The 72,089-nt window shown below is 41.2% G+C and overlaps 1 protein-coding gene across 2 annotated transcripts; it reads right to left on the reverse strand.

Annotated features, from left to right (window-relative positions):
* Positions 1 to 23,195: 23,195 nt before the first annotated feature.
* On the reverse strand, positions 23,196 to 36,050 carry RERGL (RERG like). Of its 2 annotated transcripts, XM_083366794.1 has the most exons (5): positions 35,802 to 36,050; positions 29,168 to 29,224; positions 28,768 to 28,841; positions 27,184 to 27,332; positions 23,196 to 25,137 (listed from the first exon to the last, which is right to left on the reverse strand). In XM_083366794.1, exons 1-5 carry the CDS (start codon positions 35,851 to 35,853, stop codon positions 24,855 to 24,857), a joined length of 615 nt encoding a protein of 204 aa, XP_083222920.1. In that variant the 5' UTR covers positions 35,854 to 36,050; the 3' UTR covers positions 23,196 to 24,854. The 2 variants fall into 2 exon arrangements, with proteins under 2 accessions (XP_083222920.1, XP_083222919.1); XM_083366793.1 differs by lacking the exon at positions 35,802 to 36,050 and having other exon boundaries at positions 29,168 to 29,477.
* Between the last annotated feature and the right edge of the window lie 36,039 nt (positions 36,051 to 72,089).

The following is a 72,089-nucleotide window of genomic DNA, read 5'->3' on the forward strand; positions in this document are numbered from 1 at the left end:
TATTTTTCAACCAATCAGGGTTTGTTTTTGTTTTTTTAAAGGTGTGTTTGTGTATCTGTGTTTTGTCGTATTTTTCTGAAGGGTTTCTTTCAGGACAAATTCATTTAAGTGGAGTCTTCATTCTTTTCGGAATATTCATTTGGAAAAAAAAATGTTTTACTGAACATACGTTTTATGAGCTACCTTTGTTCATAATTTTGTTTCCATTATGTTCCGCAGCATAGGGATTTTTTTGGGGGGACATTTTTAAGTTGGAAAATAGCATTGTGAGATGTGAAAAAACATGGCCACTCATGGGAAAAGATCCTGATGTGGAAAAAATCAGAGGGTTGGACTGGAAGACCTCCAAGGTCCCTTCCAACTTTATTACTCTGCTATTCCGTGAATTTGGAGTAGCAACTCTATCTTCATGGTAAGGTTACATCAGTGGTGGGATTCAACCAGTTCGCACCGGTTCGGTAGAACCGGTAGCTAAATTTTGCTGACTTCGGAGAACCAGCTTAATGCACACTGCTTCTGGAAGTCCAGTCTAGGCCTCAGAAGCCTGGAGGAGGCCTCCCAGGCCTAGAACGGCCCTCCAGAAGTGAATGGATGCCATTTCCAGACATCCGTCCTAGGCCTCGGAGGTCCAGGCCTGCATCCAATAAGAGAACTAGTTGTTCAGATATATGAATCCCACCACTGGGTTACATTAACAGAATGTAAGCATTTCTGCCTTTCTTTCCTTTTACTCTTGGGAAAACTAAGACGAGTCCTTTCCAAAACTCTTTTCACGCCCTCCTTCTTTGTGTGGACTGAGATATCACGTACACACTGGTTGTCCACTCTGCAGCTCCCTTTCCTGTGTCCAAAGATGATTTCCACTCAGCATTACAATAGATCTCCTGATCCACATATCTGCAAGAAAAAAGTGGGTTTATGATGTATTTGATTCAAAAGCCCATAATGCTGTGAAACTATATGTAGGAAGTAATTTGCAATTAGCACTTTACAATTAAACCATATTGTTAGGGCAAGCTTTTTAGCATAATACCAGATATAGAGGTCTCCTGCTCACTGGAGAAAGTCATTTTAGCATGTCGGCCAAGAGGGGGGGAAAAATGATTACTTATGATCCTTGTAACCTAAGCTTGTAGTGGCACCTGCTGGCTGTTTGCACAACACTCCAAACCCACAACCCATATTAACAAAGCACCACTGCTGTCTTTGAATGAAAGGTTAGGGCCAAACAAATCAATGATGTAATATCTTAAAAGGATAGCCTGCTTTCACACAACTTGGCTAGAGTTCTCATAACCCGCTGAACTATCATCTACCATTTCATTTTAGTCTAGCTGAGTATCTTGTGTAACCCCAGTTTAGGAAATGCCTGGTTAATGACTTACCACCAGTGGTGGGATTCAGCCAGTTCGCACCACTTCGGCAGAACTGGTAGCTAATTTTTTGCTGCCCAGGCCCAGAATGGACTTCCAGAAGCAGCATCCACACAGAGAACCAGTTGTTCACATATTTGAATCCCACCACTGCTTACCACCCTGTGTCCTGAGACTGATCCTGCAGGCATTTGGGGTCCTTTGCTTTCCAAGGACTGGACACAATGCAGTATTGCAAATCTATGCAGATTACTTTATTGCGGTGCACACCTTCCCCAAAATCAGTCAACTCCATCCTTCTAAGCTTCGCAAGGTGTTATAGCCATGTAAATATATCTTTCATACTCTGTCCTTTAATATCACTCAGTTTAATATTGCTCACTTCAAACCAAAGTTTTCAAGGATGTATTGATGTCCACAGGCAGCTTCACCCTACCCAGGCTTTTAAGTTTACAAAGGCAAATGCAAAGGCAGAGTGGGAAGGGGTGTGTGTGTGTGTGTGTGTGTGTGTGTGTGTGTAGTAAAAAAGATGAAATGAAATGAACCTTTATTGTCAAAGTACAACTATGTGTACATTGAGATTAGCTGAGCCTCCCTTTGTGCTCCCACCCCCCCGCAACACACAGTGACAACAAACCCTCCATCTTACTACACCATGTGAACCAACTACACCACACACTGGCCTCCCAAGATAAAAGCAAATGGCTTACGAGAGGGGTGTCCAACCTTGGCAACTCTATGACTTGTGGACTTCAACTCCCAGAATTCCCCCGTCAGCCCTGCTATTTGACTATATAGCAATACTGTTTGGGAAATTCTGGGAGTTGAAGTCCACAAGTCGTAGAGTTGCCAAGGTTGGACACCTCTAGCCTACGGATAAAGAAGCAGAAGCAACATCTGCAGATTAGCAGTTACTATGAGCAGGCAATCTCACTTATTTTGGCCATGTCGTGCAGGGGAATTCACTGGAGAAAGCAATTATATTGGGAAGAGTTAGCGGGAAAAGGAAACCAGGCTGCCAAAAAATATGATGGCTGGACACCGTCCAAGCTGACATCAGCCAGAGCACGGCAAAACTCTAAGAAGTAGTGCAAGATCAGAAGATGTGGAGAGACCTGGCCCATAGGATCACCATCACCATCTTCATCACCCTCATGAGCAGGCAAGAGGATTTTCATTCAACTGCTTAGATCACAAGCTATGGTGAGCAGCATAACCTGGCAGGAGTCCATGCTGCTTTTCTAGTTCCTGCTGAGCTCCAGGCAGGACTAGAGAGTGTCCTCTCGTATGGTATTGTGGTTTGGTATGCTGGTCTGACAGCCGCGGATAGGAAAGTATTAGAGAGGGTGGTGAGTACAGCACAAGACATTGTGGGCTGTTCCCTGACACCACTGGATGACATCGCCAGGGCTCGTTGCCTTGGAAGAGTGAGGAAGATTCTCAGGGATGACTCACACCCTGGACAGTTTCTCTTTACTCTCCTACCATCCAGTAGGAGATATAGGAATATAGCCAGCCGTACCAACAGGCTGAAAAATAGCTTTTATCCGTGGGCTGTTAGGCTTTTAAATGGGACATAATCTTATGCAGAATTGACTTGGGAGGCCGGTGTGTGGGGTAGTTGGTTCACATGGTGTGGTGGGATGGAGGGTTTGTTGTCACTGTGTGTTGGGGGGAGAAAGCACAGGGGGAGGCTTAGCTAATCTCAATGTACACATGTTGTACTTTGACAATAAAGGTTTATTATTATTATACCTCCTTTTTCAGTCCCTGTTTCTTTTATCTTCTTCTTTTTCAACTTCTCCACGTTGTCCTCTAGCTTTCTCAGCTCTTCCAGCTATAAGCATCTTCTAACTATAAGTCTGCAAACCTTACCCAAAATTCATTTATTCCTTTCTGTACCTTGTCCTTTCCTTCACCCCACCCCAACCCTAATCTGTTCAGAGGGAACTTGCCTGCCTGACAGCAGCTGCTTTTCAAAGGATGATAGTAACCCCAACTTTAGTCCTTCAGAAGTCATCTAGTCCAGGGGTAGGCAACCTCGGCTCTTTTATGACTCGTGGACTTCAACTCCCAGAATTCCTGAGCCAGCCATGCTGAGGGGAAAGGGAGAGGTTTCCAAGCTGAGCCATGCTGGCTCAGGAATTCTGGGAGTTGAAGTCCACGAGTCATAAAAGAGCCGAGGCTGCCTAGCCCTGATCTAGTAGGATAGCCATATAAACGCATCAGGACACAGCTGTGTCAAATTCAATGGGTGTTTCGTGAATGGCCACTATTTGCTGCATAGGCAAATATCATAGCCTGGGTGTTGTCAATTTTTACTTCTTTCAAATTCTTATTTAACTTGTCCTAACAGAGACATACGAACATTTACAGCCATGACTGGGTGTATGTATTGCAACAGAAGATAATATTTGTAGCTCAGGGTTGAACTGTGGAGTCCTTAGTGCTCTCTGAGCTTGGTTGTTTTCTTGCAGACGTTTCATTATCCAACTACTAGCACCTTCAGTGTTAGAAGACAAAGGGGTTTCTCTGATTATATACAGTGGCTTACCCTGTCAGTGAGAGTGGGAGTATTGTTGTTCCTCGATTAGGCTGTTGTTTACTGTTTGTTTCTCTGAGTTGGTAGTTCCTTGATTGCAGTACTGTTTACTGCTTGATTGTTAGTTTGGTATTAATACATATACATATTAAGTTAACAATCTAACTCAGACATGTCAAACACAAGGCCCGGGGGCCAGATCCGGCCCGCGAAGTGGTTTCATGTGGCCCGCGAAGCCATCCTGGAAACAGTGAGGGAACGGCCCCCACTGCCTTGGCCCTGGCTCAGAGACCCTCCTCCTGCCAGAGACCCTCAGATCTGTCCCACTCCTGCCCAGGCCCCCATAGGCACCCTTGATGTGAACGATGTAGAGCTGGCCATGCCCACCCAGTAGGCCATACGCACTCTAGCCACGCCCACCCAGTAGGCCACGCCCACCCTGGCCATACCCACCCGGCCCCCTTAGGGCAACCGCAATGCTGATGCGGCCCTCAATGAAATTGAGTTTGACACCCGTGATCTAACTCTACTACTGATTAACAAGCACTTCTGGAAAACATGCAGTGGTGAGCTGATATTGAATCGTGGGCCTCCATCACTGGAGACTTTTAAGAAGAGACTGGACAGCCATTTGTCTGAAATGGTGTAGGTTCTCCTGCTTGAGCAGGGGGCTGGACTAGAAGACCTCCAAGGTCCCTTCCAGTTCTATTCTATTCTGAACCAAACGTGTAGGCTAAATGCATATCCAGCCCAAATCTCTGACAGGGAGTTTAGTTCAAATTATTTTGATTTAAAAATAAAATCCCAAATATGTAGGTTTCAAGGTAGAACTAATCTGTACCTTTCCAGACTGAAGATCACTGTATTTCTTTCTTTTTCACTTTTTTTCTTTTCTTTTCCTAAAGTGGGATAATGAATAAAATTGTGTGGGTCAGGAATAAGCTGTCAGAGCTTGCTGGCCCACCAGAGGGCAGGAGTGATCTAAGCAATAAAAAGAACAAAAGGCCTTCGGATAATATTATTTCTAATACACTTCTTCAAGAAAACCATACAGAAATATTTAATACCTGGACTTTAGAATAAATATTTTTTTTTAAAAAAATGACTTGGCAAATGAAGAAGAGGTAGTACTTACAAAAGTATGTGGACTGTAGGAGGAAATGGCAGTAACTGCGAATTTTAAAGATGGAAAAAGGACATTTTTTCACTCATGGTCATGAATATATATTAGACTGTGGCAGGAGTAGGCAACCTTGGCTCTTTTATGACTCATGGACTTCAACTCCCAGAATTCCTCAGTCAGCGCTCTCTCTCTCTCTCTCTCTCTCTCTCTCTCTCTCTCTCTCTCTCTCTCTCTCTCTCTCTCTCTCTCTCTCTCTCTCTCTCTCTCTCTCTCTCTCTCTCTCTTTGCCAAATCTGGAAAGGCAGCCAGGGGGGAATTGGAGTGTTGGAATTTAATGGAACCTCACAAGTCAGAGAACTTCCAGGCCATTGGAGAAGATACAGTTCAAGACAGGCTGTTCATTTACATCTTTTCACAGGTATAAGATGCAGCTACTTAGATAAGGAACATAACATAAGGAAACACATCCTAATAGTATCAACATGATAGTGGAACAGTCTACCCATAGAGACTATGGGTTCTCCATCTTCTAGAGATTTTTAAGAAAAGACTGATCAGCCACCTCTAATAGATGATTTATTTGGTGTGGGTTTTTTTACACATTAGAACAAAGAATAAGAAGGTTGGAAGGGACCTTGGAGATCTTCTAGTCCAGCCTCCTGCTTGAGCAGAAGACCTTACACCATTCCAGATAAATGGTTGTCCAATGTCTTCTTCTTCCAGGGATGGAGCACCCACAATTCCTGGAGGCAAAGCTGTTCCACTGATTAATTGTTCTGACTGTCAGGAAACTTCTCCTTAGTTCTAGGTTGCTTCTCTCTTTAATGATCTTCCACCTATAATTCTTCTCCTGCTCTCAGATGCTTTGGAGAATAGGCTGACCTCTTTGCAGAGAGTTGGATTAGATCATGGGTGTCAAACTGACCCCCCTCCCAGGCCGGATGCGTCATGCACAGGCCATACCCACCCCAGCTCTGCAAAGGCAAAACAACAACAACAACGCTGCGATACGTCACAATACATCTCGTGAAACAATTGAATTTGATACCCGTGGACTGTATGATGCTTCCCACTCCCTAAATCCATGATTCAATGTTTTCTTAACAAAATGCAAGAAAGGTACACACCACCAATGGGAATAAAGTTTTAAAATGTTCTTTCATCCAACTGAGGACAGGTAGGAAAAATATTTTATTTTTTTTCTGCACAGTACCAAAACTAGTTTATGGAATTTGTTAGTTCTCTCTATCTGCCCCTTCTTAGACCAAATAACTCCTGGGAAAAAGGAAGCCAGACAGAAACCAAGAGTTACTGGTGAGGAAAGGTGCTAAGTGTCTTTAAAATCTGAACGCTCCGTATATATTTTTAATTAAACTTTTTAATGAAGGCGATGAAACTAACACAAACTAATATAAAATAAGAAAGAGAAGAGACAAAGAAGGACAGCAAAAAAGAAAGCAAAAATTGGAAGAAGAAAAAAACAGAGAAGAATATATATATATATATATATATATATATATATATATATATATATATATATATATATATATATATATATATAAAAGTAAGGTAAAGGTTCCCCCGCACATGTGTGCTAGTCGTTTCCGACTCTAGGGGCCGGTGCTCATCTCCGTTTCAAAGCCAAAGAGCCAGCGCTTGTCCGAGGACGTCTCCGTGGTCATGTGGCCGGCATGACTAGACGCCAAAGGCGCACGGAACGCTGTTACCTTCCCACCGGAGTGGTCCCTATTTTTCTACTTGCATTTTTACGTGCTTTCGAACTGCTAGGTTGGCAGAAGCTGGGACGAGTAACAGGCGCTCACTCTGTTATGCGGCACTCGGGATTCGACCCGCCAAACTGCCGACCTTCCGATCGACAAGCTCAGCGTCCTAACCCACTGAGCCACCGCGTCCCTACATATATATATATATATATATATATATATATATATATATATATATATATATATATATATATATATATATATATATATATATATATATATATATATATAAAATAAAGGGAACACAAGATAAGACATCCTACTATTAAATACAGTACATTGTGTTGTTTAAGTGTTCCCTTTATTTTTTTGAGCAGTATACACACACACACAGACACACACACTAACTTCTGTCTCTAAAGTTACACTGTAATATTCTTCTTCCTATATTGTAATCTATCTAATCGTCAAAGCCACACATTCATCTCTTTCATTTTACACAAAAAGTCCATAAGAGGTTTCTAGTCACCAATAAATGTAGATAGTGTCTTTTCTCTAATTAAAGAAGTTAGTTCATCCATATCAGCAAGATGTGTCAATTTTCACCAACCGCTCCTTAGGTGGTAGCGTCAAAACTTTCCATCTATGTGCATATAATAATCTCGCCACAGCAATCATATACTAACATAATCAAGGGGTCCTTGGTGCTCTATGAGCTGGGTTGTTTCCTCGCAGGCGTTTCATTACCCAAACCAGGTAATATCATCAGTGCTGATCATGGTTCCTAGTTTGGGTAATGAAACGTCTGCAAGAAAACAACCAATTTCAGAGAGCACCAAGGACTTTACTGTTATCCTGGCCCAAAGGTCTGAAAGAAAAGACAGGATTTTTTTAAAGCCTAAAAGGCCATCAGATTTTGGCCATCCAAAATGTGATTCTGGTCCACAGCATATGTGTTGTGACAGAGAATGCCTCTTTAGACCCTATAAAAGAGAGACATTATTTTACAGAAAGGACCTGGAGAAGAGGTCCTCCAACTTGGCCACTTTAAGACTTGTGGACTTCAATTCCCAGAATTCCCCAGCCAGCAATTCTGGGAGTTGAAGTCCACAAGTCTTAAAGTGGCCAAGTTGGAGGACCCCTGACCTGGAGAATGTCTGTCTTGCCAGATCTGGTGGGATGGTCAGAAACCACCAGAGACAGACTGTCCCTCAAGAATCTCTGCTAGGTGTTGCCGACTACAGGGGGTGGTACTCATCTCCATTTCAAGACCATTGAGCTAGCACAGTCCGAAGACATTTCTGTGGTCATGTACATGGCCAGCATGCGTCATGGAGTGCTGTTACCTTCCCACCAAAGGTAAGCTAAGTTAGCAGGAGCTGGACCAAGGACAGAAGCTCACCCTGTTGCTGGAGACTGGGCTCCCAGTTGTCCAGCCAACAAGCTCAACATCTTAACCCCTGAGCCACCATGCTGCCCTTGAGTCTATTAAGCCATGTCATTTCTCAGGACACATGGGAACTGAAATGTTCTCGCTCTGCCATTCCATCCATTGACTGAACAGGTCTAAAAAAGTTTAAAATGACATGTACACTTGCATTAAACAAATCTCATTTTTAAGGATGAGATATTTAAAGCCTATTTCAAGGTTATTTCTACCCCCCTTATGGGAATTTCCTCCCCATGAAAAAGTGCTTTTTCAAAAGGCCACAGGACTTTCTATGTTTTTTTTCTCTTGAAGACGTTTCGCTTCTCTTCCGAGAAGCTTCTTCAGTTTTATATTCAGGATTTATATTCCTTTCGTTCCCCACCATTTAGTCAGAACTGAAGATGCTTCTTCGATGAGAAGCAATGCGTTTTCAAGTAAAACACAAAAAAAACCCCAAGAAAGATCAGTTACTTTTTGAAAAAGCACTTTTGGGACAACCGTGACTTGGATGACCAAGAATCTCCATTTAAAATGGCTTGATTAGTAAGAAAACAAAGACAATTTCTCACACTGAAAGTAGGACTTAAAATAAAAGGGCACATTTTCATGTCCAACTTATCCATTTCAACAGTGAATTGGGGAGAGACCCGTGCCCCTAAAAGTATTTGACAGAGCCAGGATGAACCCCAGCCAAGGCCTAAAGTTGCCTGTATAAGCAGTAGCTATCTTTTTATTTAACAACCATCTCAGAATGGTTGTTAGGATTTTTTTAAAGGCTATTGGGAGTTTCTGAAAAGTAAATCAGGCTATCCATGTCAGAAACAGAAAGAAAACTCCACCAAATGTGCTTCTGAGCATATTATTTTAATAGGAAACAGCTCACCACTTCTAAGTGTGAGCAACAGAGCAATAATCACCACTTTGCAATTATGGTTAATTAATTCCAAGCAACATGGGTTATTTAGCGTTATTTATTAATTTGTCCGTGGCCTGGAGCATTAGTCAACTGAGGTGATAAATAAATCCTGCAGATAAGTAAATAAGTACATACTGAAGCAAGTACACTCATTGTAACTCAAAGGGAATGAATATATACAAAGAAAAAACGATTTATCCCATTTGTCAAAGTCCTATGATCTATCAGCAATTAATAAAATTGCTTGGTCTTCACATCACAGCAATTGCATCGGAAAATGGAAGGGTTTTTTGGGGAGATCTTGTTAAATGTATTGTTAGTTGTGCAACTGTCAAAAATGTTTCTCTGGAAGCAGCTGTGTGCAAGCAACTTGTGTGAACCGAATAGTACATAGCCTCCTCCAAAGACGCACATACTGTAATAGCCATAGCCTATTAAGTTTCATAATCTGAAATTGGTGACATTTGCAATAATAATTATTAATGACCCAATTTCCTACTATTTTATATGTTAAAAGGGACTTTATAGCTTAGCTAACTAGACTAATCAATGACAAATGGACTATTACATTAACTTAAATCAGTGTTTCTTAAAGTGTGGTCTGAGGGTCCATCCTTTTCAGGGTCCTTCAAATCAAAATATTAATATCCAATCAAACAATAATGAGAAGCAGTAGCAGCAGCGGATGCATCCTTTTTAATGTTTAATATGGTAAATGTTGATTATTATAACCCATTCAATCAAAAAAAAAAACAAATCTTATAAGAAGATTGGAAGCAAGTTTGGATTTTGGAATTGTCTCCCTTTAATCAACTTCATCCTTGTCTTTCTAGTTTCAGATTTAACGGGAACCTTAGTTAAAACTATCGTATCTTGTCTGTCTTATAAGAGATTTTAAGCCACATGTGCCCTGCTTTATTTCTGTGTTGAGAGAATGCCTGCTTACTTCAAATGATTAAGAATCCTGTAATTATTTTTAGGATTGTCTCAACACTAAAGGTGCAGTACATAAATGCTATTATTGATATTAAATTAAGCTATTTATGTTAAAGGTTAAGAAACTAACAAAACTTGATTATGTTATAGTTCCATTATGTGCAGTGTTTTACCTTGTTTCATTGATGGGTAGTACACTACATGAAAACAATCTTGATTTGTAGAAAAAAAATTGCACTGTTATTTTTTTCTTCTACCAATTCGTGTATGCTTTGATTAAAGTGAATTTTATTTTGATGTTTATTTCAAGAGAAGAGAATCTCGAATTTCCATGAAACGTGATAAATGCAATCATTACTTAGTTTAGAGGTGGCCAAGAATTGTGAGAATGTCTTGTATATTACAAAATCATAATTTCAACAGTCCGCAGCCTTCTTGGCCTCTGAGATTCCTATTAAATCCCCAGGAGAGCTGTCAGGAGAGGATTTCTCCCTTTGGGCTTATTCAGTTAGGGAAATATGAGTAGTGAAGAAGGCTTCAGGGTGATGGAGGAACACGAAGGAAAACGCCAACAACAGTAAAAACTTCTGATCGCAATAAAAGAAGTTCAAAAACAACGCTGGTAGGCGCTGACAACGCTGATTTCCATATTGATTTTTCCATATTGTTAAAATTACAGTTATAACCATAAGCATCCCCTTCTATGTAGAATCCAAATTTCATATCCATCTCTCTAAATCAGGGGTCTTCAAAATTGGCCCTTTTATGACTTGTGGACTTCAGCTCCCAGAATTCCTCAGCCAGGCATGCTGGCTGAGGAATTCTGGGAGTTGAAGTCCACAAGTCATAAAAGGGCCACGTTTGAAGACCCCTGCTCCCAATGAGGACATAAGAGCCAGTTTGGTTTAGTGCACGGGTCAGCAACCCGCGGCTCCGGAGCCTCATGCAGCTCTTTAAGCTGTCTCCTGTGGCTCCCAGTCCTCCTCCACCGTTCTGGAAAAAAAAGTGGGAGTAAAAAAGTCCCATTGAGAGAATGGGGCGGCGGAGGTTTGGAGAGCTGGTGCCTTTCGAGGCCAATAGAAATGCGAACGAAGGCAGCAGCTCTCCAAACGGGCGGCGGAGGTTTGGGGAGCTGTGCACGCAGCTCTCCAAACCTCCACCATCCCGTTTGCAGAGCTTCCGCCTTTGTCCATGTTTGACGAAGGCAGCAGCTCTCCAAACAGGGCGGTGGTGGTTTGGAGGCCCCGGGGGAGGGGCAGGGCGCTTGGGTGGCTCCAGCAGTGCCTGGGTTGAAGGTGGCACCACGACCCAGTGCCCGTCACCAGGGAGACGTGCCACTGCTGCCGCGCAGGTGACTCCTGGCTTGGGGGAGCCATGCTGCGGGAGACTCAAGGCTTCCTTCGACCAGGGAAGGGCCCATTGCCTCCAAGGGGGGGCCTTCCTCATCTTCATGTGGCCCTCCGCGGTCGTCTCAGCCTGCGAGTCCCCCCCCCCCGGTAAGCTGGTGGCACCGGGTGGCAACAGGTGCGCGCGGCTCAGGATGCGGTGCGGGTGTCAGGGCTGCCGAGGATCGGCACAGGGCAAGCGATCCAGGGCAGGAGCTGATCCCGAAGCTTCACAAAAGGCTAGAGGTGCCCGTCATGCTGCTGCATGTTTTGCTTTCTTCTGTGTAAGCGTGTGCATGCATGCAGGCACGTGCACTTTTTGCGGCTCCCACTTTTTTGTGTATGTGACAGAACCGGTTCCGAGTGGCTCATTTGCTGTTTCAGGTTGCTGACCCCTGGTTTAGTGGCTAAAGCACCAGGGTAGAAAGTGGGAGAGTTCTAGTCCCGCCTTAGGCATGAAAGTCAGTTGGGTGACTTTGGGCCAATCACTAGGAGACTGTGAGTTCTAGACCTGCCTTATACAGTATATTAAAGCTGACTGGTGAGCTTCAGCCAGTCCCTCTCTCTCAGCTCACCTCACCTCACAGGGTCGTTGTTGTGGACAAAATAGGAGGGGGGAATTTTAGATATACTTGCCACCTTAAGTTGTTTATGAAAATAATACCAGTAAGTTATCAATCAATCAATCAAACAAACAAACTATTGGATCAACACAAACTACGTATCCTGCATTTTCATATATCCTCTCCTTTTTCTGCCATTCTTTACCCAACAATATAAAACAGAATTTTATTTTAATATATCTTTGAAAAAAGTAAAACTTGCCCATGGTGGGTAGAACATGAAGTTCTTGCCCCTGAAAAAGTAACTGTGCGATAATTATCCTCCCATGGGTTATCTTAGTAATGGTGCTTCTGTCACTGCTAAGAATCCTGTCCTTCAGAAGTTGTGAAATTTCGAGGAATTACCCACTATTTTTTCAATTCTACCAATTGATTAGACCATTTTGAAAAGCCATTTCTCCCTTCTTGTAGTTGTAAATTTATTTCACCTCTCAGTACCCACAATAGTTCCATAGGGGTTTTTTTTTTTGGACTGGAGATCAAAAATTAAGATCTCCATGCCAGACAGGGAATGATCATCACTCATAGGCAATGTCATGGTTCTTTCCATCAAAAGAACTTCAAGGCAAAATTCTTCATTAAAGAACATTTTATTCAGGAAACAAAGTATTGGCACTACATAGTTGAACCCCAAAACTAAATTTCCTTCCCCCAGATACAAAGTAACAAAGTGAAATTCCCACCCCCAACAAGCTGTCATAAATCACATTCTCCAATTAGCTTAAAAGCGGGCTTTCTCCCCAGCTCCTCAGCCCACCAAAACATTATCAGCTTGTCCTTGGGTTCACACAAAGCCACATCATTATTATGGCTAGCTGAGCTTTCATTCCAACCCCCCTTGTGCACCTGATTTCTAAATACCACAAAAAACATGTTAAAGGAAAAGAGAAAATGTCTGCATTTTCATCAGTTGTCAGAGCAGGAACATCCAATGTTAGCAGCGTTGACAGGCCGTGCATATTTCTAGAAGGTCCAAATTTTAGTTTTCAGCATTAAAAGAAAACAAAATCTGAAAACACTATGATGATGATGATGATGATGATGATGATGATGATGATGATGATGATGATTTAAGAATGCATGCTGCCAACAACATTGGGCAACTCATAACAAAAGAGTTCCGGTGTGAAGTTATTACCAAAGGATAATTAAGCATTGGACTATCAGGGATCATGTCTACTCTGCGTAGGCCAGAGAGATAAGAGGATCTGAAGAAAGCCCAAGAAGATTAAAACGCCTTGCTCCTGATAGATTGCAAGCTAGGAGTAATTAATGTTCTTGATTAATTCTATGGGGTAAATTTAACACGGTTATACACGAAGTCTTAGCTACATCCTAGAATTAGCACACTGACCTCAAAAGAGGCATTAATTTGCAGGGGGTGGTATAGTTAATTGCTGAATGGTGGGAGCTATTAATATCATGAAGTAATTTATTGCTCTCTACCTCATGTCAAAGTTCACTTTCAAGTAAAATGCAAGAGGAAATGGAAGACCTGTTTCCTTATCTGTTTAAACTAAATGCTGTTTTCATGATTAGCCTTGTATGGTTAAAGAGAAAGCAGTACTTCCTATATTTGAAATAAAACATGAATGAAGTCAGATGTAGTTCACAAGAAGGGCATTGCCTGCTGGACTTTGTCTGGGTGCATCTGAGAAGTCAACTACCACACACAAAGTGTGACAGTGCTTCAGAACACACAGGAGCACAAACATAGCACCTGCCTGCAACTCTTTAAAGCAACTATATCTTTTGGGGGATCAAATAGAAACCATACAATCTTCAGAACAGAACAGAACAGAACAGAACAGAACAGAATAGAATAGAATAGAATAGAATAGAATAGAATAGAATAGAATAGAATAGAATAACAACTTTATTGTTACTTTGAATGTACACCAATCGGCATACATCAAAATGAAATTTCGTTGCATACAGCTCTCAAAGGGTCACCACCTTCGATATACACTTCTTCTTTGTGGCCAGCTCAAGTTTCAGAACGTCCATTTTAGTCTCTAGGGAGCGAACGATGGCAAACAGGACAGATGGAAATGGAGCTCCATGTGGATTAGCCCTCAGATTAGCTTGTATTCCTGCACGACAACCTCGCCTCCTTTTCTTTTTCTGATCCTGACTCTTCCACCTTTTCCTCAAAGGGGTCTCGCCTCCCTTCCTCTGGGCCTGCTGAGAGCCTCATCCAGTTCCTTCGCTCCATAAGCCCCAGGATCTTTCCTCCTCTGCCTCCATCGGAAACAGCCCTGATTTGTTAAAGATACAGCTAGTTAGTGTCAGACACTATGTTTATGCTCTCAGCTGCTGAGAGACATCTTCTCAGAATCAAATTTAATACACTGATCAGTCCTGGTAGATAATAATGAGCAAAATTCAGCCCAAAATTTCTGTTGCTAAGTGAGACAGCTGTTAAGTGAATTTTTGCCCTATTTTACAACCTTTCTTGCCACTGTACTTAAGTTAATCACTGCACTTGCTAAGTTGGTGGCATGATTGTTAAGTGAATTTGGTTTCTTGATTGACTTTGTTCATCAGAAGGTCACAGAAGGTGGACACATGACTCTGGGACACTGTGACCATTGCAAGTACATGCCAGTTACCAAGCATCTGAATTTTGATCACGCGACCATGGGGATGCTGCAACAGTTGTGTGTAAAATGGTCATAAGTCACTTTTTTCAGTGCCGTTGCAACTTTCAACAGTCACGAAATGAACTGTTGTAAGTCAAGGACTATCTGTAGACCTATTTCTTGATGTGATATAAAGCACTTTAACATCCCTCTCTCCTAGTTGGAAAGCAGCCCTAAAAATTAAGAATTGCATACATGTATGCACACATGTATTCACAGACGCAAACCAATTGGGTACATCTAGTTTAATGAAAAGATGGACTAGGGGTAACATGATACCTGTCTTCCAATATCTGAGGGGCTGCCACGAAGAAGAGGGGGGGTCAACCTATTCTCTAAAGCAGGGGTGTCAAACTCAATTTCATTGAGGGCCGCATCAGCATTGTGGTTGCCCTCAGGGGGCCGGGTGGGTGTGGCCAGGATGGGCGTGGCCTACTGGGTGGGCGTGGCTAGAGTGCATATGGCCTACTGGGTGGGCGTGGCCAGCTCTACATCGTTCGCATCAAGGGTGCCTATGGGGGCCTGGGCAGGAGTGGGACAGATCTGAGGGTCTCTGGCAGGAGGAGGGTCTCTGGGCCAGGGCCAAGGCAGTGGGGGCCGTTCTCTCACTGTTTCCAGGATGGCTTCGCGGGCTGCATGAAACCACTTCATGGGCCAGATCCGGCCCCCGGGCCTTGTGTTTGACATGTCTGCTCTAAAGCACCTGAAGGCAAGACAAGAAACAATGGATGGAAACTAATCAAGGAGCGATCCAATTAGAACTAAGAAGAAATTTCCTGACAGTGAAAACAATTAACCAGTGGAACAGCTTACCTTCAGAAATTGTGGGTGCACCAACAATGGAAATTTTAAAGAAGAGATTGGACAACTATTGGTTTGAAATAGTATATGTTTTCCTGCCTGAGCAGAGGATTGGACTAGAAGACCTCTAGGGTCCCTTTCAACTCTATTATTCTGTTATGTGCATACCACTAGATATGATCTTGCACTAAGGCTATGGAGAGATGGACATTTCAAGTATGACCACAATGAACTAAGGTTCAAAAGAGAGCAATGCAGCTAGATCAAATATAATGCATTCCATTCATTATTAATGCAAAGATAGTTGCAGTAGCTTCATTTTAATTTTACCATTACCCCCTCAACTTAACATATCACTTCAGATGTACACATGGTAGAATATCAAAGGAGACTGCTGTATCTGTCAACAAATTATAAAGTAAGGAAGGGGTTCATTTAAATTCTCTCTCCCATGTTGCATTTGCTTATTCTGAGTGGGTTCTTCTGCCAGCCTAGGAACATATTCATCTTCATTTTTATCAGCCTCAGACCTTTAAGTAAGTCACTTGTGGCTCTGTGCATTACTCCACCTTTAAGTGAGTTATAAAGGGCACCAGTAATTCATGAGAATAATGTATCCTCTGTCAGATCACTGTACAGCCTGTTTTTCCCAGGGTATGTGTAATTTGGAAATTGATCTCTTTGCGTTTTAAAAAAAAATGATAGGAAAACTTTTGACAACACGTTCAAAAGTTTCACTGCATCATTTTTTAAGTCTGGTTTGTTTGGTTTTTTTTGCCAAAAGCACCAGCAAAATGAAAGGGAGGATGGCCACAATGCTAATTTAACGTCCAGATGAGTGTCTTGGCGTGATCTTTGCAAGCTAATCAGATCTGTAGTCAGGACTGTAAAGAAAGACCGGTATCCATAATCATATCTGGGTGAGTAGGTATCTACCCCCGGCTCCACAGTTTCTTAGAAACACACACCTGTTCATTTGTGCCTCTTGGGTGACCCCTGTGGCTGTTTGGAGATGCCCTCTAAATTAGGGGTGAAGAGCTTGCTCAACTGAGGTGACTTTGGCTATAGGTTCCCGTGAGTGCCCCAAAAGAAGGGTTGGGATGTGGGGACACTCACATGGGTGAGCTTTTGTCTTAACCAGCTGAACCAGAAATAGCGGGACAATGCCGATGGCACAAAGAGGTGGATAGTGAGCACAGCACAAGACATTGTGGGCTGTTCCCTGACACCACTGGATGACATCGCCAGGGCTCGTTGCCTTGGAAGAGTGAGGAAGATTCTCAGGGATGACGCACACCCTGGACGGTATCTCTTTACTCTCCTACCATCCGGTAGGAGATATAGGAGTATAGCCAGCCGTACCAACAGGCTGAAAAATAGCTTTTATCCGTGGGCTGTTAGGCTTTTGAATGGGACATAATCTTACGCAGAATTGACTTGGGAGGCCGGTGTGTGGGGTAGTTGGTTCACATAGTGTGGTAGGATGGAGGGTTTGTTGTCACTGTGTGTTGGGGGGAGAGAGCACGGGGGGAGGCTCAGCTAATCTCAACGTACACATGTTGTACTTTGACAATAAAGCTTTCTTATTATTTATTATTATATAAGAGAAGAAAAGATGAGAATTGTTGCATCGTCTGCACCTAAAGTTGAGCAATATGTCTCTCTGCCAGTTTAAGTGTTAAGCTGGTCTATTCTATTTATACAAAAATTGAATAAAAGAGGAGGTCATTTTTCAGCCTCAGCTTACCTTTTTGGCAGTTGGAACTGGGGCACTCGAGTGTCTTTGGAGACTATATTTTAACCTGAGAGATATTTTTTTTCCTTATGTAATGTATAAATAAGAAATAATAGTCAGGGATCCTTTGCATCCCTTCCCTTCCCTTCCTTTTTTTTTACCTTTCCCCTTTCCCCTTTCCCTTTCCTTCTGAATTACAGGTTATGACTGATAATCTGCCTCTAGAATTCCTAATGGCCAAATGACAATTATTATGCAAAGTCCTACAAGACTCATCTATATGGCTTATTAAATGACTTTGCCGTCTTTTTCTCCTTTTTCTTTCTTTTTTTTTTCCCTGCCGAGCATAACCATTTTCCTTTATTAGGCTGAAGGATTTCATAATTTAAGGGAGACGGGAACCTATAAGTCACACGTTCAAATAAGGAACGTGGATATTGCAAACATTAAAGTCTCCCATAAAAATGTTAAGGCATCATTAAACTAGGTTCAGATTAATGCAATCCAGTCAATTCGGGATAGGTATTACCTGTAATAGGCTGAAACAATATCCAGTGATACAGGATGTATAAGATTTTACTCCGACCAATTTATAACCCCATAAAACATACAGGTATCACTCAAAACCATCATTAACCGGGCATGCCTTGTATTAAATCAAGTGAGTTTGATAAAGAGAAGAAAGGGGTAAAAAAATCTCCTCTGCCTGATTTCATATGTTTCTCACCTCTATTATCTGTCACCAAGCATCTTATTTCTAATTTGAGACAAATAAGCACTCCATTCTGGTAACAGCTGACCTGAGAACACTTGACTTACCAATCTGTTTAGATGTCTGGCAAATTTATGTGTGCATGCTAAGATCTTACTCTATCTTATTACTTCCCCACCGAGCTACTGAAACTCAGCACGGCTCCTCTTCGGATAGAGCGAAAGGGCAGAGCAACGTATTATCTTGGCAAATGTGTCTTCCCAACCCTGATTTAAGGAGATGAAAAGAATGGCAGGCATGGACTGCATTTTAAAGAAGAGAAGGGAGAAATGAGATGTTTAATGCTCCTCTTGCTTAGACTGTTCATCTCTGAAAAAGCTTCTGGCTTCAGAGCCCAGCAAGAATGGATGGTTCGAAATAGATGGTGGGAAGAAGGATTTCCAGAAGTAAATGGATGTATGAAGAGGAGTTAAATTATTTGTGAACATGCTTTCTCTCTTGGGAAGCAGTCTGCTTGTGGTTCTGTTTTCCTGTGCAAGTTTGGTTTTGGGTCAGAGTTAAAAATGTATTATTGAGATAAGTTTAGTTTAGTTTTCTTGGAATTCTTTTGTCCTCTGTTCTTAAAAAAAAACCTCTTTGAGGGGGCTTTTAATCTGATATTTTATTGCCTTGCAGTCTTTATCTTAGCGGCTACAATACTTTCCATTGTTGCTTTACATTACTTGTTGCCTGTGGACTTTTGGTTGGCTAAACTGCAGTTCCCAGAAGTCCAAATCAAATTTGCCAAGGGTGAAAGATACTAAGAATTTGTTCAGCAATACCATCAGGATCACTGATTCTAAATGATGAGCTGTGGTGGCGCAGTGGTTAGAATGAAGTATTACAGGCTAATTCTGCTGACTGCTGACCGCCAGCAGTTTAGCAGTTCGAATCTCACTGGCTCAAGATTGACTCAGCCTTCCATCCTTCCAAGGTCACTAAAATGAGGACCCAGATTGTTGAGGGCAATAGGCTGACTCTGTAAACCAGAGGTCCCCAACCTATGGGCTGCAGCCCGCTACCAGGCCATGGCTTATTGGCCACTGGGTCACATGAGTGGCTGGCCAGTGTACGCATTCATGTGTGTGCACTTACCCCCTGCCCTTGTGCCATGCTACCCAAGCTGCGAGCCTCTTGCTGGAGCTAGCTGAGCTGCTAGCCGGCACTAGCCAAGCCATGAGCTGCGTGCCGGCACTAGCCGAGCCACAAGCTGTGTGCCAGCACTAGCAGCCCCATTTGAAGAGCGCGCATGCTCACAGCCCCATTTGTGCGCACACGCACGCAGCCACATTTGCGTGTGTACGCATGCGCACATAAAGGTACCTGTCCCTACCTTTCCCACTGGGCTGCCAATCCAGAAAGCTTGGTGACCCCTTCTGTAAACCTCTTAAAGAGGGCTGTAAAACTGCTATAAATCAGTTTTTCTCAACTCTTGCAGCTTTAAGATTTGTGGACTTCATGGGTGGCTGCAGAAATTGGGGAACTGAGTCCACACATCTTAAAACTGAAAAACACTGAACTAGACCAATATAGAGGCTACAGTGAATTTGCTTAGAAGGGTAATAGAGTTGGACAAGCCCTTGGAGGTCTTCTAGTCCAACCCCCTGCTCATGCAGGACACTTATATCATTCTGAACAAATCACTCTCCAATCTCATCTTAAAAATCTCCAGTGTTTGAGCATCCACAACTTCTGGAGGCAAGGTGTTCCAATGATTATTTTTTCTGTCAGGAAATTGGTTCTCTCCTTGATTAGTTTCCATCCATTGTTTCTCATTCTACCTTCAAGTGTTTTGAAGAATAGCTCGACCCCCTCTTCTTTGTGGTAGCCCCTCAAATATTGGAACATTGCTATCATGTCACCCCTAATCCTTCTTTTCATTAAATTAGACATACCCAAGTCATGCAAAGGGACATCGTGGCTCAGTGGGTTAGGACGCTGAGCTTGTCGATCAGAAGGTCGGCAGTTTGGCGGGTTGAATCCCGAGTGCCGCGTAACAGAGTTGAGCGCCTGTTACTCGTCCCAGCTTCTGCCAACCTAGCAGTTCGAAAGCACGTAAAAATGCAAGTCGAAAAATAGGGACCACTACGGTGGGAAGGTAACAGCGTTCCGTGCGCCTTTGGCGTCTAGTCATGCCGGCCACATGACCATGGAGACATCCTCGGACAAACGCTGGCTCTTCGGCTTTGAAACAGAGATGAGCACTGGCCCCTACAGTTGGAAATGACTAGCATGCATGTGCGGGGGAACCTTTACCTTTTACCTTTTTAAGTCATGCAACCGCAGCACAGGATTGAAGTGTGTGGTCCTTGGTGCTCCCTAACCTTTGTTGTTTTCTTACAGACATTTCATTACCCAAACTAGGTAACATCACTGATCACTGATGAGGCTACCTAGTGGGTAAGGAAATATTGGTAAAGAAAACATCCAAGCTCCGAGCGCACCGTGGACCCCACAAAATAGACATTGTAACACTGATAGTTTGTTCTTCTTTTTTGGATTAAATAGGAAGGTAAAAGTCAGCATTGACATTATTTGTTAGCAATGTCTTAAACAACATCTGCAATTCCACACATGGAACCATTGTTCGTATATTTTAGTCCACCCACTTCTTTGTCACTCTTCTATGCACTCTTTCCAGAGTTTCAACATCTTTTTTTTATATTGTGGTCTTTCAGTGTTATATAGTCAAATAACAAAACATCTTCATGTAAACAACCAAGCTGAAAGAGCATCAGGGACTCTACAACTCAGCTGTGAGCTACAGATATTCTCTTCCTAGGACTGCAAAGGAAATATCAGTACTAATAGAAGAGAGGCAGAATGTTTGGGAAAGGGTGTTGTAAAGCTCAGAAACTTTTTATTTGTTTGCTTGCTGGTTTGGGATGATTACTCTGACAGTTTTAGAATGGTCTTTGTTGAGTTATGAAGTTATAATCTGATAATGCCTGCTTTTTGGCTACTTCCCTGGGCACATCAATCGTTGGCTGCTTGCAGCTTTGCAGGCAATCAGCACCTGTCATGTCCTCTAGTTCTTGACCTTATGCATAAACTGTCCACCATCAAGCTGGATATCCATCTGCTGAAGAAAAAAAAAAGCAGAAATAGCCTCACTCCTCTTGTTGATATGTTGATATAATTGGGAAGCAGCTACTCTGCTTTCCTTTCTCCTCTTCTTAAAATTCATTTCTATTGACTAAATAGAAAGTACGAAGAATATCTTCTGATCTTAACAGCAATGGGAAAAGCAGTCCCTTGTTTGTTTGTTTAAGTAAATTTATACAGCCGCCCAACTCTCAGTGACTCTGGGTGGCTTACAAGGATAAAAACCCAACGTAAAAACAATAAAAAGCAAACTTCTTGCCAATGTTTCCCCACCGAACTAGGTAACACCATCATTGTTAGGTTCTGGACATACTTCTGGGTATATTTTCACTTCTGGATATACCTTTACACTGGGGTCATCCAGGACTATAAGCCATGGGTTGTTTTTATCAGGTCTGAACAGTGACAACGGTCTGGTTGGACAACCAGAAATGTTGTAGGGTTTCCTGCTTGAGCAGGGAGTTGGACTAGAACATAGCTGAGCATAGCTGGCTCAGGGATTCTGGGAGTTGAAGTCCACAAGTCATAAAAGAGCCAAGGTTGCCTACCCCTGGACTAGAATAAGGGTGTCAAATTGGCAGCCCGCAGGCCAGATGCATCATGCCAGAACTGCGCCCATCTCATTGCTGGCAATGGAAAAAAAGTCACGATACGTCACAACACATCATGTGACGTTGCAAGTTCAACACCCCTGGACTAGAAGACCTCCAAGGTCCCTTCCATCTCTGTTATTCTGTTAATCCCACAACCCCTTGGCAACCACAATTGAATGTGCCATTTTATGGGCTCTGTCCACTCTGTGGGGTCCCCCGGCCTGTTGACAAGCCCTTTGAAAGAGTGTCAGAGTGGGGGCCAATCCTATCTCCGTGGTGATGATGTTTCACAGGGAGGGAGCCACTGTGGAGAAGGCCCTTCTTCTTGGTCCCATTAGATGGACTTTCATAGGAGAGAGGACCTATAGCGTTCCCTGCGTCTCCACTCTTGTGGGTCAGATAGATGTGATCAGGAAAAGATGGTCCCTCAAAATAACCTGGTCCTAAGCCTTGTAGGGCTTTGAAGGTGACATATTGGGGCATGAACTAGCAGAACAAGTGCAAGTTCAACAAAATCAGCAAGATGGTGGCTTTGTATTGCAGTCAAAACAATGCTCCTTTTTTGTACATCTTGAAATATCGCATGCATATACAAAAAGGCCAGGGCTTAAGTCATAACACTACTGTTGGCAACTTGCTGATTCTGGTCACCGTCACCTTTCTATGGGCATCTATGGATCTGCCCTATTTTATACCAATTGCAACTTCTAGACATTTTCCAAGGGTGGACTTCTACTGTCTATGTTACAGCCATCAAGAGAAGATCGAACCAAATGATTGCCAAATTGCAAAATTCCTAGACCAGCTCAGGAAAGATCACAGCTGCTACACAGCTGATGCAAAAGACCTGTTCATCATAACATCTATCAGCAAATCTAGAGACGTGACATGTTAAAAGACATGAAACATTCTTTTTTGAAATTTAAAATAAGGAAATAGTTTTATTCTGTTTCCTGGGACACGTATAAGTCTGTCAATGCTGAGTGAATAGAATGGCTCCCAATGCATATTGCTGTTTTATGCAGGGAAGGCAGCATAATAACATCATGAACTGTGAATCGCCATCAGCTGCTGATGAAAATGTTTTCTTTGGTTTGACATCTCGTCCCACCAGCAGACATAAAATTGTCAGCAGCGGTTGTATGTTGTTAAGCAGTGAGAAACAGGGGTAGGCAACCTCGACTCTTTTATGACTTATGGACTTCAACTCCCAGAATTCCTGAGTTAGCTATGCTGGCTCAGGAATTCTGGGAGTTGAAGTCCACAAGTCATCAGGCCTGGACTGAAGGGGTTTTAGCTTTTTATATATTGTTTTAATTGTTGGGCTTAATTAATTAAATTTATTTTAATTTTATATTATCTTTATATTGTATTTTATGCTGCCCTGTAAACCGCCCAGAGTCCTTTGGGAATAGGGCGGTATAAAAATCTAATAAAATAAATAATAATAATAATAATAAAAGAGCCGAGGTTGCCTACCCCTGGGACTCTAGGGGTTAAAGTCACAAAAGCTCGAAACTGGGGGACTGTGAATTTTACTTTTGCTTAGACAAGAAGCCGGTTGGGTGACTTTGGACCGTTCTCAATTCTTGGAAGAAGACCATAGCAACAGTAGCCTGCTAAGGGTGGGCGTGTTGGGAGTGATGCCTCTTAGATCAGTCAAGTACACTATGTTGACTTTTTGTGTTTTTTTTTTATTTGCTTGAATTTCTGTGTCAAACCTCTTGTTAATTCCTGCCTTGGAAACCGGCTGCCTTAAATTGCTTTGATCTCTGCATCAGCCTGGGCTTACTCAACCGAAAGCAATAACTCCAAAACCCATAATAAGAAATCAGTAACTCTTAAAAGAGGCCTCCCTTGACTGGTTTCACTGTAGGGGAAAAAAAAAACCTGTGTAAGAGAGAAGATGAACCAAAAATATACTTTGCCAGTTCGTGCTGAAGCTGCCCCCCTCCCACTTTCTCGAACGACATAAATTGGAATGCTGCCATCTCAAAGGGCCGAGTTATTTGCATTATTTATTTATTAAATTAATAAGCTGCCCAACTCACTATCAAGCGATGCTGCTGGCTGGGCAGCTGTTGAGACTTGCATATTTTGGAGAGCGAAAGAATGTTCACGTTTCCAAATGCATTTTCACATCCTCCTGTTCATGTTACCCATAAGCAAGAGAAACAGCGAGAGGTGGAGATCAAATTTTCCACAAGCTTATTCAGCAATATGCTTACATTCTGTCCCCCCCAGTTTACCTAAAAAGCCATTAGCCTCTCAGTGGTTTTACAATATTTAGTGTAAGGCTGGCCTTAGCAAGAAGCCGCTGACTACACTTAAGTGGTAAAGAGGCACTAAAATATATTAGAAGGAAAAGCTGATCACGTGAGGCTGTCACATGATTGTAGCCAAAAGCTGGAAAAACGAATTAGCTGATACGACTTCAGTCAGGTTTTAATCTCTTCCTAAGCCTGTGCCAAGCTATCTAAGGAAAAGAACTGTAGCCAGGAAATCACCTGCTTAAATTGATAGGAATTTAATATCACTTCTGGAAAAGATGCTAATAGTTCAATATTTTCTTTCCTTCCTGCTTTCTGCTGTTTTTGGTAATCCTTTCCCAGTTGTAAATTTTGGCCTACCTTCCTTTCTCCCAGACCAAAGAGTGTTGTTGTTGTTGTTGAAATCAATACCATAATTTAGACCAATGTTTTTAAGATAGGTGGACTTCAAGTCCCAGAATACCCCAGGCAGCATTGGAATGCTGGCTGGGGCATTCTGGGAGTTGAAGTCCACCTGTCTTAAAAATGGCTAAGCATGGGAAACACTGATGTAGGCGCTGTACTACATAGTTTTCCTGGCCTTATACATATTGCCTGCCTGGATCCGTTTAAGATTATTAGCGATTAACTTACAACTCACTCCTTTAATAACCATAGACAGAGCTTTAGTATGCTCTAAAGTCAACCTGCTCCTTGCAAAACTACTATATTCCCAAAGGAGTTATCGAAAGGCTAGATTTAAGCAATGATTTTGCCATGCCAGGTGGGAATATGCCAGTCATTTCTATGGCTTCCATGTGTGACATGCTAAGGTCTTCACATGGACTAGATCCTTTGTGCATGTGTGTGCATATGTGTGAGAGAGACCGTGTCATGGCTCCCTGCCCCTTTCTGGTGGACCTCTCACTAAACAGACTTTCTCCTCTTTCCAAACATGTTATTAATCAGTTTGGCCATGGATTTTGAGCCGCTGGGGCGTCTCTTCTCCTTCCCCTTGGGATGAGTCGGGAGGGTTCTCAAAGCTTGGATGAACATCATTCCCACTTCCTGGCATTGTTCCGCAGCTGACAGTTCACAAAACTGGCATCTGTAATCCAAGGCCAACTTCTGTCCTTCATCCCAACCAACTTCTCGTATGTGGCACAAATCCTGTTTGTTCCCAACCAGAACCACGGTGCACTCTGAGGCTCTGGAAAAACAACGTGGGACAAAAGGAAAATTATAAACAAGGAACTTTCTTCTGCTCAGCTCGTGTTTACACCAGTTGCTTCTGTTATTTTTTTTTAAATGTTAGATCATGTGTAAATTGTACAAGATGCAATATATTTTTATGTAGTTAAATCATGTATATTAAAACTTTATCTTATACAGGTATTTCTCAACGTACGGCCAGTTGCTTAGCAACTGTTGAAAGTTCCAACGGCCCCTACCAGGTACTTATAATCCCTATCATCACATAACACCACTTCAGATGCTCAGCAACTCAGCCACAGGTATGGCTGTTTGCAGTGTCCCGTGGTTGTGCAATTGTACTTTATGATTGTTTTGCCAAAAACTGTTATTTACTTCCAGTTTTCAGCAGAACCACAGCTATAGCGAGTCACTGGTCCCCTTAACAACTGCACCGTTTTACAACTGTGATGGGCAGGCTCCATTTTATGGCCATAACTTGAGAACTGTCTGTACAATTCAACCTTGAGCATCGAAACAGTAAATATATATATAAAAAGATACAAATTCAAATCTCACAAAATCAAGGGCCATCACCCTCTAATCAAGGTATCATAGCAACTCCCACCAACTGCACACGTACTGGGCTCATCCCACATCCCAGTCCAGAGCAGAAAGAAACAGCCAGGTCTAGCTGTCAGCAGATGGATAGAGATGAGAGAGAGATGAGAGAAGAGATAGATAGATAGATGATAGATAGATAGATATAGATGATAGATAGATAGATAGATAGATAGATAGATAGATAGATAGATAGATAGATAGATATAGATAGATGAGAGAGAGAGAGAGAGAGAGATGATAGATAGACAGATAGAGATGATTGATAGATGATAGATGATATATAGAGAGATGATTGATAGATGATTTATATAGATGATAGATGATTGATAGTTGATAGATAGATAGATATAGATGAGAGAGAGAGAGAGAGAGAGAGAGGGAGGGAGGGAGGGAGGGAGGGAGAGAGAGAGAGAGAGAGAGAATAGAGGGCAAATGGAGTAGAAGCTTCCCAAATCTCAAAAGGGAGGCTGTTCCATAGGGCAGATACCACTAAGACACAAGTGCTGGATCCTCCCAGATGAAATTGTTTGATAGAAGGGAGTGTGTGTTTGTATACTGATGCACCAGTTGAGCTCATCTATGTAATTTATACATCCCCCTCTTTTTAAAGAAAATGTTTTCCATTTATGTCATATTCAGTATGTAATGCCTAAGTTAAAAATCAACCAAGAATAAGGTGTCTTTTCTATAGGACCAGCCTATATTTTTAACACAGTGGAATTGCTGTGATTTCAAAAGAACCATTTGGGGAACAGTTTTAGCAAAATTCTAAAATTTCTATTGGAATCCCAATTGATCCCTAGAGTTTTTTGTTTGCTTTTTAAGCAAGGAGGGTGAAATAGGAGCAACAGCTGGCCATTTTCTCTACAAACACAAACTTTTCACGTGGACTATCGATGGTGACAGATTCACACATATGAAGACAAAGGTTGTGAAAAATAGCCAGTCATTGGAGAGTTGCTTTTATTGGATGGGGATCATCCTTCACACTAGCCATTTCTTTCCCTCACTGCAATTAAAAAGCGGAGATTGAATTTCAGCCGGCTGATAGTTATAAATGTCACCCAGTTCAATAAAACTCACTCTGAGGTACAGTAGCTTGATCCAGCACCATAGATAAGCTGACCCTAATAAACTGATTTTAAAACTATGCACAATTCCTATTTGGTACGTCTGTGAGTAAGAGGATTGGCTGAGTCAAACTAGGTAGATCCACTGCAATCAATTGGACTCATCACTCCTGGCTTTTATTGGGTCTTCACTTAAAGCAGGGGTGGGTTACCCCTGCCTTAAGTGAAGCAGGAGTTGAAGTCCACAAGTCATAAAAGGGCCATGGTTCCCCACCCCTGAGGTAAAGAGATCAAGTCTGAATCTAGGCCCATTTCGCTTACGCTCCACACAAATTTTCAATTTTCCTAGTCACAGTCACTAGCTAACTTGCCTTTTGCAAGTTCCGGCATGACATTCACGGATCCGGTAAAGCAATGCTTTTGCGAAAGCAAATGAAGTTCGGTCACTGATGTCATAGACCACAACAAATCCATCTGCCCACTGGAGTTCATCTGTAAGCAACAACTTTCCTGGTTGAGGCTGGAAGGCAAAACGACAAGCAGTTTGTACTGTGCTTTCGGCTGGAGAAGACCACTGGTGGGATTCAAATATGTGAACAACCAGTTCTCTGTCTGGATGCCGCTTCTGGAAGTCCATTCTGGGCCTGGGCAACAAAAAATTAGCTACCGGTACTGGTGTGAACTGGCTGAATCCCACCACTGGAAAAGACACTGTTTCAGCCTAATTGAAACAAAACTGATTACCCGCCATCATGTTGGTGTCAACTCTTAAGATTTTTCTCCTGGAGGATCTGTCTCTATCCCAACCTTTGGGGTCTCCCAAAGATGCACTCATTCCCAATACAATTATGTTGGAACTTTTTTTTTCTTCAGATGAGAAGTTTTATTCCATGCTTTTTATAAAGCAGTTAGTATGCATGGCTTTTTTTGGGTTTCCTGGTTCTATTTGTTTTATTCCCCACCAGGACCAATAGATTAAAATAGATTTACACTGAGAGATGGTAAGTAGACCAAAATTATTTAGAAAACCAACTAAGTGAAGAGCCCCAATCAACTGTAATCAAATTCTCCAGCTGGCATTCTCTGAAAGCGAAGAAAATCCACTTTGGTAGAAGCACAATGCGATCTGTGCATGAACTGAATTACACAATCTGTATCTGTTTTTGTTGTTGTTGTTTTTAAAAAATGCAATTTATGTGAATTCTCTGCCTTGCTAAATCAAACTATCATTCCAGATACGGTCATATGAGAGTCAAAAACATCTTAAAGGCACTTTGAAGTATAGCTCATCTCAGGAGCAGGCCTTATTCTTTTATAACCCAATAAAAACAATTCATCATCTCTGGTTGTTTGGTAAGTGTCTAACTTCTCAGAAACCTGTCTGCCAGTCAGTTCTAGTCCTGCTTTAGGCATGAAAGCCGGCGAGATGACAATGGGCCAATCACCAGGAGACAGTGAGTTCTAGTCCCTTCCTAGGCACAAAAGCCAGTTGGAAAACTTTGGGCCAATCACCAGGAGACAGTGAGTTCTCTAGTCCCTTCCTAGGCACAAAAGCCAGTTGGAAAACTTTGGGCCAATCACCAGGAGACAGTGAGTTCTAGTCCCTTCCTAGGCACAAAAGCCAGTTGGAAAACTTTGCGCCATTCACCCAGGAGACAGTGAGTTCTAGTCCCACCTTAGGGCATGAAGGCCATCTGGATGACTTTGCAGCAATCGCCAGGAGAATGTGAGTTCTAGTCCAGCCTTAGGCATGAAAGTCAGCTGAGTGACTTTGAGCCAATCACAATGAGGCTGTCAGTTCTAATCCTGCCTTAGGCACGAAAGCTGGCTGGATGTCTTTGGGCCAGTCACTTTTTCTCAGCCCAGCCCACCACACCCACCGGGTTCGTAGGGAAAAGAGAAGGAGGAAGGTGTATTTACTATGTGTGTGTTCACTGTACAGTTTTCCAACTTACTTGGGAACAAGGATCATATATTTCCAGGTTAATTTGCTTTCCATCCAGACACAAATGTTTTGTATAAATGCATTCTGTGAGGGGGGAAAAAGAGAAATAAACAGGGCTGGCTAGAAAAACCATCTTTTATACCTCCCCAAAACAATACAACAAAGATGAATCAATCCATTGCTACCTCTTCCCTGTCTCAATCTTATACTTAGCCAGGAAATGATGTTAGTTTTCAGGTTTAAAAGAAAGCCGTAGAATTTGTATTTTTCCTTAAAGCACAGAGCTCAGAACATTTACTATATCTCCTGCTTCCTCATTTTATAAAATCCCTTCCTTTACCACCACTAACATCTGAATCATTTGAGTATAAATAAAATGCAAGGAAGATTCAAAGTTAGTGGAAACTTACCAGAATCAGAGGCATATTCCCCAATGAAACGCTTTGTTAGAAAGCGCACCGTAAGAGCTGCAAAAGACAAAGTGAAGGAGTCATGTGAGTGATGCTTTGGATTCATGATTTTCCAAAGAAAATATCTCTGGATTTTAGCAATTTCTTTTTTCTCTTTTTCTTTTTTTTTTTTGCATTCAGGCATATCCAGCTAATAACTGGACTGTGAGTCAAGCTACAAGCCTATATATAGCAGACAACGTACACAGTACTTTCTACCGCTACTTTGCGTCAGCTCTGAAAATTGTATATTTGTTCTAGTTTCCCAATTTAATTGGCCAATAATGCAATATTTAGGTCCCAAGATGTAAACCAGAAATCAACTGCTGGCGCCAGAGATGGAGAAATGAAGAGAGTCTCAAATGTTAAGGTGTATTTATGTGACTGTGATAATTCCTACCTTGTGGGCGAATTTCTAAATAGAATTTCTAAATATTTCTAAATAGTCAAGGTGCTGGTGATGACCTATAAAGCCCTAAATGACATGGGTCCGGATTATCTCAGGGAGCACCTGCTGCCAGCATCAGCCTCCCAGCATCCTGTGCGCTCCCACAGGGAGGGCCTCCTTAGGGTTCCGCCGGTTAGGGAATGCTGGCGGGTTATTCCCAGGGGAAGGGCATTCTCTGTGGGCGCGCCTGCCCTATGGAATGAACTGCCAGTAGAACTTTGGACTGCCCCAGACCTTCGCTCGTTTCACCGGGACCTTAAAACTTGGTTGTTTGATCTTGCTGGCCTGGACTGAGGGGGTTAATTTTAATTTTAATTTTAATTTTAATTTTAATTTTAATTATTTTAATTTTAATTTTAATTAATTTTAATTTTAATTTTAATTTTAATTAATTATGGGCTAGTCTTATTTAATTCTATTTTAAAGTGTACTTATTTGTATTGTTTTAACTCGCCCTGTAAACCGCCCTGAGTCCTTCGGGAATAGGGCGGTATATAAAATCAATTAAATAAATAAATAAATGAATAGATAGATGATAGATAGATAGATAGATAGATAGATAGATAGATAGATAGATAGATAGATAGATAGATAGATAGACTGCCATTGGTATCCCCATATCAAAATAACCTACCTTATGTGCGGCCAGAATTTGAAAATTACATTTGACACAGCACAGTACCTGAGCAAAATGGTACGGCTGAGATAGGCATAAGTGAGACTGATTGGGGTAGATTGTTGGGGTGATAGTGAAATATAACCCTAACCAATTCCATTTTAATTTTTTTTTACTGCATTTTAATATAACCTGTGTTTGGAACTCTGCACCTTGATATGGCCCATGGGCTAATCAATCAATCAATCAATTAATTAAATAGACTACCATACAGGAGCAGCGCCTGGCTTCAGACACTGTATTCAGCTATTATTTTACGAGATTGATTCAAGCATATTAAGGCTGCCCAAACTGGACTGCAATAATATGCATAATCACTAGATGGCAGCAAAGGGACACAGAAAAATTGTAAGGTAAAGGTAAAGGTTCTCCCGCACATACGTACTAGTCGTTTCCGACTCTAGGGGCCGGTGCTCATCTCCATTTCAAAGCCGAAGAGCCAGCGCTTGTCCAAGGACGTCTCCGTGGTCATGTGGCCGGCATGACTAGACGCCAAAGGTGCACGGAACGCTGTTACCTTCCCACTGTAGTGGTCCCTATTTTTCTACTTGCATTTTTACGTGCTTTCGAACTGCTAGGTTGGCAGAAGCTGGGACAAGTAACAGGCGCTCACTCTGTTACACGGCACTCGGGATTCGACCCGCCAAACTGCCGACCTTCTGATCGACAAACTCAGCGTCCATATAGCCAAGTAACAATCAAAGATAACAGCTAACTCAAGTTTTGAAGGCATGGGGTTTTTTGGCAGATAAGGTCACAAGACTGGGCACAAATCTTTAAAGAACTACATAGCTTAGCAACAGACGTTCTGTCCCATTTGTGGTTGTAAGTTGAGGACTACCTTGTACTGTGGAAGGCAAAAGTCTTCCATACTATCTATTGCAGGGGTCTTCAAACTTGGCAACTTTAAGACTTGTGGACTTCAACTCTCAGAATTCCTCAGCCAGCCAGGGTTGGCTGAGGAATTCTGGGAGTTGAAGTCCACAAGTCTTAAAGTTGCCAAGTTTGAAGACCCCTGATCTATTGGAAGCTGTTCTTCAACCCCTATTGTGAGGGGCAAATGTGATGCTGCTACCACACCAACTAGAAGGGAAACGCATTTCAAATGGCAGAAGCAGAAATGGCAATTACTCCATGTTCACACAGTCCAATATGCTATAGGACAGCCACTGATAGTGGTTAAGAAAAAGCATCTGCACAGCCGTATTAACGACCCTGCGTGATCAAACAGGTTGTGTGAAGATGGCTATTGAAGTCCCATTGCTAACTTAATTTTGCATAGAAACAACTGGGAAGAAGGATGGAAAAGCAGAAAAAGATAGCTATCTGGAATTATATATTTTTTTCCATTATTGGAAATGCCCAGTTGAACATCTGCTTTTTGAGATTCTCTCTCTCTCTCTCTCTCTCTCTCTCTTGCTTATCTTCCATGATGCAAGAACACCTAGGCAATCTTTCACCTGGATCAGATTTCAGATAAGATTGTTGCATCATGTATCTTCAAGTTATGCCTTGGGCTTATACTGTACAAACTACACTAGACTAGAATTGCATTTCATCCAAAATTAGAACTTTAGTGGTAAAACCTAAAATTAGAAGGAAGGCTGTTACAGGGTTTATGTTTCGCTCTAAGCCATAATTTATTCTAACCATTATCAAACAGACCATCAAGGTTCACTGCACATGGATTATGACATAAACCAGGTTGCACAAAACACATTGGCTTGTTCATATATTTTGCTAAGTCCAAGACTCATCATTCTGGTTTAGCATGAGTGTGAATCCCAATGGATTTATACATTTAGAATTAAATCCTAAGAATGATCCTGGATTTTAACCACATTTTGTTAAATAACTAATAATAATCTCATTCACTTATCACAACATAATCTATAGCTACGTACATTGTGATAAACCAAACAGTATACACAATTGGGACAGAATAATAATAATAATAATAATAATAATAATAATAATAATAATAATAATAATAATAATAATAAAGTTGGAAGGGACCTTGGAGGTCATCTGGTCCAACCCCCTGCTCAGGCGGGAAACCCTATACCAGGGGTGTCAAACTCCCGGCCTGTAGGCTGGATGCGTCATCTGGAAGCCACACCCACCCCATTGCCGGCAATGGCAAAACTGTCCCAATACGTAGTGTGATGTCACATGACGTCGAGAGTTTGACACGTCTGCCCTATACCATTTCAGGCAAATGGCTGTCCAGTCTCTTTTTTTTCTATCACCATAACTTAGAATGTGATCTTTAATAAGATATTCTCAACCTATACTTACCATGGCAAAAAGTAGTTTTGCACCAGATTTGTTGATGGAAATTTAAATCACTGATTCTAAACTATATTTTATTGCTTCTATCAGTAGATTAGTGGAATTATGGACTGGGAGAATCGAAATACCAAGACTATTACTACAAGTCATTTATTTTCCAATAAAACTTCAACTTAAGAGACCATTTCAGAGAAAGGAATAGCTGTTAAATCAAATGTCTGTTAAATCCAAATGTATATAGAATATAGAATAATAGAGTTGGAAGGGACCTTGGAGGTCATCCAGTCCATCCCCCTGCTCAGGCAGGAAACCCTACACCATTTCAGACAAATGATTGTCCAATCTCTTCTTTAAAAAGTGTTGGAGCCTTCACAACTTCTGGAGGCAGGTTGTTCCACTGATTAATTGTTCTAACTGTCAGGAAATTTCTCCTTAGTTCTAGATTGCTTCTCTCCTTGATTAGTTTCCATCCGTTGCTTCTTGTCCTGCCTTCAGGTGCTTTGGAGAATAAATTGACTTCCTCTTCTTTGGGGCAGCCCCTGAGATATTGGAACACTGCTATCATGTCACCCCTCACCCTTCTCTTCATTAAACTAGACATACCCAATTCCAGCAACCGTTCCCTATATGTTTTAGCCTCCAGTGCCCTGATCATCTTTGTTGCTCTTCTCTGCACTCTTTCTAGAGTGTCAACATCTTTCTAGAGTGTCAACATCAATATCATTTGATACATTTTTACCATTTGCAAAAATTACATCAATTACATCAACTGGGCACATCATATACTTTGGAATATCATACAAGTGAATAATAGGCTGAAATATATAATTTTGCTCGTTAAGGTTGAAGAAACTACAGTAGAAAAACCAGAAGGCAATAGATAAGCAGGCTGGAAAAGAGCAAAGAGATTGGTGATACAGCTCACAACTCTTCAAGGACAAACAAGTCAAACAGGTAACTTTTATGCAGTTATCTCTAGTCAAACTTTGCAGTGGCATCTAACTAAATAAGATATTAAAGAATTGTGAAAAGGAGAGGAGGCCCTACAGAAATGTTGAGAATCATATGTATTAAGGTACTTATTCCTAGAACATTTTTCATGAATTACCCCTCAATTTGGAGGATTTTTAAAAAAATATATAAAGTGGGATTCCATTCTAATTTAATAAACTGAACAATTTGCAGCTCAAAAAAGTCATATATATTTTTTTAAAAAATGATATAAGCTTATTATCAAAATATCTTTTCTGCATCAACTGAATGTATTTCAAAGGTTGGAAAATAAATTTGCAACAGGTAATCAGTGGCTGAGAGCCAGTTAGGTGGCAAAGTTAAGGGGTCAGACACACGAAGTAGTAGTACCACTTTACAAAGCCCTAGTAAGACCACACCTGGAATACTGCAGCCAATTTTGGCCACCATATCACAAAAAAGATGTTGAGAGTTTTGAAAAAAATCAGAGAAGAAAAACTAAGGTGATCAAAGACCTGGAGACTAAAACATACGAAGAACGGCTGCGGGACTTGGGTTTGGCTAGTATAAAGAAAAGAAGAAATAGGAGAGACATGATAGAAGTATTCCAATATTTGAGGGGCTGCCATCAAGAGGAGGGGGTCACGTTATTCACCAAAGCACCAGAGGGCAGGACAAGAAACAAGGGTTGGAAACTGATCAAACAGAGAAGTAACCTGGAATTAAGGAGAAACTTCCTGACAGTGAGGACAATCAACCAGTGGAACACCTTGCCCCCAGAAATCGTGGCCGCCCCATCACTGGAGATTTTAAAGAAAGGACTGGACATTCACCTGTCTGAGATGGTGTAGGTTCTGCTTAAGTGAGGGGCTGGACTAGAAGACCTCCAAGGTCCCTTCCAGGTCTATTCTACCGTATATAGTTCCACCTTGGGCATGAAACCAGCTGAGTGATCTTGAACCAGTTACTCTCTCTCAGCCCTAGGAAGGAGGCAATGGCAAACCACTTCTGAAAAAAACTTGCCAAGAAAACCGCAGGGACTTGTCCAGGCAGTCTCTGAGAATTAGACACCACTGAATGAAAAAAAAATATATAAAAGAAGTGTAATAGCAAACAGCAGCAAGACATTTGGCAAACTTTGGGATGGCTTGTTGCCATCAAGTGCCACTGGAATTGGTCAGCATGCAGTTGATTTGGGTGATCTCCAAATACATGCTCAACTGGTTAGTACTTGGATGGGAGACCACTAGGAAACCATAGGCATGGGGAGTGAGAAAATCCACTCCAAAATAAGGTTGCTAAGAAAAGCCTCCATGCAGACATCAGGAATAAGTGCTACTCTATCTGGGCTGCTACATCAGGTCCAGCCAACCAGAGAATTTCAGTGAGGGTCTTCCTCTGCCATCTAGTGGTCATGAGGATTTTTGCAGGAGTGGAGAGGAGCTCAACTCAAAGCAGACTAAAGAGTTTGCCACATAGAAGGGGGGCGGGGGGGGGCAGCCTATTCTCCAAAGCACCTGAAGGCACGAGGAGAAGCAATGGATGGAAGCTAATCAAGGAGAGAGGCAACCCAAAACTGAAGAGAAATTTCCTAATAGTTAGAACATTTAATCAGAGGAACCACCTGCCACCAGGGCTTTTTTTGTCATAGAACGCTCAGAACGGAGTTCCGGCACCTTTTTTGGATGGAACCTTGTAGGGTAGGCAAGGCGGGTTGTATGACAAGTGTGAGTTCCGGCACCTTTTTCTTTTACAAAAAAAAAGCACTGCCTGCCACCAGAAGTTGTGAATGCTCCAACCCTGGAGGTTTTTAAGAAGAGATTGGACAACCATTTTGTTTAAAATCGTGTAAGGCAGGGGTAGGCAACCTTGGCTCTTTTACGACTCGTGGACTTCAACTCCCAGAGTTGAAGTCCCCCCCCCACCCCCGAGTCATAAAAGAGCCAAGGTTGCCTAACCCCTGGTGTAGGGTTTCCTACCTGAGCAGGGGGTCCGACCAGAAGTCCTCCAAGGTCCCTTCCAGCTCCGTTATTTATTTATTTATTTATTTTTTTCACCAGTTCCTCACGTTCAGAATTGTGCTCAGAGCGTGTGAACCCGCGATCGCGCGTCTACCTGCGAGCGTACCGATTCCCTTCGGAAGCCAGCCAGCCAACCCGCCCGCCAGAAGCGCCAGGCCGAAAGCCCCCTGCTTTTAACGCCCTTACCGGATTTGCCCGTCCCTTCGCTGCCCAGCATGGCCACCCGCACGCCATTCATGCCCGGCGCCACTTCGAGCGCCAAAGTCAGCCGAAGTCGCAACTTCTCCGCCGGGCGGGCGAGCAGGCAGGCAGGCAGGCAGACCCGGGACACGGAGATGCTACAGCAGCGGAGACCCTGCTTGCATTGGTCTGCTGCTTCTCTTTTGCCCCCTCCGATGCCCGGGAAGCAACTCGGCTTGCCCGCTGCACCGTCCCACGGCTTATATAACCTCTCGGGCTGCGGACGTCCGGGAGGGCGGAGGGAGGGGAGCGTTTGAACGGAGTTTCAAGACCCGCCCTCGCCCCCCTCCTGCCTGCCCGCTTCTTTCCCAGCCCGTGGATGAAGCCGGAATGAAACCGGTCGTCAGAATGGGTCATCTTTTTTTTCTTCTTCTTCTTCTTCTTTCTGGTTCCGCGCCACGATGCTTGGGCTTTGCGGGTTCCGCCACCCCACCCCACCCCACCTCCCCCTTATCCCACGATGTGAGTGGAGGGAGAATGAAGAAGCGAAATTGGCTCGTCGTTTGGCCAGCTTCCCGTTCTTTGTACACGGGCCTCTTAACACGGCTTTGGGTTCTTTTTCCCCACGGTGGCTGGGTTCGCACGAGACGTTTGAGCGGGTCAGTTGTTATAAAACCCTGCCGCTGCATTTCGACCAGGCTTGATGAACGCTAACGGTGGTTAGATGGGGTGGGTAGTTAAACCCACACCCAGAAAACGGGTTAATATTATAACCAAGTTAAGGGCGCTATGCAAGCCTAGCCGATCAAAAGTTTGCTAACTTGCTATTAACAAGATTCCTGGCAGGAAACTAGCCACGCTGGATTTTCAGACAGACATTCCGTGGAGTGCAGTGGGATTTTATTCCCATGACAGTGTAATTAGTTTGTAAAGTGAATGGATCCTCCAAGTCCAGGAGCAGCGTACCAGTTTTTCCCAGCCTAAATCTCTCTAGCTGCAATTGTGCTACAAAGATCTACAGGTCGTCCTTGACTGACAACCGCAGCTGAGCCCAAAATTTCTGTTGTTTGAGTGAGACCTTTGTTAAGTGAGTTTTGCCCCATTTGACAACCCTTTTTGTGCCACAGTTCTTAAGAGAATCACCGCAATTCTTAAGTTAGTCACACAGTTGCTAAGTGAATTTGGCTTTGCTTACAAGAAGGTCCTAAAAGGTAATCCCGTGACCCCGGGACACTGCGACGGTCATAAATATGAGTCAGTTGCCAAGTGTCCAAATTTTGATCTCGTGAACGTGGGGATGCTGCAGAAATCAGCATAGTGTGAAAAATGGTCAAAAGTCACTTCTTCCAGTGCGGTTGTAATTTTGGAAGGTCACTAAATGAATTGTTGTAAGTGGAGGATTACCTGTAATCAAATTTGGAGGGGAAATTCAGTTCTGCCACAGGGGCTGTTCCAAAGTAGGAGAGGAAGAAGTCAGTGGCTTCTTCACCAAATAAAACTTCTCTGTTCATGACGCAGACTACTTAATCCCAATTACCAGAAGGGGATGATGGGAAGGATCTATTGCATTCCATTTATGGAAACAAATACTCCGCAGGGACAATTGTTCAGTTTGGCCACAGGATTTGATCAACTTTTTGTCTGATCACGCCCAGATCTTTTCATGATCTAAACCTGGAGCTTCGTTCCCAGACTATTTCCCCAATTTGTAACAATCCAGTAGCCCTTGGATGCTCTGGGTAGGTCCTGGGGTGGGGTGGGGGAAGCATTTTAATCCTAAATTCCCACTCAGGAACTGACATGATGGAATAGATGAAAATATGGTACGTCTGTCTGTTGTGAGCGGTCAGACTTATTTTTAGGACTGGAATGCAAGCTTTCTGCTTTAGCTCCTGTGTTTATATCAAAACAGGCCTTAAACTGCCTGCCATATAATTTTAGCCCTTTGCATTAGCAAACGAAACTCGGTTGATTCTCACCGCAAAGGGAAACATTTAATAAACTCAGAAAACAGGATAGTGGAGCTTTGAAGATTACTGCACTGAAAGTCTGGTTATTTTAATATTCCATCTTTGTTTCTTTTTTTTAAAGGAAGCCCATAGCATTATGTTAAAATTTATGTGGTTATTTACTGTAACTTAAGAACACACATTAGGTAGTGTTCTTCTTCACTGACAAAAAAGTTAGCCTTTGACACCAAAAATTGGCTGTTTTAGGCTCTTTAATTTGCCATGGGAAAATAACTAATCCGTGAGTGATTCTTGCTTAATACCATTTTTTTCATTTCAGGGACACTGTTTCTCCACTCTGAGGTGGAATTACAATTAAAAGTGTGGAACATAGTCCCTTTAGCAGTTCTGTAATGTTAATGTACATTTAATTCAGAAGCGGTCTTCCTATTTCTGCCTTTCTACCATGTAATTAAGAATTATTCTTTATCCCCCCCCTTCTTTGATTAAAATATTTAATTGAGATTCTCATTTGCTTTCTTTAATTAGTCATTTCCTGGTACTTTTTCTGGTCATTAGCTGCCTTTTAATTAGTTGACAAGAAGTAATGACAAGCAGAAATAACTAATTCTAAGGCCAGAAGCGCGGCGTGGGGGGGGGGGGGAAACCAGCAGCATTTTTGATCATTCATTTGGAACAGGTTAGTGCTGAAATTGTATTTAAGCACAAATTAGGTATTTTTTTTAAAAAAAACCAGACAATGTTGGTGATCTTGTCTGGTTTTTTATTAAAAACCAAATGAACAAAGGAATTTCTCACTGGAAGGAATGGCTAATACAGAAGCTAACTAGCTTTTGAAGCTGAAAATAAGTATGAAAAGTTAATGCTCTTTCTGGTTGAGTGTTGACATTTCACTTTGCTCAACTGTAATTTAAGAAAAGTCAGGTGTTCTTCCCAGTCATGTGTCCAAAATTTATGTGTGTGTTGTTGTTGTTTTTTTGTTGTTTTTTGGGGGGGTGTTTGGCAGAAAAAGGCATCTACTTCAGGTTTGAGGTAAAAAAAAATGCTCATTTGAGACAATGGATTCACTTTATGACCACATGAAAAAATATTGTAAAAGTCAGGGGCAGTCCCATGCTGACTCGTTTAACAACCAGCATGACTTAACCATAATCCCAGGCTCAATTACAGTCATAGGTTGAGGACTATCTACTGCAGGGGTGTCAAACTGCTGCCCCACGGGCCAGATGCATCACACAGAAGCCACACCCAACCCATTGCCAGCAATGGCAAAACTGTCCCGATACGTTGTGCGACGTAACATGATGTCGTGAGTTTGACATGTCTGATCTACTATATTTATCTCTTGATAAATCTTTGCACCAGTCTTCTTTTGAAGGGTGCTCTCTGGACTTGGTTGTTTTCTTGCAGACGTGTCATTTCCCAAACATTACCTCTTCCTTTGTATTTTGTATTTTGCACTTTGTATCTTTATAAAAGGGACGCGGTGGCTCTGGGTTAGGACGCTGAGTTTGTCGATCAGAAGATCGGCAGTTTGACGGGTCGAATCCTGAGTGCCGCTTAGCATAGTGAGCGCCTGTTACTCGTCCCAGCTTCTGCCAACCTAGCAGTTTGAAAGCACGTAAAAATGCAAGTAGAAAAATAGGGACCACTACGGTGGGAAGGTAACAGCGTTCTGTGCGCCTTTGGCGTCTAGTCATGCCGGCCACATGACCACGGAGATGTCCTCGGACAAACGCTGGCTCTTCGGCTTTGAAACGGAGATGAGCACCGGCCCCTAGAGTTGGAAACGACCAGTGGCGTAGCGTGGGGGGTGCAGGGGGGCCGGCCGCACCGGGCGCAACATCTGGGGGGGGCGCTCGACGGCGCCGGGATCCGGCAGGGCGGAGGCACCGGAGCCCCAGCCGGGAAGGGCCTGACGCCCCACGGCACGCCACACACACACACACACACACAAACACACAACCACACAGCGTGACTCCTCCTTCGGGCCGCTCCGACCGGAAACTCCATAGGCCACAAGTTGGAGGCGCTCTTCTTTGCCCGGCCTAGAAGGCTCCAGGGAGCCAGGCCCGGCTGGAGCTCCTTTAACTTTTGCCAGGCGGCCTCCGCTCCCCCGAGAGGGCATAATCCCTCTCGCCTTCGGGTTGGCTGAAGTTCCAGCTTGTTTCCCGCCTGCCCTCCCCGCCTTCTCTGCCGCCGCCGCCGGCAGCCGCAGTTGGCGCCTATTTACTCCCGCCGTTTGTAAGGATGGCTCCCGCCAGGAGGGCCAGAGGCTGGAATCCGCCTTCGCTCCAGTGCTGGACGGAAGCCTTCTCTCCCTCCTCCCCCCCTCAAAGGAGAAGGCGGCTGCTGAGCGTGCACAGAGCGCGGCCCTCCTGCAAGCCCGGGGCTCCGCTGTGGAGGCTCTCCCAAGGCGCTCCCGGGGTTGCCAAAGGCGGGGGTAGGCCCGGCGGGGCTTGAAAGAGGGTGGATTTCCCGCGGGGGGAGGATCGCTGCAGCGTCTCTCCGGGGGTCCCTGCTCTGGAACAAAAGCTGCGTCGGCATGTTGCCGATCCAACCATGCATCGGCGATCGGGACCGCCCCCCCTGACACACGTCGCCAGCAGCGAGAGTTTCCAGCCAGGCCGGCGAATCTTTGGGGTGAGGTGCCAAAGAGAAGGAGGCGGCTTGGCTTGGATAAGCAGCGTCTGGGCATAAAATAGGTCGGGCGCCGCAGCAAGTATGAATTCCTGGGGTTCAGCCTAAGCAGGCAAAGCTGCAGGGTGGGTTGGTTGGCTTTTCCGGCTTTGGAATAACCTTGGGAAGCTGAGGCATTGTAAGTTGGAAGTCATTGTTTGTCGCCTAACATGTTGGGTCAACCCCACGCCACATGCTAAGCCATAAACCGTGGTTGGTATCCAGGGTTTAGGACAAGATGGAGAAAACTAGCCAATTGTGGGATCATAAACCTTGATGAAGCCCATCATCGCTCCATGTGATGTATGCACTCAATCTACAAACGTAGTCCAAGCCTATTCACATCTGTTGTAAGGTCATTCTCTCGTGGGGTTTAACCTGACGTCCACTAAGAGTGGAACAAACATGCCCCATTAACCATTTTCAACGCCATGTCCTCTCTTTGTCTCATCCTAAATCACAGCTGAGGCACCTTAAAGTTGCCTTGTTTCAGTTTTAAACTAGCATTTTCCCTCTTCTCCAGAGACCCTTTTTTGTCTTGAACCTAACTCAGGGGTAGGCAACCTTGGCTCTTTTATGACTCATGGACTTCAACTCCCAGAATTCCTGAGCTAGTGGAAGAGACTCAAGTGCTAAAATCCACAGGTTAGGGGGCGCAAATTACTTGCCTTGCCCCGGGTGCTGACAACCCACGCTACGCCACTGGAAACGACTAGCACGCATGTGCGGGGGAACCTTTACCTTTATCTTTCTAAAAGCACGGTTTTACACATGGGCAGGAAAAACAAAAGTTTCAAGTACCAGGAGAAACCTGGTTCAAAAACAGTCACTGTGAGAGGGACTTTGGAGTCCCAGTGGATGATCACTTAAACATGAGTCAGCACTGTGCGGCAGCAGCCAAAAAAGCTAATATAATCCTTTGTTGTATAAACAGAGGCATAGAATCAAAATCACATGAAGTATTAGTACTGCTTTATAAAACTTTAGTAAGACTACACCTGCAAAAACTGCATCCAGTTTTGTTCACTACATAACAAAAAAGATGTTGAGACTTTGGAAAAAGTTCAAAGAAGAGCAACTAAGATGATTGAAGGCCTGGAGACTAAAACATATGCAGAACAGTTACAGGAACTGGTTATGCCCAGTCTAGAGAAAAAAAGGGCCAGCGGTGACATGATAGCAGTATTCTAGTATTTGAGGGGCTGCCACAAAGAAGAGGGGGATCAACTTATTTTCTGAAGCACCAGAGGGCAGGACAAGAAACAATGGATGGAAATTAATCAAGGAGAGATGCAACCTGGAATTAAGGAGAAACTTCCTAATAGTGAGAACAATTAACCAGTGGAACGGATTGCCTTCAGACGTTGTGGGTATTCTATCACTGGAGGTTTTTAAGAAGAGATTGGACAGACACTTGTATGAAATGGTATAGGGTCTCCTGCTTGAGCAGGGGGTTGGACTAGAACAGGGGTCCCCAACCCCTTTTCTGTGGGCCGGTACCGGGCCGCAAGATGCCAGCAATCAGTCCACACAAACTAGCAAAGCCCCATCCGTGGGATGCAGGCAGCACACAAAACTACACACTCTCCAGTCTGTGGAAAAACCTTTCTCCATGGAACCAGTCCCTGGTGTCCAAAAGGTTGGGGACTATTTGACTATTTGACTATTCTGACAAAAGAAAGTGCTTTCCTATCCAATGCACTCAGCAATGGACTGATGGGAAGAGGGGGACACTGAATTAAACCCCATTTTTTTCCCTTCTAGCTATCATTTGTGGTAGAAGAAGACACCGACAAGGAGTCTTGTCAATTTCACCTGATTTTTTTAAAAAAAGAAAAAAATCCCCATGAAGCTGTTTTAGAAAGACAGTTCACCCATCTACTAGGAAAAGATGCTTTCAAAGCTGGTAGGCAGCCTAGCTAAAATGACCAGTTAACTAGAGGCAAAGTTAACACCAGGCCAACTGCATGCCCCCCCCACCCTTTTTTTCAAACGCTATTGGGAAATTCTAATGTTGACCTAGACCGGGGGTAGGCAACCTTGGCTCTTTTATGACTCGTGGACTTCAACTCCCAGAATTCCTGAGCCAGCCATGCTGAGGAGTAAGGGAGAGGTCTCCATGCTGAGCCATGCTAGCTCAGGAATTCTGGGAGTTGAAGTCCACGAGTCATAAAAGAGCCAAGGTGGCCTACTCCTGGCCTAGGCCTAGGCTGCTTTATGACTCGTGGACTTCAACTCCCAGAAATCCTGAGCCAGCCATGCTGAGGGGAGAGTTTTCCAAGCTGAGCCATGCTGGCTCAGAAATTCTGGGAGTTGAAGTCCACAAGTCATAAAAGAGCCAAGGTGGCCTACCCCTGGCCTAGGCCTAGGCTGCTTTATGACTCGTGGACTTCAACTTCGAGAAATCCTGAGCCAGCCATGCTGAGGGGAAAGGGAGAGTTTCCAAGCTGAGCCATGCTGGCTCAGGAATTCTGGGAGTTGAAGTCCACGAGTCATAAAAGAGCCAAGGTTGCCTACCCCTGACTTAGAGCAAGAGAAGATTAGCAGAAGTTGTCTTCACAGGTCTGCAGATGATTTGAGCACTCTGGGATGATAGACAATAGATTGTGAGTTCCTCTCAGTGTCAGAACCCTACCCTATCACACTGAGTCATCCTTTGATTGATTATGTGCCATCAAATCGTTTTTGACTCCTAGCAACCTCATATTCCCTTCTTATCTCTTCACTGAGTTTAGATTCCAGACCCTGCGCAGCATTTTATCTTTTTGTGGCCCCTCTTCCAGTTTGTCTGAATAGCTTCAAGTCCTCGACTTACACTCACCATTGAGCCCTAAATTTCTGTTGCCAAGTGAAACATTTGCCAAATGAATTTTGCCCCATTTTATGGCCTGTCTTGCCACAGTTGTTAAGCAGATCACTGCAGTTGTTAAGTTAGCAACATGGTTTGCTAAGTGAATCTGGCTTCTCCATTGACTTTGCTCGTCAGAAGGTCGCAAAAAGTGATGATCACATGACCCCGGGATACTGCAACCGTCGTAAATACAAGTCCGTTGCCAAGCATTGGAATTTTGATCATGTGACCATGGGGATGGCGCAATGGTCATAAGTGTGAAAAAATGGTCATACATCACTTTTTTAGTGCTGTTGTAACTTTGAACAGTCACTAAATAAACTATTGTAAATTGAAGATTATCTGTACTCAGATTGAGTGTCTAAAATGCAGAATTAAATTGGCCTGTTGTTCAACCCCAGCCTTCCCGTACATTCTGGACAGACTGGACATACATACAGACTGGACAGCCATTTGTCTAAAATGCTATAGGGTTTCCTGCCTGAGCAGGGTTAGACTAGATGACCTCCAAGGTCACTTCCAACATCATCATCATCATCATCATCATCATCATCATTATTATTATTATTATTATTATTATTATTATTATTATTATTATTATTATTATTAATTGCACAGTCATCCAGATGTTCAGACTGGATTTGGCATTTTTGTCTACCTATTGAGTCCTTACCAAGGACCTGGGATAGGCAGATATGGATGTTTGATGGTATTACAGATATCGTCGCAGGATGGAAGCAATTCCTAGTAAGGCCGTCTTTTGCAATTGACTAATGGCGAATCTAATGGCAGAAAGTGAAGAAGAACTAAAGAGCCTCTTGTTGCGGGTGAAGAAGGAGAGTGCAAAACTTGGGTTGAAACTAAACATTAAGAAAACGAAGATCATGGCATCCGGCCCTCTCAATTCCTGGCAAATAGATGGGGAAGAAATGGAGGTAGTGACAGATTTTATTTTCCTGGGCTCCAAGATCACTGCAGATGGAGACTGTAGCCAAGAAATTAAAAGACGCTTGCTCCTCGGGAGGAAAGCCATGACAAATCTAGACAGCACACTAAAAAGCAGAGACATCACCCTGTCAACAAAAGTGCGTATAGTCAAGGCTATGGTCTTCCCAGTTGCAATGTATGGCAGTGAAAGTTGGACCATAAGAAAGGCCGAGCGCCAAAGAATTGAGGCCTTTGAGCTATGGTGCTGGAGAAGACTCCTGCGAGTCCCTTGGACTGCAAGGCGATCAAACCGGTCAGTCCTAGAGGAGATCAACCCTGAGTGCTCTTTAGAAGGCCAGATCCTGAAGCTAAAACTCAAATACTTTGGCCACCTAATGAGAAGGAAGGACTCACTGGAGAAGAGCCTAATGCTGGGAAAGATTGAGGGCAAGAGAAGAAGGGGACGACAGAGAATGAGGTGGCTGGATGGAGTCACTGAAGCAGTAGGCGTGAGCTTAAATGGACTCCAGAAGATGGTAGAGAACAGGAAGGCCTGGAGGAACATTGTCCATAGGGTCGCGATGGGTCGGACACGACTTCGCAGCTAACAACAACAACAACAATGGCGAATTTGTCAATGCCAATGGTGTTCAAGTGGTGCTCCGGTTGTTTTGGGATTGTACCCAAGGCACCTATTACTATTGGTACTACTATTTGACTGCCTTTGCCACAGTCTATCTATTTCTATTTGTAGGTCTTTGTATTTTGTTATCTTCTCCAGTTCTTTCTCATCTATTCTGTTGTCTCCGGGCACTGCCACGTCCACTATCCAGACTTTTTTTGTCTTTCTTATCTAGGACTAGATGACCTCCAAGGTTCCTTCCATCATCATCATCATCATCATCATCATCATCATCATCATCATCATTCTGTGGCCTAGTGAAAAGAAAACCCATCAGCTAGGAACTGTTTTTGATTTAAGCCATCTCACAAAGGGCTATGTTTCTAGCATTGTTTTGGCTATGGATTGTAGTCCCTTTAAGGTTTAATGTTTTATCTTCCAGCATGGTCGAATTAACCTGATGATTTTGGGCTGCCTTTTTCCTGTTCTGCAGTAGAGTGATGCTAAAACGGTTCCAAATCCATCCTGCCAAATTTCTTTATTTATGACTCCATCCAGCCACCCACATGCACAGTTTATTGTTTACAATGAAAATAAATACTTTGAGCTGAAAAATAGCTGAAATCCCAAAGGAGATTAGAAACTACAGTGTCTAATAAGAATGACAGCATCTATCCAGTTTATGTTGCTTGCACGATACTCCTGACTCAGATTTCTTAAAAGAAAATAAGGGATAGAAAGAAGTAGTAGACTGATTAATGGAGCTCCTAAACACTTTGCCTGGTAAATTACTACAGGAAAACCTCAATTTTACAGACCTCCACTCAGCAGATATTGGATGCAACAGAGAGCAATCTGAACTCAGATTGCATTGTTAAACAGTGGCTTTAACCATTGTTGGTTGAATCAATTCAGGCAATGTCCACACAGTTTATGTAAATTACATAACTGTGAGGTAACTGGGGCTAAAATTACCTAGATTGCATGAATCCAGAGTTAACAGATATTCTGTTTTAACACAACTCCCTTATCTCGAATGAACCCATAAAATAGAAAATATACACAAAATCCAAATTTTACTGTATTTCTGCCTTTCACATTAACCTACGTTAGCTAAATGGCTATGCAAAAACAACACCCTGAAGTTTTGTTAAACCAGTAGGGTCCCAAAAGTAATGCAGTATGTAATTTGATCTTGTTTAATTTGGGATTTTTTTGGTCAAATTTAGGTCATGCCCATCTCACTCTTAAGAGTGATTAGTTTGGGATTAATTTCTATCAGAAGGTTTAAAATAGGCTGAAAGTGGCCAGTTTACAGTTCTAGGAGCACAGCTGGAAAGAATAGAGATTGTAAATCTCTAAATTATAGATACAATTCAGAAAAATGTCTGCCTTGGATGGGAACATTTCATAAGCCATATATATTTTCCTGTGTGTGTATGTATATGTATATAAAGAGAGACTGATCTTCAAAAACAAATCTGTTCTTACAATCATAGAGTTCAATGGGGTTATTTAGCCATCACATGAGTTTCTGTTCCATGAAAAATCTAGTTAAAGCAACCTAGAAAGATGTCGATTTAGTTTTCAGAGACATCCAATGGGTCTCTTAACCATGGCTTGCTGAATAAACAAGCAGGTATCGAGTTTTGATCACCACCATGTAAAAAAGATGTTGAGACTCTAGAAAGCGTGCAGAGAAGAGCAACAAAGATGATCAGGGGATTGGAGACTAAAACATAAAGAACGGTTGCTGGAATTGGGTATGTCTAGTTTAATGAAGAGAAGGACGAAAGTTGACATGATAGCAGTGTTCCAATATCTCAGGGGTTGCCACAAAGAAGAGGGAGTCAAGCTATTCTCCAAAGCATCTGGCAGGACAAGAAGCAACAGATGGAAACTAATCAGGGAGAGATCCATCCTAGAACTAAGGAGGAATTTTCTGACAGTTAAAACAATTAATCAGTGGAACAACTTGTCTCCAGAAGCTGTGGATGCTCCAACACTGGAAGTTTTTAAGAAGAGACTGGATAACCATTCGCCTGCAATGGTATAGGGTTTCCTGCCTCAGCAGCGAGTTGGACTAGAAGACCTCCAAGGTCCCTTCCAATTCTGTTATTCTGTTAAACCACAATATGCAAAAACAAGACTAACCAGATACCAGCCTATTGCAGTAGGTGAGTGCTGGGTGGTTTTTCAAAATCCCACAGAAGTGACTTCTCATTTACTGATGTAATTTGTGATTTTAAAGCATTTTTCTCACATGTATTAAGCAAAAAAGCTCCTGCTTCTCACTGAGAACAGTTGCCCAATAGTTAAATATGGAAGATTGTTCTGTGTGTCCTAACGTGGTCGTTTATCACTTTGGGGAGCTTTTCCTTTTTATTCCCAGCAATATCTCTGTAATTAACAAAATTACACAGGCCCATTTAAAATGCATGCAGCTGCTTTATAGACATTGTTTTGTGAAGAAGCATTAGAAACATCATTGAAATTCGCTAATGTTGAGGTGTGTTACTAATTATTCCCAGCATGTATGCCTCTGGTACTTACGATTCATCATGAATACTTATGATTTAGTAATCATTCTTTTTCTCTCACACATTCCTGCCCAATCCTTTGCTGACCACAGTGATTTATTGTTCCACAAGCTAAGCAATAATCCACTAAGTTGGGCAATAACAGCTAATGCATACCACCTACTGGTTGTAATTATATTTAACATTTTTACCCCTTATAGACTATTAAGACTAGCTTGAGATTCAACTGTTTATCTTAGTGCATAAATAATAGATCTTGGTTCCTGATGGCTTCCTTTTTTGATATAGAAATCCATGCCTAGTAGGGCTACCATATCTGAACTGCACAGTTTTAGATGACCACTAGATGGCAGTAAACAATTTTGTTTTATCTCTTTACTGCCATCCACTGGCATAAGGCCGCCTGATTGAGCAGGGGGTTGGACTAGAAGATCTCCAAGGTCCCTTCCAACTCTGTTATTTTGAAGAGGATTTGGAAGCTTCAAATGGTGCAGAATACAGCAGCACAGGCTGTTATTTGTGCATCCAGGACAGCACAAGTCATACCACTGCTTTGCAAGCTGCATGAATTGCCAGGTTAGCTTTCCTGTGAAATTGATTTCTTGGTGTGGTCTGTCTAGTGGGGCTGGCAGCTGTCTTGCAAGTCTAATTATGTTGTACTTTCTTCTGTGTGTTCCTTCCCCTGCAAGATCACCGATCATTATCAATATAAAAGCTACAGCAACTTGGCTTACTTTTACAGAATGCTATTTTTAACTTGATAAAGTTAAAAAGGAACAAAAACAAAGAAAAAAAGATGGCTCAAAGTGTTCTATTTTGGGCCAAATGTTGCTATTTTGCTGTAATCACCAAAGACTGTTTTTTTTAAAAAAAAGCAGTTTCTTTGCCATCCATCTGATGTGTGAAAAATGATCTTGACTTAAAATAGCAAATATTCTGGAGCCCAAATAAAATCCAGTTAAAGAAATACATTAATGCATTTACCTTCCTGAGAGGCCCGGACATTTTTGCCTAGACAGAATTTATTGTTTCATATCTTCATTTCAGGAGAAAAAGAAACATAGTACAAGGCTTTCTGATTATGTTTTTTTATTATTTCTTTAGAAACAGGAGTTAAGCCAAAATAAAAGGATTTTTTTTCCCCAAGGTCTACGCTCCTTCTTTCTATTACTGGATAATTGCAAACTAACCTCATCCAAATTTCTGTCTGAATTTTTACTTCTAAAAGTGAGGGTTGTTTTTTTTTAAAGAAAAGCTCAATATTCCATTTGAACAAGATATCTCTTTTATGCAAAATATGGTTCCTGAACCATTTGCTTCATTTTTCAGTTGGTTCAACAAATGTATCTCTGATCCTCGCTGATACTGTAATGCAGAGTTCATCTGGGTGCTGATAAAATCTGGCCCAAATTTTAAAAAAAACAACAAAAACAAACTTCCAAAAGGCCATTTAAAGGAAGATCGTGAATACTTTGTGTGTGCTCTTTTATCAATCTTATAAAGAACCTGGGCCCATTAATAAAACACTACAAGATTCAACCTCGATATATGATACACAATAGGTTGATGCATCTGCTTAACTTGTTTACCAATTTAATCCATTTTTTTTCTGAGTTGCCACAGTCTAATGAGTTACATCTTGACCTAGTAAACTGAGTTCTGTGGCTAGGTTACGAATAAACCTAAGAGTAAGCAATATTAAGCTTAACATGCCACTGCTATCTCTTTATCTGACCCTAGCTGAGTATGTTATGTCAGTGCGAGCATCATTGCATCCAGATAGTTTTTGCTTTAACAGAATAACAGAATGGGAAGGGACCTTGGAGGTCATCTAGTCCAACCCCCTGCTCAGGCAGGAAACCCTATACCATTTCAGGCAAATGGGTGTCCAATCTCTTCTTAAAAACTTCCAGTGTTGGAACACCCACAACTTCTGGAGGCAGGTCATTCCACTGATTAATTGTTCTAACTCTCAGGAAATTTCTCCTCGGTTCTAAGTTGCTTCTCTCCTTGATTAGTTTCCATCCGTTGCTTCTTGTTCAACTTCTTTCACATTAGCTGCTCTTATAGGGCAAGTCAGAAAAGAGCCTCCACATTGTTTGACTGGAACTCTGTTGTTAGAGGCACTGGAGGAGCAGTAGGAAAGAGTTTTGCCGACACATAGTGCTTTACCAGAAAGAGGTCCAGATTAAGAGATTTTGCAGTCCTGAGCTGATAGGGCAGGAAGAGGAGGTTCAGGGTAGTTACCACGCTAGAACCTATCAGGATATACAGGTTAGAAATTATAGCCTTAGTTTGTCAAGGTTCTCCCCTTTAAGCTGTTAGCAAACCAAGGATTGAACTTGAATGGATTTCATTGTGTCCACTCGAGGCTTGGGCCTGTTCAAGGAATTGGGGGGGTGCCGATCCAAGCCAGGATGTTGCAAGGATGCCAACATGCTGCATGGAAACGGGTTGGTTAATTTCCAGAGCAGAATCCGTCCCTGAAAGGTAGCCACAAATGGGGTACAGAAATCAGACATTCTTATAGAAAAGTTTTCCTTCGTGGATTGTGGAGTTTGAGTGGGTACGTGTTGTCTGTGATGTTTATTATGGCGACTGTGCAGTTCCAAAGGGGGAAGATTTTATTTAACTCTCTTTATGTTCATAGACATTCTTCCTTGATATGTGTGGGTTAAATCTGGGTAACTTATTTGGGGGTTTAAGGAAGTTTGAGTGAAAGATTTTCTTCCATTTGCTCTTTTTTACTGGATGAACTTAGTTTTGGTTCGGCTGTCGGTTATCTAGCTGAGACGCAGTTCAGGAATCTTCCACAACAGTGTTTTTACTTTTGCTTACCACATTGTTTTTAGTCTTCAGCCCATTGTGGATTTTGTTAATTGTTATGTATGCAGGCACCTGCATAGCAACAGCCACCAGGGGGCGTTGGCCTGAACGGTTTTGGCGGGAAACCTAGTTTTGGCGGGAAACCTAGGGCCAACCCCATTGGCTGTCCGCTTACCTGGCTGGGTATTTAAGGAGGCCAGTTAACCCTCATTCCTCAGTATGCTACCCCCCCTTCCAATAAAGAGCTGAACACATACTCCGGCTGGCGTCTCTTCCTTGCGTCGGATCCACTACACAATATTAATGGTTAAGGGAAGTTGGAGACAGTATAAGGAATAAAATATATTTTGATATAAAACTTTATACAGGCCTAACAAGAATCTTGAACTGTGGATTCTTGGTGCTCTCTGAGTTTGTTTTTTGATTGCAGATGTTTTATTACCAAACTGCAAACATCATCCATGCATGATGATGTTACACTCATGATCAGGGCATTGAAGATGTTACCAAGTTAGGTAATGAAATGTTTGTAGGCAAATAACCAAGCTCAGAGCACCAAGAAATCCATAGTTCAACCCTGAGCTATGTACGTTTTACTTCTCCAAATGATCGCTATTTTCAGCTCACTAGTTTAAAATTCTTATGCACAGCCTTTGGGAACTCTGGTTCATAAGCTCTGAGGTTGAAGATTTACCCAGAATAAATGAAATCAGGTCTTTTAATACTTTAATAGCAAACCTCTGGGTTTTGGCGTTGAGTTTATCTGGTCTTTTAAACTCAGCATTACATTCCATGCATTTGTTTTCATTAACATTAAAAGAATCTTTTCTGAATTTTACTTCCTCGGCATTAAAGTAAAACACCGCAACTTTTTTATTTTTTGCCTCTTTGGAAAACCTGCTGTTCTTCCTCTGTTTCTGAGTTCAAAATCATTAAAAATAAATATCAAGTTCTATTGAAAATATTAATACATTATATAATCCACAGGTGATTTTAAATGAAAAAAAAAGCTTTTCGTAATTAGAATAGAATAGAATAAAATATTGCTGGAAGGGACCTTGGAGGTCTTCTAGTCCAACCCCCTGCTCAAGCAGGAGAACCTATACCATCTCAGACAGGTCAATGTCCAGTCTCTTCTTAAAAATCTCCAGTGATGGAGTGCCCACAATTTCTGAAGGCAAGCTGTTCCACTGGTTGATTTCCTCACTGTCAGGAAGTTTCTCTTTAATTCCAGGTTGCTTCTCTCTTTGATCAGTTTCCAACCCTTGTTTCTTGTCCTTCCCTATGGTGCTTTATTTAAAAAAAATGGCAGCATGGGTTCCAGCCAGAAAGGATGTTCCTTTCATAAACTTCAGCATTCATTGGCTGATCAAAAACTAGTTCATCAGGTAATCTGGAGGACACGTTGTAAGTCATTTTGTTTTTCATCCCTATTGTAACTTCAAACCATCATTAAACAAGTGGTCGTAAATTGAGATCTACCTATTTTGCAAAAATCTGAAAGAGCAAAGAATTTGAGTTTTCTTGTTGCTGCCATCTAGTGGTCACTGAGATTTTTACAGTGCTGGTATAGCTGCTGTAAATCAAATAAGCCTTTTAATTTTCTTGCGCTTCGGCAGTTTCTTAAATCCCAGAGCTAGCTATTAAAAATCCAATGCTTCTGGTTATTTTTATGATGGTTTGATTATTGTTGATCATTGCCATGTAGAAAAGGCAGGGAGATATGTTAATTCTTACAAAGTTGCTGTAGTTAAAAAACAGGTCCATTTATTGGGAGGAAATTATTTGGTGGAGTTTCTGATAAAAACAGGTCCATGCAAAGATAATTTCTTAGTGACAGAATTACAGTGATCAATTGAAGAAGTTTTATATTTTATCCTTTGCCTACTCTACAGGGAGTCATGAGTTACTCAAAACGTCTTCCTTGCTTTAATACAACTATCTGATTGGTAGTTATCTGATTAATGTAGAATTAATTGCTTGTAGAAGAGGGGGCATGTAGGACTCCCACAGGTACATTGATATCTGTGGGATCTGGAATCCCGAGATTCCAGAGCCAAAATATTAACTGTCAGAGATGTGTGTTTTTCTCTTCTTGGGAATAATTAAACCCTAACATGAATTAAGGCTCTCATAATTTAACACCCCCATTTTCTATTTTGACTAAAACCTCCCATAGATTTAAAAAAAAAACATTAATAACACTTGGAGATAGCTTTGGGGTGCTACCATAATTGATGTGTATCTCTGAGTACTATACTCTGTGTCCATAGTGCTGAGACTTACTTTTCTTTTAGTTGAGTTGAGTTGAGTTGATAAGAAAATGTGTTCACCTACCTGGCACTATCTGCCTTTTGAGTAGGCTAAGACAAGAAAATGGCCCAACAGGGATTCCATGAATCCCTTTTATTGTACTAAGACAAGCAATCAGAATCTTGACAACCTATCCAAATTTTCTCCTTCCCATCAAATTATCAAAATTACAGAAGGTGAGAAGGAATGAAAGCAACTGCAGAAGATATAGCTGCACTGCTGAAATTGTAACATTGTTTCTATTATTTGTTAAAGTTTCCCCTCCACACACACACACACACACACCCACACACACTCACCGACCCCAATATATACCCTGTTTTGCTTAGCAAATGCAGTATTTTCTCCCCATCTGAAATGTTTACATGTGAGTTGTGTCTCACTAAAATCCTGGGAAAAATTGTATTAAACTTATTGCCCTAAACAGGCCCTAAAGCAAATAATCCTGAAATAGAGTTTTATGAAACTCTTCCTTGGCTTTTAAAAAGCACACGAACCATGGGAATTATTTTCCTTTTTGAGCTTTTGAAGAGCAAAATTGTTCTTTTGCCAGAGTAAGCAATAACTGTCCAACCAACTGCATTTCGGCTCCATATAGGCTTTCTCCACCCCCACCCCCCACTTCTTTTGAACAACTGAGATTTTATTTCTAGTTTTCAGAGATGGTGTCCCAAAATTTTAGGAGGTCTATGGATGGTGGGAGAACAAATATTCCTGAAACATGCTGGAACTGAGAGTTGACCTCTCTCAGGCTCAGGGACTAAGAGAATTTTGTTTGGGGACTTTTGGAATGTGAGTTAGTAAATAAGTCCTGTTGAACTGAGCACATGTCATTATTTCCTATCTGAACGGAATTTAATAAATAGTTAGAAATAATATTTAGAAATAAATAGTTGTTGAAAATTGTGAGGCAAACAGGTTTAATAAATTATATATGGTTGGTCTCACAGTTGGCCATATATTTAGATGGTCATTTTTGTCCACCTGTCCTTCCCATGGACTTGGGATAGGCTGATGTTGTTGTTTAATAATGTTAAAAGTATCGTCAAAGGATGTAAGCGGTCCCAAGCAAAGCTGAACTTTGCAATTGACTGATGGTGATTTTGTCAATGCTGATGGTGTTCAAGTGATGTTTCAAATGTTTTGGAATCACACCCAGGGTGTCTATTTCAAGCAAAAAACATGCAGTTCATCTTCACCTGTTGCTTACCAGTTCTTGAGCTTCCTTGCCCTTTTCTCCATCATTTCTGCTGTTATTACAAGTTCTTTCATTTCAGCTTTTTTTTCATTCTCCATCTCCTTTATCCAAGCTGATTTTGTTTTAAATTCCCTTGAATTGTCCCATAGCTGTGCCCAGAACTACACTGTTTCTTCTTTGTTGGGTGTTGACTGGTTGATTGCAGTCTCTGCATTGATGGATTCTTAGAAACATTTCTGATTCAACTGAAATTGGAGACTATGCCTGTAATAAGCAATTCAACCTTCATACCTGCTGATTTTCTTGGCTGTGGCTATTATTTGCTGCTTGATTGATGGCTATTATTTGCTGCTTGATTATTTCTAATGCTTCCTTGCTCTAAATGATATTTCTTGATCAACTATTTTTGGTCTCCTTGTTCTTTAGCTTCTTTTCTTTCATCTGTTCTAATTTGTTTGCATTTGATCTTAGCATGCTAATCTTATTTTCCAACCTGATCTTCCATCTTGGTGATGCATTATTTGGCTTTTTTCCCCCTTTATTGATTTTGCATCCAAGATTTAATACTTTCACTTACTGTATAATAGCAGCTGTGCTGTACATCATTTGATTTGTTTCTTGCAATGAGCTGGGGCTTCTATTTGATGTTATAGTATTGGCATCTTTTAATATATGTGCTAGGTTTTTTTTTTCTGACAATCTACATGTTACATCTGAAAATAATTATCTTTCATCTTAGCTGAAAAAGAAACAGAAGATGCCCAGGATCATAATAGTTTTCCAAGAGTATCATAAACTGAAAAATTCAGCAAAACAAAATATTCTCTTTAACTATGAATTCTTGCTAAGTGCCAATGTGTATTATCTTTAAACAGCCTTTCCAAATGGAATTGGTCTACCTTGTACTAAAAAATTAATGCTAGTTCTTTGTCTATTGCTATGCCAAATATTCATTACGTGAAATGCTAGCCTCATATAAATATGCTGGGATTAATTTTAATTTAAATGGACAGAAATTCATTTTGGGGGAAAAAGCAAAGACTTTTTTGGAAATAAGAAAAACAACAAGGAAGGTATTTTTGTCAAAAAAAAAAAGTGTGCTAGGGAATTTTGGGAGTTGAAGTCAATGCATCATAAAGTTGCCAGATTTGAAACAAACACTGATGTAAACCATAACAGACCAAAGATATAAATATTCAATACTAATCAAATTCAGTTTTACTATAATGTACAAGTGTATTTGGCACTGTCTTTTACTGTCAAAGGCTATAGCCTAAAACCTACTTTCCTTTCTAGAGGTATCTAGAACCTAAACAAATATGTTCTTTCCTTATCTGATCTCCCAGTATGGTAAACTAAATCAATAATCATGAACTATAAGCAATCCATTTCGGTACAATAACCCCAGTCCCAGTTTTCACAATCAGCAAAGGCTTGCTGGAACAGCTTGATCTTCACTGTTTCCCAGAAGGCCATTAACCAACAGACATCAGAATAAAACTTCCATAGTATTGCCAGTTTGGATTAGAATAATGATGCAAAGCTGTATAATACCGATAATCTTCACTATTGAGGGTTACTGAAAGATCTGAGGGGATTAAGAGGGAAACATAATGTCCCCTGAAGTCCTGATAAAGATCCTGTGTAGTCCAAACAACACCATTTGCAGCCCTGGCCTGAATCCTGATTGAATAATTTCCAGAATAGTTGTTTCTTCTAGGATGCTCTGTGCTTACCCACCACTTTCTCCATCCTCTCTCCCAGATTATCCAGATCCTGAAGTGGAAGCTTCCTACAAGGTTGCGACATTACCCCTTTCTGCAATGGATGGTTGACCACCACTGGGATCAATCCAGTTCCCACATACTGTAGCTTCTTTCCATTGTATATCCTATAACAGGGGTCTTCAAACTTGGCCCTTTTATGACTTGTGGTCTTCAACTCCCAGAATTCCTCAGCCAGCATGCCTGGCTGAGGAATTCTGGGAGTTGAAGTCCACAAGTCATGAAAGGGCCAGGTTTGAAGACCCCTGTCCTATAAAAATAAGTCCAGTAAGAGGTTATAAGAAGACCTTTATCTGGAGTTCCAGAGATTTTAACAGGGATGAAGGAACAAGAAGAAGAACTTTTAAAAAATCTTGAATAGATAAACTAATAATTCTTTTCCAATGTTATGATTTAAGGTTTTTTACTCAGAAAAACTTGAGCTTTCTTTGCAAAGACACATTTTCTCATGCTCCTAAGGCAAAAAAAATGATTCTGTTTTTTATCAATTTCATAAAACTGCAAATCAAAGAGCCACATATATGTTTTATAATGTAAAATATTAGCATCTCTTAACAAAGCAGATACATATTAACAATTTGGGTACATAGAATAAAGGAATAAAATTTCCAAAGATGACACAGAGTCTTCATTTAGCAAGGAGAACAATTCTCCCCAACCCTCCTTTGAAGTAGGAATATCTGCATATCTCCTTTGTTGGCTCCTTCTCTAAACTAATTAGACTGGGATTTACTACTATAGTCCTTACAGTAGTGTCATTGTTAGTTGTGAAGTTGTGTCCGACCCATCGCGATCCTATGGACAACGTTCCTCCAGGCCTTCCTGTCCTCTACCATCTTCTTGAGTCCATTTAAGCTCACGCCTACTGCTTCAGTGACTCCATCCAGCCACCTCATTCTCTGTCGTCCCATTCTTCTCTTGCCCTCAATCTTTCCCAGCATGAGGCTCTTCTCCAGGGAGTCCTTCCTTCTCATTAGGTGGCCAAAGTATTTGAGTTTTAGCTTCAGGATCTGGCCTTCTAAAGAGCAGTCAGGGTTGATCTCCTCTAGGACTGACCGGTTTGATTGCCTTGCAGTCCAAGGGACTCGCAGGAGTCTTCTCCAGCACCATAGTTCAAAGGCCTCAATTCTTTGGCGCTCAGCCTTTTTTTATGGTCCAACTTTCACTGCCATACATTGCAACTGGGAAGACCATAGCCTTGACTATACACACTTTTGTTGACAGGGTGATGTCTCTGCTTTTTCCTTACAGTAGTAAGTAGCCCTTAATGTAGTTCTAATAGCAGATTATGATTGATCATTGCTTACACATCCTGACATTTTGACCTTCCAAAGTTGTCTCATCATCACTTATAAAGAATGCAGAACTTGCACATCTCCTAGTTATTCTGGATGGCTTCACTCTCCCCTTGTTTTGCTTTGCCAATATTTCTGTCCCTTCAGACAAAGCTACATTTTGTCTCATTCACCCTTTATTGTAACAAAACCTATTGCAACCCATGACATCAACCCATGGCCAGTTCAGTATGCTAACATGGGTTGTCTCCTACTTTACGAGCTCCCTTGGCACATGCCCTCAAAAATAAATGGATTGTACTTGTGATGAGATTGCGGTGCTCACTCTTACGTGCGTTTAGCATTTCAGTAGGACGGAGAGATTCTTGGTGCTCTCTGAGCTTGGGGTTTGTTTGTTTTTTTCCAGACGTTTCATTACCCAACAAGGTAACATCATCAGTGCTAGAAGAGACTGGAGTTGCCTTCTTTTCATTTATTAATGGCTTGCCCTGTCAGTGTTGGTGGGAGGGTTTTTGGTGGTTCCTTGATTACGCTGTTTTAAGGAGTTAGTAGTTCCTTGATTGGGGTATTGTTTACTTCTTGAATGTAGGTCTAGTTAGTATTAATCTTGGTTGGTCTCTGCTTATCTGCTGTTGGTTCTTGGTGAGGAGGAAAAGTATATAAACAGAAAGCAAACGTCACTCCCTTCTAGCACTGATGATGTTACCTAGTTGGGTAACAAGCCTTGTTACCCAACAGAGCCTTGGTGGAGCAGTGGGCTAATGCCTCCTTAAGTAACACCAGCTGCCTGCAATTAGTGCAGGTTCGCATCCCACCAGGCTCAAGGTTGACTCAGCCTTCCATCCTTCCGAGGTAGGTAAAATGAGGACCCAGATTGTTGGGGGCAATTAAGCTGACTTTGTAATAATGCCGCTTGGGGTGTGTGTGAAAGCCCTAATAAGCAGGCATATACATAGAATGAAGGCTACTGCTAAGCTTGTAAGCCGCCCTGAGTCTTCGGAGAAGGGCGGGATATAAATGTAATAAAAATAAAAATGTCTGCAAGAAAATATCCCAACACGCATTCTGGTGAGAGAGAGGATGGATTCCAGCACAAGTCTGAAAGCTCGGAAGACTAAACCTCTGGTCCCAGTGACAGACCCAGACTGGATTCTGCAAGCACAGAGCACCAAGGACCCCACAATTCAACCCTGAGCTACAAATATTCTTTTCAATCTGTAAGTAGGACTGAGCTATCAGACATGATGTGGATTTCTAGCACATAATATTTTTTTTTCATCCACAACTATTAACAGACTCATCTGTGATAAGGCCTAATGAAGAAATCAGTTCCTGCAAAGAACATTAGATTGTGAATGTTTTCCAAGGCAGTAGGTTGTACAGTAACATCAGAATAAATAGTCTGATATATAAATTCCCCAAAAGGTAATTTTACTGACAGGCTTGCTATAATTTTTAGCCACTTAGCATAAACTTCCACTGCTAAATCTCCCTGGGTAAACTATGTAGTGATCCAAAAGGGCCCAAGGGTGTTAAGAATGATTTCGATATAAATTCCAATTTTATTTTATGACTAGTTTACGGTTGCTGGTACGTAGCGACTCTTATAAACTTCACAGAAAAGGCAAATAATGCTTGCTTTTTCTTTTTCCTTTCCCTCCCTCTCCTGCCTTACCTGGAGGGCTTCAGTTAGTTAGTTTGTTATGACAGGTTAGCAACAGTTTTCCCACACTACGCATTTATAAAAGGTTTTTTTTTAATGTGACCTAAACTAGCAGAATACCTATAAAAATATGTGAATGTGCTTTTTAAGTATTCATAAAGTAGGCTGAATTCAATTTACACATCCACCTGGATTGCTGCCTATGACAATTAGAACACACAGAGGAGATGGTGAAACACACTAAATGAATGGCTATCTAGTGTCCGGTATAGGAATCAGATGCAATCATACAAATAGGGAGAAATTCAGACCATATCACTACTTATGTATAAACCTATTCTTCCTGTTCATCTAATTCAGGGGTGTCAAACTTCCGGCTCGTGGGCCCGACGCGTCATCCAGAAGCCGCACCCACCCCATTTCCAGCAATGGCAAAACTGTCCTGATACATTGTGCGACGTCATGTGACGTCGCGAGTTTGTCATGTCTCATGTAATTGCTCACAGACTCATCAAAAAGAAATGCCCAGTATTTTTTGAGCCAAATCCCTTAGACCTTTTCCCAATAACTAATGTATTGACTATTTAATAATTAATAGATATCTTTTTTTCTATTCGTTGACTTTGACTATCCCAGTATCTGTCACTTTATCTAAATACTCCAATTCTACCATCTTTTTCTATATACTTTCGCAAATATATACCTGTTTTTTTATGCCATCTTTATTATACAAACTCGGTATTTGTTTGTACATTAAAGGGTGGTTTAGTTCTCACGCATTTTTAAATTTTTTAGTGAGGAAGGTAGCAAGCTGAATATCAAAACATTTTTTTTTCTGCTTTCACCAAAGAGGACGGTAACTGTATCAAAGAGTTTTAATTGATAAAAGAACAGAAGATGAGAGCAGGCAATTAAGAACTGCTGTTTGCTTTTCCAGATACTGAGTGGCAGCATCTGACTAATATTATCTCAGCTTGGAAAAAACACTTATTTTATTTTATTTTATTTTATTTTATTATTTTATTTTATTATTTTATTTTATTTTATTTTTTTATTTTTTTATTTTATTTTATTTTATTTATTATTTTATTATTTTATTTTATTTTATTTTATTTTATTATTTTATTTTATTTTATTATTTTATTTTATTATTTTATTTTATTTTATTTTATTTTATTATTTTATTTTATTTTATTTTATTTTATTTTATTTTATTTTATTTTATTTTATTTTATTATTTTATTTTATTTATTTTATTATTTTATTTTATTTTATTTTATTTTATTATTTTATTTTATTTTATTTTATTTTATTTTATTTTATTTTATTTTATTTTATTTTATTTTATTTTATTTTATTTTATTTTATTTTATTTCATATCAGTGCTTTGCCCTATTTTCCAGCAATCATACTGGTACAAAGAGAAAACTACTACATTTTTCTCTCGAATTACAGTTAAACTGCCTTAAAAACTCAAAGCTGGTGTTATGCTAGACCTGCATATTTCAAGTTCTCATGCTTACAAATTACTCCTTTTGGAGTGTACTTTTAAATTGCAATTCAAATTGCAAAATCCAGTGAAATGAAAAAAAACAACAGAAGGACAAAGGCATCTTGTTCTAAATAGTCACCCGGAAAGTATGAATCAGATTAGTTTGTTTAAAAAAGCAGGACCAAGCAAAATTCAGGTGTAACGCTAACTTACTTCAGAAATATTAGAGACTCGCTTCCACTTTGCCCCCCCCCCACTAAAACTCTTGGCAACTCTCTTAACAACCATGGCAATCAAGTGTCATGTCATTGGGATCTCACCAAGCCTCAAAACTTTACAATTATGTCCAACCCCCTGCCTGCTTCTCTATGAAAGTAACCCACATCGAAGCAATTTTGTCCTTGTGACTGATGAAACCTTTTATGTTAATTTTGCCATTTAGCTAATTTCTAGCATTACAATTTAGAGGCAGTACTTTAATCCCTTCTTCTTGAGTGACGCCTTATTGAATTGCCACTTACCAAGGACTTTGGCTGTTGAAAAACGAAAACTGATGGTGGGGGAGGAGGGGGAGCATGAGAGAATATATGAGATTCAAGAGAGTTTGTACGGACTTTTATTTGTATATGATTTCATATCCAAGACATCAGGAAACTATTGCACGTAATGAAAAAAAACTGGAAAGATTTCATCAAAGAGGGGAGTCTTCAGCGTTTAATTGAGGAAAGAGGAAGGGCTGATATTTAATTTTTATTTTGACATAATGATTTGATGGGAAATAATTATAAATTGGGAACATTATTCAGTATTATTAAGTATCTGGAACAAGCTAGGGAAAAAAGAGTAGGTCTGATGTAGTAATTAAGGCACTAGGCTAGAAACCAGGAGATTGTGAGTTCTAGTTCCACCTTATGGACAAAGTCAGCTGGGTAACCTTGGGCCAGCCTCTCAGCCCTAGGAAGGAGGCCGTGGCAAATTACCGCTGAAATCTTACTAAGAAAACTCTAGAGCAGACATGTCAAACATAAGGCCCCGGGGCCGGATCCGGCCCGCGAAGTGGTTTCATGTGGCCCACGAAGCCATCCTGGAAACAGTGAGGGAACGGCCCCCACTGCCTTGGCCCTGGCCCAGAGACCCTCCTTCTGCCAGAGACCCTCAGATCTGTCCCACTCCTGCCCAGGCCCCCATAGGCACCCTTGATGCAAACAATGTAGAGCTGGCCACGCCCACCCAGTAGGCCTTATGCACTCTAGCCACGCCCACCCAGTAGGCCACACCCACCCTGGCCACACCCACCCAGCCCCTTGAGGGCAACCACAATGCTGATGCGGCCCTCAATGAAATTGAGTTTGACACCCCTGCTGTAGAGACTTGTCTAGGCAATTTCCAGGAGTCAATACTGACTTGAAGAATAAAATAATAAAATAAAATAAAACAAAAATAGCCACCAGGAAAAGCAAACCCTTTAAACAGCCTAGCAGTGAGAAGAAATTGTTAATTGAGGGGAATATGCCCTAACTCTCTCTCTCTCTCTCTCTCTCTCTCTCTCTCTCTCTCTCTCTCTCTCTCTCTCTCTCTCTCTCTCTCTCTCTCTCTCTCTCTCTCTCTCTCTCTCTCTGTCATAATAATAATAAGTTGGAAGGGACCTTGGAGGTCATCTAGTCCAACCCCCTGCTATACTATTTCAGACAAATGGCTGTCCAGTCTCTTCTTAAAAACTTCCAGTGTTGGAGCATTCACCACTTCTGGAGGCAGGTTGTTCCACTGGTTAATTGTTCTAACTGTCAGGAAGTTTCTCCTTAGTTCTAGGTTGCTTCTCTCCTTGACTAGTTTCCATCCATTGCTTCTTGTCCTGCTCTCAGGTGCTCTGGAGAACAGCCTGGCTCCCTCGTCTTTGTGGCAGCCCCTGAGATATTGGAACACTGCTATCATGTCACCCCTCACCCTTCTCTTCATTAAACCAGACATACCCAATTCCAGCAGCCGTTCCCTATATGTTTTAGCCTCCAGTCCCCCCCCTCTCTCCCTCCCTCCCTTTTCATACAGCCCCTTCAGCTTTAAGCTAGATTGAATCACAGCTATAAAGATCCATTAAAACAGAAAGAAGCAACCATTTCTACAAACCAGTTGAGGACCAACTTTATCAGCCTATAAATGCTATTCAGTTTTGGAGAATCATTGCAAACTTAATAAAAGGGACAATCTGTCCGGAGATGAAGGTTCTGTTTTAGAAGAGAGAAGAGTTTTATAGATCCAAAGAGTTCCTTCTGGTCTTTGGTTAAATTCATGCCTCTAAACAGCATTTCCCCCACTCACTGAGGTCTGCTAAATTAATCAGTCAATTCAACAGTGGAAAAGGCCTGGCAGTGACTTGCTACCTGCTGAAAAATCACATTGTTGGTTGGGTTCTCCCTATTCACATAAATTAATAAATTCTTCTAACTGCCTAAAGACTGGAATCCTTCTATCAGTGCTTTGCTTTTAAAAAACAAAACAAAACACAGGTAATCAAATGGATCCTTCCAATTATCATCCGATCAGCCTCCAAAACATTCCTAGTAAATAACATGGAGATGTTTCAGGCCCATAAACAAGTGGGCTTTAGGTAGGGCTGGTCCACTATGGATTAACAGTTTTTAGAAGAGAAATACAAGTAAAGGTTATGGGCTCTTTATGTCTTGCCGTTATTCATTTAAAATCAGCTTCTGATGCCATCCTTGGAGAAAGCCTCTGGTAAAAGCTGTTTCAATCATCCATAGATGGGAGGTTCTTTTGTTGAATGAGGATGTAAGTTGCATGGAAACACAGCTACTACACATGTTAGAAGTGTAGTAGCCCAGCAGTCATTTCTCTGAAGATATCTCTGGAGACTCTTGCGGGATGGGTTTGTATATGTTTTCTGTGTTACCGGTCAGATCTGCCATCTTTGTTTAATTATGATTTGTTTTTGCCTGTTCTTAGTTACCCTGTCTTTTATTATACTGTATTTCAGTGATGCTCAACCTGTGGTCTGCGGATCCCTGGGGGGGGGGGGCATGATGTTGTCCCAAGGGATCTGCGAAGGCTTGATGCAATCTAGTGATTTAAATCTTGAGCTAAGTCTTGGTGGTCCGTGGCCACAAAAGGGATTTAAAGGGGGTCCATGGCGAAGAAAAGTTTGAGAACTGCTGCTCTACTCTATTTACTGTTTTATTGTGAGCTGGGCTTTAAATACTTAAATCAAATACATTACTATTATTATTATTACGGTTGGTTGCACAATCAGTGAGATGTTTCTGGGTTTGGCATATATTTTCCACCTATCAAATCCGTCCGAAGGACCTGGGATAGGGAAATGTTGTTATCTGATGGTGTTAAAATTCCTCCATGGGCCCCAGCAGATTATTGTATGGATAGGGGCTCCCAATATACAATCTGAGACCAAAATCAAGTTTTGTCAAAGGGACCTGGGCGCCACAAAATCTAATGGCGTTAATATTGTAGACCAAGTTTCATCCCTTAAACCTCTTGGCATTGCATCTCAACCTTTGGCATCTGGAATGAATACATTCCATCTATTCCTGAGGTTAGCAATACTTTTCAGGCCAATCTGGGCTTCTTTCATAGTACAGGAAGCAAGAACATACACATGGCCATCAAACTCTTTAAAGCCAAATCCTTCTACGGATGTTATCTTCCCCCAGATATGTGAGTATAATCCCTTAGATATTATTCACTCAAGATTCCTTAAAGTACTGTTTTGAATACCCTCTTGAATTTCTGGGATGATCCCCCTGGGATCTAAAGTCTGCATTCGCTGGCTCTATTTCTGGCTCAAACAACTGTCTTCCAGAGACTCGCTGGCAGTCACAGTCCTTTTTGATAGCTTCTCTCTCTCTCTCTCTTTTTTTTCCTGGAAAGCTAGAAGTCAGAATGATCTACACCAATGCAACTTCTCATACAACGCCTTCCTTGACATGGGGCTAACAGAATAACAGAATTCCATATCTATCTATCTATCTATCTATCTATCTATCTATCTATCTATCTATCTATCTGTCTGTCTGTCTGTCTGTCTGTCTGTCTGTCTGTCTGTCTGTCTGTCTGTCTCTGTCTGTCTGTCTGTCTCTCTCTCTCTCTCTCTCTATCCATCCATCCATCCATCCATCCATCCATCCATCCATCCATCTATCTCGACTATCTACCATCATCTTCATACAGAGAAAGATAGCGAGAGATTCAATGTTTAGTAGTCTGAACCATTTAATTTACTACCATTAATCTTCTAGAATACGTCAACATAACTTAATTAGAGCCTTAAGAAATCCTATAGAATGCTAGTCAATTACTCTAAAGAGGACGCTAAATATATAAAAAGAGAGTTGAAAATGCCTTGTGCTGAAAAATATTCCCACCCAGTTTTGAAGATGTCAAGACATACTTAAGAAGGAAGTAGATTTATTCTGCAGGCAAAATTCTTAGTCCTCAGTATGTAGGAGGAGACCATGAGAAACCTTACAAAGGACTTGAGGCTACAGATAAATCTTAATGCTCCATACATTTGATTAGGTTTTACAGATTAAATATACTGTGTCACACATGCCCTATTTCATTTACAACCACCATTAACAACATAATTACTTGTCTTACTGACATAGATTCTATGATAACTACTCATATTTGTGCTACAGATCTGAGTAACTCAGACTCATGGTCAGACTTTTCCCCTTCTCAAGGATAGGGTTTAGGATGACCATAAGCATTTATTTGTGTGCATGTGTGTGTGTGTGTGTGTGTGTGTGTGTGGAAACTTTTAATCTTACATGACCTGAAATCACAAGCTGATTTTTGCATGATGGTACTTTCCGAAAAGTTTCTTCATGCTACATTATCATTTTCCCCATATCCTACAGTCCTGGCTTTGGGTTCTTCAGGATTTTTCCAGATCCAAACAGGTCTGGCTGTGCTCTGCTTTTTTTTTTTTTTTGAGATCACTTTTTGTTCAGCTAGGGCAGGGGTAGGGAACCTTGCAGCGGTGGGCTAGCGGCTGCCACTCTTATGGCCCATTTCATGTCTATGAGCCAAAGGTAGCTTTGTGATTTCATGGTCGCATCCATATTATGTTCTTGCCAACAGTATGAAATTTATTTTTTGTTTCCACGCTGCTGAATGCCTCTTGACATCCTAAACCTAAATTAAGCCTCCAGAAGTGGTGAATGCTCCAACACTCGAAGTTTTAAAGAGGAGACTGGACAGCCATTTGCCTGAAATGGTATAGGGTTTCCTGCCTGAGCAGGGGGTTGGACTAGATGACCTCCAAGGTCCCTTCCAACTTCTTCTTCTTCTTCTTCTTCTTCTTCTTCTTCTTCTTCTTCTTCTTCTTCTTCTTCTTCTTCTTCTTCTTCTTCTTCTTCTTCTTCTTCTTATTATTATTATTATTATTATTATTATTATTATTACATTATTATTATTATTATTATTATTATTATTATTATTATTATTATTATTATTATTATTATTATTGATGTACCACCCTGGAATTTCTTGATATAGTTCATCCAGGTAGGATAGCCAAGCCTGACCCCTTTAAATTCTGAACCAATAAAAGTCAACCAGATATTGCTGACTGCTGGAGAAATCTTATATAGAATTAGTATACAAATTCCTACTACTTATTTAAAATGCACAATACAGATATGGACTCCAGGGTTCCCCTCAAAAGCATGGCTTTTTTTTCTTCTTTAGTGCAGCATTCTTCCAAAAATGTATAGAATAATATGATTATTGTACTGTATATTAATAATATTGGGTTTTTTTCCTCAGTCCTTTAGCTTAATCATATTCAATGCCTTCATTGGTTCCTCATCTGATTTGTTTCTCTCACCTCTGGCTATATTTGTTGTCTCCTTCTGAAGCTGGCTCCAGTTGCGTGCTCTCATGGTGAAATATTATTCTGTTTGGATCCCAACCCAGTTGTTTGAAAGAGTTGTCAAGAAAGCCCAGGTCCCTTCACACCCCTGCCAAGGTGAGAAAACTTACTTTTCATTCCCATCTCTCAGAAGCAGAAATATCAGTTAGTTACATTGAGCATCTGTTTGCCATAAAACGGGGCATACCCTCCAGACACATTCTTCATAAACACGGAATACCAGAAATACTGTTCGTATTAAATTGGACCCCATGAATAATACAGAAGTCATGAATTTAAATTATTACTGGCATTTGGAGAAAATGCTAGTATTTCAGCCATTAAATAACAACTTTGCTTTATTTCTAGAAAGAGAACATTATTAAGTTGTAAATCAGATTGCTGGCTTGTCTCTGGAGATATTCCTGGCTCTTGTAACATTCAGAGGTACCTCTGACACTCTGTTCTAAACAATTTCTCTTACCTTGGGAGACTTTGTTCTTGTTTTCTTTCGTTCTCTTTGTAGAATACTTGGGGGGGGGAAATAAATCCCCACACAGACTTTCCCGGGGCTTATCTAACATTATGTAGTCTATCTGTGGTTTCTCTAATTGTAAAAAGAAAAGGAAAAAACTTACATCGGATAGTATTCCTTTTTCTCCTAACCTGGCTATCTAAGTAAAGTTCCGTTCAGACTACTTATTTGTCTATATCTGTGGTTTATCTGTGCATGTATGTCTGTGTGAGCACGATTTCCACGTGCCCATGTGCCGTGATTTTAGTCTTTTTAAAAATGCAGTTTGTTTGGTCTAGCACTGCATTTCAGTAAATTAAATTAAAATACTACAGTACACTAAAAATTACCTTGCAATTCTTCGGCTACTTTTTATCCAACTTGCTCTTTAATTTTATTTAAAAGCAGGAGAGAATTTGCATGGTGCGTTCATAGATAGGTTGTGCTATCTTGCCCTTATTTAATGACTATGTGCAGTGCTTTTTTTGTAAAAGAAAAAGGTGCCGGAACTCACACATGCCATACAACCCGCCTTGCCTACCCTACAAGGTTCCATCCAAAAAAGGTGCCGGAACTCCGTTCTGAGCGTTCTATGAGAAAAAAGGCCCTGACTATGTGTCTAAGACAGAATCTCCAAACTTGGCAACCTTAAGACTTGTGAACTTCAACTCTCAGAATTCCCCAGCAATTTGCCTTAACTCCTGGTCCAAGGGATGTGGATGGCAGTGTTTTGACTTTCACTGTGCAATAATCTCTCCTATAATCTCCACTTTCCCTGGCTTTTTAAAATTCTTTTCAATCTCAGGAAAAAAAGTCAAATGGAGGAAGTCCCATTGGGGCTTCTCATACTAGGAAAATATGAATATCTAGGGAGGTTTTAGAGTGATGGAAAAATAGTAAACAGCCAATAGCAACAGCAGGAAAATCTTACATTGCTTCCGACAATAAAAATTCCTACCAAGAGAAATTCTAAAAAAAAAAAAGGTCATATTGAGAATATGGAAAAACTGAAGCCTCTTTTGCAAGGCAAGAATTTTTCACCAACTTGCAAGTTGAGTGGCGGAAACCACTGGCTTACAAGTTTTAAATACAGGGGTGTCCACAAGGCACAGTTAAAAAAAAGCGGCCAACGCTCCAAATATTCTTAATTTTTCTTAAATATTCATTTTGGAATTGGTCACCCTTCCAAATCTAGTAACATGAATTTTACAAAAAGCAGGCAGAGCTTTGATTATACCATCATGGCTGCCAGCTTGATTTTTGACCACAACACATGGACACCCCCCATTTAAGTAGATTCTTTTTTTTTTTGATCTGCAGCATTTTGCTTCCTGAAACCCCAAAAGGAGTCTCTACAGATGGCTTTGTACAAGGTTACAACCATTCATTTAGTGATCATTCTAAGTTACAATGGCACTGAAAAAGTGACTTATGATATTTTATTCACACTCATGACCATTGCAGTAACCCCACAATCATGTGATCGACATTTCAAGTTTTGGCAACTCCCATGTATTTGTATAGGCCTTACAGACAAGAAAAGTGGAAAAGTAACTCTAAAACTATACCCCTGGGAACCAGCTTATCTATGTGCTGCTTACAGCTTGTGCTATGCAACCATGATAAAAACTTTTTAATAATTTGGGAGGCAACACATCTCACATCCTGCCCTAGAAAAGATCTTTCCATTTCTTAGTCTCTTCATATGCCTGCGGCTTAGTCAATAACAGGCCTATCAAACATTTCTTGCTCAACCTGAAGCATTTCCCAGTTGTGTTTTTCAAGTTCTACAGCAACCTGGCTTTTGCAAAGCTCGAGTTGTTTACCAATTGCCTGGCAATGTGGATGATTTTGTTTTCATTCCATGATATCAAGGAGAGCTAACTCTTCGGGGAAACTGAAATGGCTACTTGTGCACTAGAAGAAACAACACGGTTGGTGTTCTTACAGCAAGTCCTTCAGACAGTCTGACTGTGAATAGGTGGCTGCATTTGCAGGGAAGTCATTAGAAGGCTCAGTAGAAGATGAATACTAACTCAAGTCCTTTTTGATCATTTTAATAATCTTCTCTTGGGCATGTCAGTTATATATTCCAAAGCTTTCTCTTCCCTCTCGTAGCTCTTCAAATGCATATATCCCAGGATGACTGGAATAAGATATGAGAAGTGATACTATGAAGAGACAGCAAGATATATCACAATTCCAAAGCTCCCTCTACATTTTTTTTTGAAACAGTAAACAAAAACAACAATAATTTTGGCAGTAGATCATTTAATTTAATATTAAATTCGCCTGTCTTGGGACATCTACCCTCTGTTTCATCAGAACAGATTTCTAGGCTCATTTAAAGGGGCATGGCAAGATTTAAGGACAAGTCCCCTAACTTTTAGAAAAGCATGTCAAACAGAAAATGACACAAAAACAAATTTGTTATCAAAGGGTGCAGAATTTGGATCTTGGGATGGGTGTAAGGTATTACCATTATATCGTTTAGAGTGTCAGTTATTTTCCTGTAACTTGAGACTTTGGAGAATTTAAATAAAAATACATTCTTTAAGTGTGAAATTGCAACTAATGGTGCCCAAAGCAGGTATGGTAGCAGATGTGGCATTGTGAGCCCTCTCTAAACAGTTTCCACAGTCAGCATATTGCCCTCCAACAATCCGGAAGGATGGATGGCTGAGTCAACTTTGAGCTGTTCAGGATCAAACTCCTGGCAGTCGGCAGAATTAGCCTGCAGTACTGCATTCTAACCACTGCACCACCACAGCTTTTTAATGCTATTCAGCCCACCCTGAAAAAAGCAAATTAAGAAAAACTGCCATAAAAACAGGTGGGGGATGGGGAGGTGAAACACGGAGAATTCCCAAATCCATACAGTCTATCATGCACCTAATAATAAAAACACCTTGCTAGAATCATTAGTAATCAAGGTTCCACCGTAACTCCACTTTTCTGAAACCAGCCTAGCCAAAATGAAACAAAATGGTCACAAAGTCCTTGCCAGCATCAAATAAAATTGCATTTACAGCAACATTTGCCAACTTGAATTTAATAGAAGATATTTTTCACTCAACTCGCTCTTAAGTGTAACACAGTGATTTTTTTTCTTGAAGATTACTTTAAAATATGACAGAAGTATCATTTAAACTGAGTGGTTTTGATGATGCACTCAAAAAGTGAGGAATTAAAGTGAAGCTTCTCTCTTTATTAATAATATGACAAGATTCAGATAGCATCAGATTTCCCCTAGAGCTTCTTATTGGTTTATGGATTGGGGCTTTCATTTTTGGAAAACACAATTCCCTTACAAACTAATTAAATTCCTATAGTGTTCAGTTCAGATCTGATCCCTATTTTGTTTTCCCATAAGAATATAATCTCAGCTTTATAACACTGTAAGATGACAAGACTATTTTTCTGCCAAAGAATTTAATGTCAGATTTGAACAATCTCCTTATTCCGTGATGGTCAGACTATACCTAGGACATTGTGTCCAGTTCTGGGCACATTTTAGGAAGGACATTGACAAACTGCAGTGTGTCCAGAACAGAGGAACCAAATTGATAAAAGGCCCAGAAATTAAACGTAACGTTTAGTTTGGAGAGCAGAAATCTGTACAAAACATGATAGTTGCCATGAAATATCCGAAGGCCCTTCAAATAGCAGATAAGGCAGAACTCTTCAAAGTTGATCCAGAAGATTGAACAAGAAACAGTGAGCTTATATTACATGTCCAGTTTCAGATGGATATCGGGAGGGGGGAATCTCATTAAGAGCAAGAGTTCTTCAACAATGGAAATGAGAAGAATCTCCTTGGACAAATGTGTTTAAACATAGGATGAATAGTCATGTGTCACTAGACAGAAAAGAGAACTAAGGTATGTATGTATGTATGTATGTATGTATGTATGTATGTATGTGTTTACTTGGCCAGAGTCTGGATGAAATATAGCAACAATGATCAACCTTGAACTGGTCATAGCTTAGATGATCTTCAACATTCCTTCAAGGATGTTGCTGTTCAAGGAGAGTGGTGGCTTAGGAGATTAGAACACTGGACAGGCTTGTGTTCAAAACCCATTGCTACTGAAGGATGGGGTGACCTCCCAACAGATGCTCCAGCTCCTGTTGACCCAGCAGTTCGTAAATGTGCGATGGCGAATAGATTAATGGGTACCACTTCAGTGGCAACTTCATGGGGACATGAAACAAGCCTCCACCTTGGCGTCCTCCTGGCAATGGTGATATCACTGGTAAATCCTTTCACCACAGAAGTACTTCCGACACAGAAAAAAAAATCCCTTCCAATTATATGTTGCCAAAGATGTTAGGGGGACACTTCATCTCCAGATGAATCCTTTTATTAACAAGAAATAGAGTTAAAAAGGAAGAATGAGCAACCAGAATTATATCCAATCTAAAAGTCTGCTTTGTCCAGTTTCTGCTTTGGTAATCTTACTTCTGAGAAGAACTAAATATCAGTGAGGACTCCATTCATCTTCCCTAGATCTGAGGGAAAATAGCAACTTGTGCATTGCTCCCCCAAGTTATCTCTCTCTAGGAAGGAATTACACAACCCAAAAATGGTGATAAAAGATTCTGTGGAAGTTTTTGAATTTGCATGCTAGGAAATAGCTATTGATCTTAGGTGGAATTTAATTCTTTTTTTTTCAGGCCTTAAATTCTCCTACATTCTCAGTCAAAGTTTAATCATAGAATCATCAGACTTTTGGTCCAATGTCCCATCCAGAGCTTAAATCCTCTTACTATCCCAGACAAATGGCTGTCCAACCTTTGATTGAAAATCTTCAGTGATGGACCTTCCACAGTTCCTAGGGATATCAAATCATACCCTTCCCTCTAACTTGAATTTCTGCTGATTTTTTCATAAAGCAAAACAAGCAAAAAGAAATGCAACACAATCCTGATACACCAGCACACAGAGAGAAGTTGCCCATCTTCCAACACTCACTCATGCAAATATACAAACAAACACACTGTTGGGAGCTGTAATCCCATATAATCTGGTTATCTCTATAACCTTATCTCCTATCTATCTATCTATCTATCTATCTATCTATCTATCTATCTATCTATCTATCTATCCTATCATATTTAAATACCACCCATCTCCCTCACAGAGGGACTCTTGGCTCTTTACGATAAAATATTAAAAGCATAAAAACGATATACAAAATTTAAATCTTATTTCTTTCCCCAAATTTAAATTTTAAATGTGAGGCTCCACATTTAAAGCAAGAAACCTTGCTTTAAAGTTATGAGATAGAATAATATGATGATATGTCAGAAAAAGTTGCTGATCTTTGATTTCATTTCAGAGTTACAATGGGCCCCTAAAAGGGGATTTACGGCCTGGTTTTAAAGTTCTGACTTCAGTCACCCTCATATTCACATGACTGCATTTTGGGCACTTGGAATCTGGCCCATAATTATGATGGCATCCCACAGTCATGTGACCACAATTTACAATGCTTTTCCTGGAAACTGGCATTTACTTCCAATTTCTTGCAACAAACAGCATAATGAACAGTGGGTTCATTTAATAACCATAGTGTTCACTTTATGACCATAGCATTCGCTTCACAACTACTGCACTTGTTTTATGATTACCATAGTTAACAACAATGGCAAAAAATGTCATAATATCATGTCTGGTCACATAGGACCCTCTTTACAACTATCATGATTTACAACTGTAATTGTGAGGCT

The sequence above is a fragment of the Vipera ursinii genome, assembly GCF_947247035.1.
Source record: "Vipera ursinii genome assembly, chromosome: 6".
Classification (NCBI taxonomy): domain Eukaryota; kingdom Metazoa; phylum Chordata; class Lepidosauria; order Squamata; family Viperidae; genus Vipera; species Vipera ursinii.

What these genes read in the sequence shown, in the direction of transcription:
- RERGL (XM_083366793.1), bottom strand. Translation starts at nt 29,351, where the DNA reads ATGCCTGAATGCAAAAAAAAAAAAGAAAAAGAGAAAAAAGAAATTGCT. An exon ending in GGAATATGCCTCTGATTCTG is followed by an intron (nt 28,842 to 29,167) that starts GTAAGTTTCCAC and finishes CCCCCCTCACAG; the next exon opens with AATGCATTTATACAAAACAT. An exon ending in TATATGATCCTTGTTCCCAA is followed by an intron (nt 27,333 to 28,767) that starts GTAAGTTGGAAA and finishes TTTGCCTTCCAG; the next exon opens with CCTCAACCAGGAAAGTTGTT.